Below are 54,524 nucleotides of genomic sequence, written 5' to 3'. Positions count from 1 at the left end.
GAGTGCGAGAGGGGATGTGTGAAATTACAAGATCCGAAACAAATATTTCACTTTGGAACTTACTGTGGATAAATACTGGGGAGCTCAGGGAACTAAACAGTGTTTGGCCCGATTACTATTGGAATACTGTGTGCAATTCTGGTCTCAATGCCACAGGAAGGATGTTGTGGAACATGAAAGGGTTCAGAAAAAATGTTGCCAAAGTTGGTCAGTTTGCGCTCCAGGGAAATGCTGAATAAGCTGGGGCTGAATTCACTTGAATATGGGAAGCTGATAAAGGTGTTTAAAATCATGATGATCATTGATAGGGTCAATAGACAATGTTTTTTCCCCAGGCTGAGGGATTCCCAACAGACAGGACATAGCTTTAAAGTGCGAGGGGAACTTTTTAAAGGGAGTTAAAGGACAATTGGTTCCTGCAGAGTGTATGGAATAAGCTGCCAGAGGAAATAGTGGAGGCTGATAGAAATACATTTAAAAGGCATGTGGATGGGTGTATGAGTAGGAAGGGTTTTAGAGGGATATTGGCAAATTCTGGCAAATGTGACTAGATACGTCATGCAGGAGTTGGTCCGAAGGATCTGTTTCCATGCTGTACATCTCTATGAGCCAATGTCTTGAAATGAGTCCACATTATCGAAGAGGAGGTGCTGGAAGTTTTTAAACACAAAGGTAAATAAATCCCCAGGACCTGATCAAATGTACCTCAGGACATTGTGGGAAGCTGGTGAAGACATTGTAGGGCCCCTAGCAGAGATATTTGTACCATGTGTGACAGGCTGATAGACCGGAGGATGGCATTGTGGACAGTGAAGAAGGTTTTCTGAGATTACAAAAGGGATCCTGATGAAATGTGTGAATGGCTGAAAAAACTGTAGATGGAGTTTAATCTGAATAAATGTGAGGGAATGCATTTGGTACAACAAACACGGGCAGGACTTATACAATTAATGGTAGGACCTTCGGTAGTGTGTTGTAGAACTCAGGGTTCAGGTACATAATTCTTTGAAGTTTGCAACATGGAGAGACAGGATGGTTAATAAAAAACTTGCTTGCCACACTTGCTTTCATTGCTCAATCCTTTGGTTCTCTTCTGGAATACTGTGCCCAGTTCGGGTCGCCCAGTTATAGGAAGGATATTATTAAGCTGGAGAGGATTCAGATGAGATTTACTGGGATGTGGCTGGTTATGGAGGGTTACAGTTATAAAGAAAGGCTGGATAGGTTGGTATTTTTTCATTGAAACCTGAATGTTGACAGATGACCTCATAGAAGTTTATAAAATAATGAGGGGGATAGATAGAGTTAATGGGAGTTGTCTTTTCCCATGGTCAGGGGAGTTTCAAGACAAGGCACTACATTCTTAAGTTTAGAGGAGAGACATTTTTTTAAAAAAGTACATGGGGACACATTGTCACACAGAGGGTGGGATGGGTGTGGAATGAACTTCCCAAGGAAGGGATGAATGTGAGGACAATTACAATGTTTAAACATATTTGGATTAGTACAGGAATAGGAAAGGTTTGAAGGGATATGATCCAGGAACAGGCAGGTGGAATGAGATCAGTTTTAGAGTATTGTTAGTGTTAATCACCAATGCGGTATGACTCTCTGACTAGGATTATAATACTGTCTCATTAATTAAGAAAGGCTGCAAGAGGAAGCCAGGGAACTACAGACTGATGAGCCAGACATCAGGGTGGGTCAGTTGTTGGAGGTCATTTTGCGAGGTAGGACTTGCATGCATTTGGAAAGATATGGACTTATTACGGACAGCCAGCATGGATTTGTGCGTGGGAAAACATGTCTCACAAACTTGACTGGAGTTTATTCAAGATGTGACTAAGAAGATAGATGAAGGCAGAGCAACAGATGTTGTTTCTGTCTTCAGTAAACCCTTGGTTAGGGTGCAGCATGATACATTGGTTAGTAAGGTTAGATCACAAGGGGTCAGGGAGAGCTAGCCAGCAATGGGATATACAATGGGATGACAGTGGGAGACAGAGGGTGGTGGGAGAGGGTTGTTGTTTAGACTGGAGGCCTCTGACCAGCAGTGTGCTGTGAGGATTGGTGCTGGGACCACTGTTGTTCATCATTTACATCAACATTTTGAGCTAAAATATAAGAGTCCCTGTTGTAATGTTTGCGGATACAAAGATAAGTGCAAGACTGGGCAGGGAATATAGTTCTCGAAGGGCATGGTAATCAACTGGGCCAATGGGTCAAGGAATGAAAGATGGAGTTTAATTCGGGTGTTGAATTTAGTTCAGTCAAACCAGGAGGACTAATGCAGTTAATGGTAGGGATTTGGGCAGTGTTATCGAACAGAGAGAGACCAAGGGGTGAAATTACATTGTTCCTTGGAAGTGGCATCACAGGTGGACAGGGTGGGAAAAGCAGCATTTGGCACACTTGTCTTCATTGGTCAGAGCATTGAACACGAGTTGGAGATATTGGTAACATTGTCGTCATTATTTCTCCTGAGCAGAGGCGGCCACAGGGTGACCTTATAAAGGTTTATGAAACAATGTAGGGCCTAAGTAAAGTGAATTTCCAAGGGTAGGTGAGTCCAAAGCTAGAGGCATAAACGTGAGGTGAGAGAGCATGGATTTAAAGAGGGAGCTGAGGGGCAACATTTTCCATGAAGGATAGTGCATAGACGGAATGGATTTCCAGAGGAAATGGTAGAAACAAATACAATTACAACATGGAAAAGGCACTTGGGCAGGTACATGGAGAGGGGAAGGTTTGAAGGGATTTGGAGAGAAAGTGAGGTCTGCAGATGCTGGAGATCAGAGCTGAAAATGTGTTGCTGGAAAAGCGCAGCAGGTCAGGCAGCATCCAAGGAACAGGAAATTCGACGTTTTGAGCATAAGCCCTTCATTCCTGATGAAGGACTTATGCCCGAAACGTTGAATTTCCTGTTCCTTGGATGCTGCCTGACTTGAAGGGATTTGAGCCAAACACAGGCAAACGCGACTCATTCCATTTCGGAAACCTTGGCCGAAAGGTCATGCCGCACAGAAACAGACCCTATGTTTCTAGTTATTGGAGGAGGAGACTACCGAGACAAGGCATGTTGTAGAGACTGAAGCAAGTTACAGCGATATGGATGGTCATCTGGACTGGAGGTTTCAAATATGTGAAGTAATTGGTGAGAGGGAAGGAGGTGACAGAGATAGGAACACTTATTGGTGTTAGAATGATTGAAGACACTGGTCCACAAGACAAGCCATCGATACAGTGTTGGAGAGGGAATAGGGAACAGAAAGACCCAGGAAGCATTACTACCCTCTCATGGGAGGCCTGCTTTCCCCTCTGTTGTCCTGATGTTCATCAAGACAGCACAGGCCTGGATTGAAAAACTGGGAACTCCCGATGCTGTCCCAATACAACAAAACTTAAAGTAAAGGTGGTACCTGAGCCTGGGGTGTGTCAGTACTGTGCTCCTTTCCAGCATTATATCTATCTCATGTCCTGTTAGCTGATGTATAGAGCCCTCTCATTGCTCTCTGCTCTGTGCGCTGAGTGATCTTATCTGGCGGCAGAATTTATTCAAGGCTCCCGACCTCTCTGACCTTTGTCTCTCTGGCTGACCAATCATCTTCCCGACCAGCAGTTGTCAAGTCTATTGAGTCAGGAACTCCCTGGGTACCTGTAGAAGACACAGAAATAGGCAGAATGGGAAATTAGACTGATGCTGTGAGGGTTAAACATGTAGAATGGCACTGAGCCCCACATAGATCTGGAAAAACCCAGTCTCCATCCTGGCCTGTGCTGCCTCATCTCTCTAGAGTGGAGAATTCTGTTGGCTCAGGATTGGAGTAGCTACAAGAGTAAGAGATGGTGACAGGGGCAGCTATTAGACCCACACAATGAGGGATACCACATAGAGTCATAGAGGTGTACAGCATGGAAACTGACCCTTCGGTCCAACCCGTCCATGCCGACCAGATATTCCTACTCAATCTAGTGCCACCTGCCAGCACCCGCCCCATATCCCTCCAATACCTTCCTATTCATATATCCATCAAATGCCTCTTAAATGTTGCAATTGTACCAGCCTCCACCACATCATCTGGCAGCTTATTCCATACACGTACCACTCTCTGTGTGAAAATGTTGCCCCTTGGGTCTCTTTTATACCTTTCCCCTCTCACCCTAAACCTATGCCCTCTAGTTCTGGACTCCCCAGCGCCAGGGAAAAGACTTTGCCTATTTATCCTATCCATGCCCATGGAGCGAAACTGAGTGATATCACCAGAGTACAGGATCAAACACTTGTGCTGGGATGCCCAACCTGTGAGAAGGCGAAGTGATGGCCTAGTGGCATTATTGTGAAACAATTTATCCAGAAACTCAGCAAATGTTCTCTGGACACAGGTTCAAATCCCACCATTGTAAATGATTGAATGTGAATTAAATGTTTCATGTCTTTAGTGAAGTAATCTAAGATGGGACTGGGATATGACAGGGATTACAGAACAACAGCTGAGGGAGGGACAGGACAGGACAGGCAGCTCAATGCCCCAGGGGACAGATGCTGCAGGAAGGACAGAAGGGGAGCTGAGAGAGGAGGAGAGCTGCTGGTTGTGATTGGGGTGAAACATCACAGCAGGGACTGAGAGAGGAGATTCCTGCGGGACCGCCCAGTGACGCTGTGTTCATGGAATTCATCAGTAACAATGGGGCTTCCCTTTCCTCTGATTGTTCTACAGACCCCGAGAGCCCCGCCCTCCTGCACCTTGACCTTCTCAACATGGCGGGGCTTGAGCCCGCGCTCCCTCTTCCCTCAAACAAATGGCGGCCGTGACCCTGAGCCGCTTCCCCGATCAGAGACCGCCACCTCCTTCCCCGGGCCTGGAGGGGCTTTTTTGTTTTTTTTTTTAACCTGTATCCCGCACTTGTGAATTCTCTCCGCTCCTTTCTCCCAGCGAGGCTCCCACACCCGGCTCTGAGCGCCGCTCTCTGAAGCCGATCGCAGCCGCTGCCGGAGAAAGCAGCTCCATGTCTCTCTCTGTCCTGATCAATGTGACACTGCGCATGCGCTACATAGGAACCAAACTGCGCATGTGCCTGAGGTTTATAGACAATGACCACCCTGGTACTTTTGCTCTGACCCAGAATAATTTTGCTAATCCTCTCTTCCACTTCCCTAGAACTCTGTGGAGGCCTATAAAAAAATCCAAGCAGTGTGACCTCTCCCCTTCTGTTTCTAACCTCAGCCCACACTACCTCAGGAGGCGAGTCCTCATGAAAAGCTATCTCAGCCACCATTATACTATCCTCGACTAACATGACTTGCATGCACCCATTGCAGAGCTTCAAACTCCATGAGGCAGCCATACTCTCTATCACAGACAGACTCAGTCTGGAACCTCCTCTGTCCTTAAGACCTTATACACTGCCTGCACTCCTCCATTTCCCCTTTGCATGTTCCCTTTCCAACCTGCCCCATCTGCATCACTCCACAATTGGAAGTGTCAAGGGCAGAAGTCTGTCAAATCGTCTCCCTAACCTATTCTATCCTCCTTTAAGATTTTTTTGGAAATCATTCTGCTTAATCAATGTTTTGATCATCCATGAAGTACCTTAGGAGATTTGCCATTGTGAAAGTTCCATACAATATGAGTAGTTGTTGTTTTTGCCATACATTAGGAGAAACAGGAATGATGCATTCAAAATTCTACCAAGAAAGTCACTGATAGGTGCAGTGTATAGGCCACCAAATAATATCATCATATTGGGATAGGCAATAAACAAAGAAATAACTAATGCCTGTAAAAATGGTACGGTTATTATCATGGGTGATTTTAATCTACATGTAGATTGGTCAAACCAGACCAATCAGGGTAGCTATGAGGAGTTCATTAAGTGTATCTGTGATATTTTACTTGAACAGTATGAAATGGATCTACAAGGGAGCAAGCTATCCAAGATCTGACCCTCTGCAATGAGACAGGAAAAATTAGTGACCTCAGAGTTAGGGATCCTCTCGGAAGAAGTGATCACTGTATGGTTGAATTTAATAAATATGGAGAGTGTGAAGATAAAACCTAATACCTGGGTCCTGTGCTTGGACATGAGGAACTACAATAGAATGAGGGAGAACCTTGATAACGTAGACTGGAAACAAAGATTTTATGGTGGGACAGTTGATGAGCAGTGGAAGATTTTCAAAGACATTTTCCAAAGTCCTCAGCAAAGGTATATTCCAGTGAAATGGAAGGACTGTAAGAAAAGGTGTTCTCTACGATGGGTATCTAAGGAAAGTGATCAAATTGAAAGGCATACAAAGTGGCCAAAACCAGCATGAAACTAGAACTGGGAAAACTTTAAAGGTCAACAGAAAGCCACAGAAGAGTTACAAAGAAATGTAAGCTCGAACATGAGAAAAATAAACTAGCACAGACTATAAAGACAGATAGCAAATGTTTCTATAAACATAAATAATGAGAAAAGAGTGGCAAAAGTAAACGTTGGTCTTTTGGAAAAAAGAGGAGCATTTAGTTACGGGACATCACAGTGGAGGATACTAATATCTTGCCAGTAATTAACAAAGACACAAAGGTAGGTGAGGATATGGAAGCTATCATTATTACAGAACACCTAGTTTTGGACTGTTGGAGGTAATTGAGCTAATAATAGAAAATTCTCTTTTCCCTGACAGAATGTATCCCAGGAGAAATAGCAAATGCACTGACAGTTATTTTCCAAAATTCACTGGACTTCATGGCAGTCTCAGCAGTTTGGAAAGCAGCAAAAGTGACGCCACTGTTTTAAAAAGGAGGTGGACAAAAGATGGGTAATTATACCCCAGACAGCTTCTTCTCTATAGTGGGAATGATGCTTTGATCTATTATCAAGGAAGAAATAGCAGGGACTTGATAGAAATTGTCCCATTGGACAGATACAGCATGGGTTCATGAAGGGCAGGTCATGCTTGAAAAATCTTTTGGAATTCTATGAAGACATTTCAAGCAAGTTGGACAATGTGGACCCAGTGGATGCAGTGTACCTGGATTTCCAAAAGGCCTTCAAAAAGGTGCTGTGCAAGAGGCTGTTGCATAATATAAAGGTATATGGCATTAGGGGTATAGTATTAGCATGGATAGAAGATTGGTTGACTAACAGGAAGCAAAGTGTGGGGATAAATGCATATTATCCTGGCTGGCAATCAGTGACTAGTTGTGTGCCTCAGGGATCAGTGTTGGGACTGCGATTATTTAGAATTGATACAGATGATTTGGAGTTGGGGACCACATTTAGGGTGTTAAAGTTTGCTTATGACACGATGATGAGTAGCAGGACAAAGTGTGCGCAGGACTGTGGAACTTTGCAGAGGAACATAGATACATTGAGTGAGTGGGCAATGGTCGGTCATATGGAATATAATGTTCATAAATGTAATGTCATACTGTTTGGTTGGAGTAACATTAAAAAGAGATTATTAATTGAATTTTAAAAAGTTGCATTTTTGCTAAGCAGAGGCACCTGAGTATCCTACTGCATGAGGTTGGTCACCAGGTATAACAATCAATTCTGAAGGCAAATGCAATTTTGTCCTTCTATGCTGAAGGGATTGTGCTTAAAAGCAGATGTTATGTTCCAGCTGTATTGGGTGCTGGTGAGGCCACACCTGGAGTACTCCATGTAGTTGTTATCTCCTTAGTTGAGAAAGGATGTACTGGCACGAGAGGGGGTGCAGAGGAGATTAACTAGGTTGATTCCAGAGTTGAGGGGGTTGGTTTAACAGAGACGGAGTAGATTGGGATTATATTCATTGGAATTCAGAAGAATGGAAACATATAAAATAATGAATGAAATGGATAAAATAGAAGTAGAGAGGATGTTTCCACTGGCAGGTGAATCTAGGACAAGATGGCATCACCTCAAGATTAGAGGCAGCAAATTTAGGACTGAATTGAGAAGGAACTTCTTAACCTCAATGGAATTCATTGCCCAGGGAAGTAGTTGATGTTTGTTCAGTAAACGTGTTTAAAGCTAAGGTAGCTTTTTTTCAAAACAGAAATAATTAATTAAGGAATACGGTGAGAACTTGGGTAAATGGTTCTGTGTCCACGAAGTGATCAGCCATGATCTTATTGAATGGCAGAGCAAGCTCAAAGGGCAGGATGGCCTTCTCCTGTTCCTAGTTCTTATGTTATACATTCCTCCCTCACTCGTGACTTGGAGGTGCTGGTGTTGGATTAGGATGGACAAAATTAAAATTCACAGAACACCAGGTTATAGTCCAACAGGTTTATTTGGAAGCACTAGCGCTGCTGCTGCTGCATCAGGTGGTTGTGTGTTTTTAACTTTGTCCCTCACTCTTGTAACTTATGCAGAGCAACAAAAGCCAGGAAGCAGTGCGCATGCTCCAGCCAACAATGGTCACAGGATGATTGATGTCAGCGGTGGACCAATGGAAGTACAGGGGCGGGGCTGGAGGACCTGGCGAGGCGGTTGGCCCTCCGACCAATCAGAGTGAATGAGAGGCGGGACTTGATTATACCACGTGATCATCCTCGCGGACAGCTGTCGGTAAGGAAAGAAATAAACAGCAGGAAACGGGAGGGAAACGGTGACGGTCTAGGCTGAGAGGTTTTGCGAACATTTGGTGCACATCGGAAAAGACAAATTTGAAATTTACAGTCTCGTTTTTGCAGTAAACCGGAAAATGCCTCATTTCGCGATTGACTCGAGTCAGTGCCGCCATCTTTATTCGGGGCAACGATTCACTGGACACGTGCAGCCGCCATCTTTGTAGGGGGCAAAGTTCAGAGGGGAGTATGTGCAGCTCTCCCTGATAGAGAGTCATGGGGCAGGATTTACACAGAGCACATTCACACCCAGGGAAATGGATTTTTTTTTTCTCTGGATTTGTTTCGTCATTCGTTTAAATGATTTGGATGTGAATAGAGGCGGTACCGTTAGTAAGATTGCTGGTGACACCAAAATTGTTGGTATTGTGGTCAGTGATAAAGGTTGTCTCAGAATACAATGGGATATTGATCAGATGGGCCAATGGGCTGGGGAGTGGCAGATAGGGTTTAATTTAGATAAATGTGAGGTGCTGCATTTTAGAAAAGCAAATCCGAGCAGGACTCACACACTGAATTGTAAGGTCTTGGAGAGTCTTGCTGAACAAAGAGACCTTGGAATGCAGGTTCACAGTTCCTTGAAAGTAGAGTCACAGGTCGATAAGACAGTGAAGAAGACATTTGGTATGCTTCCCTTTGTTGGTCAGAGCGTTGAGTACAGGAGCTGGACAGGACATTGGTTAGGCCACTTTTGGAATATTGTGTGCAATTCTGGTCTCCCTATTATCAGAAGGAGGCACTGAAACTTGAAAGGTTTGAGAATTGATTTTCAAGGATGTTGCCAGGGTTGGAGGATTTGAGTTGCAGGGAGAGGCATAATAGGGACTGGGGCCATTTTCCCTGGAGTGTCATAGGCTGAGGTGTAATTTTGAAGAGATTTATATAATCGTGAGGGGCATGGATAGCGTAAATAGACAAGGTGTTTACCCTGGGGTGGTGGAGCCCAGAACTAGAGGATATAGGTTAAGGGTGAGAGGGGAAAATTCAACAGGGACCTAAAGGGCAACAAAAATTGTAACATTTCAAAGGCAGTTGAATAGGAAGGGTTCAGAGGGATGCCGGCCAAGTGCTGGCAAATGGGAATAGATTAGGTTCGAATATTTGGTTGGCATAGATGGGTTGTACTGAAGAGTCTGTTTCGGTGCTAGACATCTCTGACTGTGGGATCATAAAACTGCTCCGATTCGCCTCTGAGCACCTTGATGTCCACTTGTTCACTATCTAGCTTCCTCAGTCTCTGAGTGTATTTTTGCTCTGTTTAGTATTTTACTGTTATGTTCACAGACCTTTCAGTAAATGAATTGTCCACTGCTGCCTGGCTCCTGACCATATTACAGAGGAGGTAGTACTGGATGTGTTGAATCATATCGAGGTGGATAAATCCCTGGGACCTGTTAAGGTGTATCCCAGACATTTGTGGAAAGCTAGGAATGTGATAGCAGTGCCCCTCCCTGAGATGTTTATATTGTCATTGGTGACAGGTGAGGTGCTGGAAGGCATGTGCCATTATTTAAAAAGGTGGTAAGGAAAGGCCAGGGAACAAGAGAACAGTGAGCCTGAAGTCAGTGGCAGGCAAGTTGTTGGAATGGATTCTGAGGGACAGGATTTACATGTATTTGGAAAGATGAGGAATGGTTAGGGATAGATAGCATGGCTTTGTGTGTGGGAAATTCTCTCTCTAACTTGATTGAGTTTTTTTTGAAGATGTGACAAAGATGATTGATGAAGGCAGATTGTGAATGTTGTCTATATGGACACTGAACGATGTTCCACAAAGCAGACTGGTTAGCAAGGTTAGATAACATGAAATGTTGAGAGAACTAGCCATTTGGATACAAAACTGGCTTGAAGGTAGGAGGCAGAGGGTGGTGCAGAGGGTTGATTTGTGGACTGGAGGCCTGTGAGCAGCAGCGTGTTGCAGGAATGGATATTGGGTCCTTAAATAATTGACTTGGATGTGAATATGAGATATGGTCAGTAGGTTTACAGAAGACACCAAAATTGGAGGTGTAGTGGACAATGAAGAAGGTTAGTTCAGAATACAACAGGATCTTGACCAGATGGGCCATTGGGGCGAGGAATGGCAGACTGGGTTCAATTTAGACAAATGTAAGCTGTTGGATTTTGGAAAGGCAAATCAGGGCAGGACTTATACACTTAATGGTAAAGTCCTTGGGAATGTTGCTGAACATAGAGACCATGGAGAGCAGGTTCATTGTTTCTTGAAAGTACAGTCATAGATAGGCAGACTAGTGAAGGTGGGGTTTGGTATGCTTATATTTATTGGTCAATGCATTGAGTACAGAAGCTGGGATGTCAAATTGTGGCTGGACAGGACATTGATTAAGCCATTTCAGGAATTATGTTTTAAGTTCGAAATCCCCTGTTCTGGGAAGGATGTTGTGAATCTTGAAAGAGTTCAGACAAGATTTACAAAGACTTTGCTAGGATTGGAGGATTTGGGCTACAGGGAGAGGCTGAATAGGCCAGGGTTAATTTCCCTGGAGAGTCAAAGACTGAGAGGTGACTTCATGGGGATTTATAAAATCATGAGGGGCATGGATACGGTGAACAGCCAGGGTCTTTTCCCCCCAGTTAGGTGGGTTCAAAACAATCGCATGGGCTTAAGTTGAGAGGGCAAAGATTTAAAACGGATCTAAGGGGCAAAGTTTTCAAGCTGTGTGTGGTGTGTGTGTGGAATGAGCTGCCAGATGAAGTAGTGGAGGCTGATACAATTACAACATTTGAAAGGCATCTGATTGGGTACATGGACAGGAAGGGTTTCAAGTGATACGGACCAATCGCTGGCAAATGGGGCTCCAGTTGTTGAGGATTCCTAGTTGGCATGGACAAATTGGACCAAAGGTCTGTTTCTGTGCTGTACATCTCTATGACACTAATAAATGAAAATAAGATGTGTTCCTCTTTTGTGGAGAGCTAGCAGAAGCACAGATAATTGTTCTTGGAGCTGAGAAGGTTAAGCAGTGATTTTGATCAGCTGCAAATTTGTTTCTAAGATATTTAATTTGCAGAGAGAGGGGAATTGTTAACAATGTCACAATTTTAGTAACTATTTTCAGGTAATTGGCAAATAATAAGTGAATATGTGAACATTATGTTCTTCAGTAAGTTCTGAGCATCTGGAACAGTCTGAATGGCAGCTGGACACAGACTCAGCAATTATTCATAAACAGATTTGGAATTTTACCTTTTAAGGGAAGATTTGGGGTGCTATGGGCAAATGGGAAGGGAATTGGGACAGATTTGCAGCATTTCTAGAGGGAGAGAGTACAGCCCCAATGGGCTGAATAGCCCCCAGCCCCTGTGCTCTGTGATACTGTCCCATTCACTGTGAATGATGAAGCTCATCCCAGAGCAGAGAGAGGGAGGATCCCACCAATCATCCGGGGCCCATTGTGAGGTGAGTGATGTCAGCGCAGGCCAATAGGGCCAGAGGGCAGTACTGGAGGACCAGGTCGTATGAGTTTGTCCTCCAACCAATCGGAGTGAATGAGGGCATCCTCAAGGTTGGAACTAAAGAAAGGCACATATCGCAGAGATTTGAGAAACTGGAGGACATGAGATAGGGAGCGTTCTGTGGCTAGTGAGGAATTATATAAATAAGGAAGAGTTGTGAGGATGGTTTAGGTGACATTGATCAGGCGAGTTGAGGATGGAGGAATTTAGGGATCGTGAGGATTAGAGTCATAATGTTATACAGCAAGGAAACAGGCCATGTGGTCCAACCAGTCCATGCCGACCATAATTCCAAACTGAACTAATTGTACCTGCCTCCGCTTGGTCCACATCCATCCAAATATTTCCTATTTATGTACTTATCTGAATGTCTTTTCAATATTGTAATTGTATTCACAGCTACCACTTCCTCTGGAAGTTCATTCCACACGTGTATCTTTTTTATTAAAACCTTCATGTATTTTCTCAAATCTTTCTCATTTCTTCTCAAAATGAATGCACCCGAGTTTTGAATCCCCCTCTCCCCCGGCTATTCACCCTGTCTACACTCGTTCTAATTTTATAAACCTCTAATAAGCTCACGCCTCAACCTCGTGCATGCCAGTGAAAAAATTCCCAGCCTATCCAGCCTCTCCTTAGAACACAATCCCTCCATTCATGGCAACATGCTGGTAAATCTCTTCTGAACCTGCTCCAATTTAATAATCTCCTTCCTATAACAGCACAACCAGAGCTGGACAGAGTATTCCAGAAGAGGCCTCCCCAACATCTTGTACATCCTCAACATAACGTCCCAACTCCTGTACTCCAAGGTCTGAACAATCAAGGTCAGTGTGCTTAGCACCTTATTAACCACCCTGTCTACATGTAACACAAACTTCAAAGACGTGAAGCCCTCGATCTCTCTGTTCCCATATCACTACTCAAGGCCCTACTTTTATTGAGAGCAAGTCCTGCCCTCGTCTGTTTTGTCAGGTTGTTATATTTTGCATTTATTCCAATCCAAAAAAATTGAGTATAAAGGCAGTAGGAGTATAATTAAGAGGGAGATCAGGAGGCAAAAAAGGGACGTGAGATAGCTTTGGCGAATAGGTTTAAGAATAATCCGAAGGGCTTCTATAAATACATGAAGAAAAAAAGGCTAACTAGGGAGAAAATAGAGACCCTCCAAGATCAGCAAGGCAGCCATTGTGTGGAGCTGCAGGCGATGGGCGAGATAGGAAACCAGTGTTTTGCATCAGTGTTTACTGTGAAGAAGTACATGGGAGATATAGAATGTGGGGAAATAAATGGTGACATCCTGAAAAATGTCCATATTACAGAGGAGGAGGAGGTGCTGGATGAGTGGCTAAGGAACTGGTGCAGGGGAAAAGGATTCACATTTTTTTGGATCATTGTGATCTCCTCTGGAGTAGAGTTGACCTGCATAAGAAGGATGGATTGTACCTGAATTGGAAGGTGTTAACATCCAGACAGGGAGATATTAGTGATACTCGGGAGGCATTAAACCAGTGAGGGAGTGGGTGTAAACCCAATAAGATAATGAGGAAAGAGTATGTCTGAGACTGGTACAGGTCAGAAGTCAAATAGTCAAGGCAGGCAAGGGCAAGGCACAGAATGAAGTCGGACTGAGCAGTTGCACTGCATTTACCTCAATAGAAGAGGCCTGACAGGGAAGGCAGATGAGCTCAGGGTATGGTTTTGAACATGGCACTGGGATATTATAGCAACTACAGAGGTATCACTCAGGGATGGATAGGACTGGCAGCTTAATGTTCCAGGGTATAGATGCTATACGAAGAATTGAAAGGGGGACAAGAGAGGAGGGGGAGTAGCATTATGTTTTTGCTGAGGGAAGATATTGCTGGGAGTACGCCCATTGAAGTTATTTCGTTGGAACTGGGAAATAAGAAAGGGATGACCACCTTATTGGGGTATTCTGCATGGATTTTGTCTAGGTTCTCTGGTTTCCTCCCACAGTCCAAAGATGTGCAGGATAGGTTGGATTATCCAGGCTGAATTGTCCACAGGGATGTGCAGGTTGGGTGGCCCTGGGAAATGCAATGTTACTGGGGGAGGTGAGGAGGCTCTCAGGGTCAGTATCAATGTGATGGGCTGAATGACCTGCTTCCACACTGTTGGGATTCTCTGATAACTCTACTAGTTTTAAAATAGTTACAGAAAATAATAGACCAGATCTACATGTTAAGGTTCTGAATTGGACAAAGGCTGATTTTGATGGCACGAGGCAAGAACTTTCACCTGGCCCTCCAGCCTGCTCTGCCATTCAATAAAAGCAGGGCTGACCTTTTCATGGCCTCAGCTCCACTTTCCTGCTCTCTCACCATAACTCTTAATTCCTTTCCTGTTCACAAATCTACATTTTGCCTGAAAGGCATTCAAGTTGATAACATCAAATGCTGCACTCGGCAGGGAATTCCACAGATTCACAACCCTTTAGCTGAAGAAGCTCCTCCTGATCTCAGTCCTAAATCTACTCCCCCTTATTTTGAGGCTCTGGAGTTGGACCCATCCCCAGTGGAAATAGCCTCCCTGCTTCTGTCTTATCTCCTCCCCTCATAATTTTATTTGTTTCCTATCCAACGTCCCATTCTTCTAAATTACAATGAGTATAGAACATGTTTTCTCAATCTCTCCACATACACCAACCCTCTCAACTCCCAACTCAAACTAGTGACCCTCCTCTGTACTCCCTCTAGTGCCAGTACATCCTTGCTAATGTAAGGGGATCAAACCTGTACACAGTACTCCAGGTGTGGCCTCCCCAGCCCCCTGTACAGCTGCAGCATAACCATCCCTCTGGCAATGAAGGACAATATTCCCTTCACTGCCTTAATTACCTGCTGTACCTGCAAACCAGCTTCCTGTGATTCATGCACAAGGACACCCAGCTCCCTCTGCACAGCAGCCTGCTGCAAGTTTATCATTTCATCATCCAGTTTGTTGTTAGTCCGACCAAAATGGATGACCGTCCATTTCCAACATTGTCCTCCATCTGCCAGATCTTTACCAACTCACTTAACCTCTCTGTATCCCTGTGCAGACTGACAGTGGCCTCTGCAGACATTGCTTTACTCATCTTTGTATCAAATGTGAACTCTGACACCGTACACTTGGTCCTCAACTCCAAAACATTTGTGTAAATTGCAAACAGTTGTAGTGCCAACACTAATTCAAACACCCCTTTATCCCCATTATTTATTTTTTGTTGGTGAACCGATCCTGTATCAATGATAATTACCCATAATGCTGTGCATCTTTACCTTATACAGCAGCCTTTTGTGTGGCAACTTATCGAATACCTTCTGGAAATCCAGGTACACCACCTCCACCGAGTTCCCCTTGTCCAAAGCACTCGTCGTATCCTGAAATAATTCCAGTCAATCCATTAAACGTGACCTGCCTTTCATGAATCCATGCTGTGTCTGCGAAATGAGACAATTTCTACCCAGATTTCTCACCACTACTTCCTTGAGAGATTCAAGCATTTTCTCGAGTACAGAAGTTAAGCTAACTTGTCCTTTTTGAAGAATAGTAGTAGCAATTTGCAGCTTCCAGTCTGTCAAAACCATCCCAGAACCCAACAAATTTTAGTGAATTATCACGAGTTTATTTGTTATTCCCCCCCCCCACCCACCCCCATCTCCTTTAGTCCCTCGAATGCATTCCATCAGGGCCAGGAGACCCAGCTACCTTGAGGCTGTTATCTTTCCCAACATTGCCTCTTTACTGGGAGTGATTGCTTCTCTGTCCTCATCTGCTATTGCCTCCATAGGCCTGTGACAATGAGAGTATATAGACAGTATGTTCCTGTTAAGGCCAAGGCTGGGAGGTGTAGAGAATGCTGCCTCTCAAAAAATTGAGGGTCTGGACAAGAAAATGAAGGAGGCATAAGGCAGGTACAGAGAGCTGTGTTTGTGTGAATCCCTAGAGGAGTATAGGGGCAGTAGGATTATACTCGAGGTAAACCAGGAGGAGCAAAAAGGGGACATGACATAGCTTTAGGAAATGGGTTTAAGGAGAATCCCAAGTGATTGTACAAACACACTCAGGACAAACGAGTAACCAGGCAGAGAATAGGTACCCGCAAACATCCAGGCTGTCTGTGGAACCGCAGGAGGTGAGAGAGATTCTGTATGAGCGGAGAGGTTTTACAAACAAAATGTGCACATCAGAAAACACACATTTTGAAACATCCCAGTCTCGTGTTTTCCAAAAACGGGGGAATTGCCTCAGTGTGGCTGCAGGCATGGGTGCGTGCCGCCATCTTTATTCGGGACAAGAGTTCACTGGACACGTGCGGAGCCGCCAGCTTTGTAGGGGACAAGGTGTAGCCAGGCACATGTGCAGCCTTTCTCTGGTACAGAGTCATTGGGCAGGATTTACACAGAGCACATTCTAACTCAGAGAAATGGATGTTTATTTCTGGATTTGTTTCATCATTCATTTAAATGATTTGGTATCGTAAATGAGTTTGCAGGTCATACAAAATTGGAGGTATTGTGGACAGTGAAGAAGGTTACCTCAGATTACAATGAGACATTGATCAGTTGGGGTATAATTTAGATAAATGTGAGGTGCTGCAGTTTGGAAAAGCAAATCGGGGCAGGACTTATACACTGAATGGCCAGGCCCTGGAGACCTCTGCGGAACAAAGAGACCTTGGACTGCAGGTTCATAGTCCTTGCAAATCAAGTTGCAGGCAGGATGATGAAGAAGGTGTTTAGTATATTTTCCTTTATTGGTTCGAGCATTGAGTACAGGATGTGTGAGGTCATGTTGCTGTACAGGGCATTCGGTCGGCCACTTTTGGAATATTGTGTGCAGTTCTGACCTGCCTCCTATCAGAAGGGTGCTGTGAAACTTGAAAGGTTTCAAAGAAGACTTCCAAGGATGTTGTTAGGGTTGGAGGATTTGCGCTACAGGGTGAGGCACAAAAGGCTGGGTCTGTTTTCCCTGGACTGTCATAGACTGAGCGGTGATGTTATGGATGTTTATACAATCATGAGGGTCATGAATAGAATAAATGAACAAGGTGTTTTCCCTGGAGTGGTGGTATCCATAAGTAAATGGCATTGCTTTATGGTGAACGGATAAAATTTCAAAGGGGACTAAAGGGCAACTCTTTGATGCAGTGGATGGAATGATCTGCCAGAGGAAGTGGTGGAGGCTTGTACAATTAAAACATGTTAAATGTATCTAAATAGACACATGATATGATTAGAAAGCGTTTACAGGGATATGGGCCAAGTGCTGGCAAATGGGAATAGATTAGGTTTGGATACCTTGTTGGCATGGATGAGATAGACTGAAGGGTCTGTGTCGATGCTATACATCTCTATGACTGTGGGATCATAACAGCTTATACTGCTCTGCTTCATCTCTGGGCTCCCTCATGACCACTTTGTCAATATCTAGCTTCCTCAGTCTCGAACAATGGGTGTATTTTTGGTCTGTTCAGTATTTTACTATTACTTTTATAGACATTTTTGGAAGTTAATTTTTCACTGCTGCCCAGCCCCTGACCATATGCTGCTTATTATTTTTTTCTGGAAAATCATTGACTGTCAAGAATTCTTTTTTCCAATAAGCAAGTGTATTTTCCTTCCATTTCTGACTATCAAATTCTGCACCATTTCCATTCTCTGTAATCCATTTTGCATTCCCTGAAACATCAACTGTGTTTCTCCTTCCACAGATCCCAGTGATTAATGCCAAAGCCCTGTTGCCTGGGGAGAGGGTGATGTTTGACTTTCTTGTACAGCTGCAGTCTGTGTGGTGAAGGTGCTCCCACAATGTGGTTGGGTAAGAAACATTACATTGTTGTGGTTCTGCTCGCCGAGCTGGAAGTTTTTGCTGCAAACGTTTCGTTCCCTGGCTAGGGAACATCATCAGTGCTGTTGGAGCCTCGTGTGAAGCGCTGCTTTGATGTTTCTTCCGGTATTTATATTGGTTTGTTCTTGCCGCTTCCGGGTGTCAGTTTCAGCTGCAGTGATTTGTATGTGGACCCCACATACAAATCACTGCAGCTGAAACTGACACCCGGAAGCGGCAAGAACAAACCAATATAAATACCGGAAGAAACATCAAAGCAGCGCTTCACACGAGGCTCCAACAGCACTGATGATGTTCCCTAGCCAGGGAACGAAACGTTTGCAGCAAAAACTTCCAGCTCGGCGAGCAGAACCACAACAACGGATACCCGAGCTACAAATCTTCAATCAGATTTTAAGAAACATTACAGAGTATTCATTACAGCAACAGTGATTATTTCAAGGTAATGTCCAAATCAAGAACAGTTTGTAGTTTTGTCATCATGCTTATAATTTCACAAAAATATTATTGGGAACTTTAGACATAAGGCCAGAGAAGGATGATATTAGGTCAGGTGACCAAAAGCATTGCCAAATAAGCAGGTTTTGAGGAATGTCTTAAAGGAGGAAAGCAGACCTGTGAGGTTTTGGCTGTGAATTTCAGACCTTGTTGCTTTGGCAACTGTAAAAGCAGCCACACAGGTGAGGTAATGAATTAACAGATCATTGGGAGTCTCGAACAGAATGGGTTGTCGAGGTCTCAAAGGGTGTGAGATACAGCGAGCTAGGGATGGTCACAGCCAGGAATTACATCAAGGGTGAGAATTTTAAATTGAGGGATGTGGGCCGGATGCTGGCAGGTGAGACTAGATCAGGTTGGGATATCTTCGAGTAAAAAATGAGGTCTGCAGATGCTGGAGATCACAGCTGAAAATGTGTTGCTGGTCAAAGCACAGCAGGCCAGGCAGCATCTCAGGAATAGAGAATTCGACGTTTCGAGCATAAGCCCTTCATCAGCCCTTCCTGATGAAGGGCTTATGCTCGAAACGTCGAATTCTCTATTCCTGAGATGCTGCCTGGCCTGCTGTGCTTTGACCAGCAACACATTTTCAGGTTGGGATATCTGTTCGGCATGGACAGGTTGGATTGAAGGGTCTATTTCCATCCTGTACATCTCCGTGGCTCTATGTTGTTGATTATGAAGTGGAGCCTTTTGATGGATCAACAAGTTTTGGTACAAAGGAGTACTTGGGTAGCAGAGATTTAGTTTTTCTTGAGATTACAGGGAGGTTGAATGTAGGAAGTTGGCCAGGAGTGTGTTTGGATAATGAAGTCTGGAGGTAACACAAGGTGGATGAGAGTATATGAGCTGATACAAGGTTAGAATCAGCTAGAAATAGTGGTGTTGGAGTGGGACTGGGCTGTCCCCTCACCTCACCTCTGGGATTCAGCTGGTTGTCAGGTTGTGAATCAGGGCGGTGACACAATCGGGAGCTGAGTGACCCTGGTGGAGCCTAAAATGAGTGTCACTCAGCTGGCTGTTGCTGAGAAGCTGCTGCTTGGTAGCCCTGTTGATGGCATCTTCCATCATTTTACTGCTGATCGAGTGTGGACTGATAGAAGGAAATTGGCTGGGTTGGATTGCCCTGTGATGTTGTGTTGAACATCCCTGGGCAATATTCCACAATGTCAGTAGATGCCAGTGCTGGAGCGGTACTTGGCTTGGTGGGTGGCAAGTTCTGGAGCACAAGCCATCTGTACTATTGCCAGAATATTGGCAGGGCCCGTAGCCTTTACACTACTTAACCACTTCTTGATGTTATTCAAACTGAATCGAACTGGCTTAAAGCTCACATCTGTGATGTTGGAAACCACTGGAGAAGGCTGAGATGGATCATCCCACTTTGCACTTCTGGATACGGATTGCTGCAAATGCTGTTGTCTTATCTGGTGCATGGGTGTGTGAGGCCCCTCCATCAGTAAGGGTGGGGATACCTGTGATGCTTCCTCCAGTGAGTTGTTTAATTGTCCCTCACTGTTCACAACTGGGTGTGGCAGAACTGCAGAGCTCTGATCTGATCCATTGGATGTAGGATCACTTAGCTCTGTTGCTTGCTGCTGATGCTGTTTGATTATGCAGATAGTCCTGCTTGGTAGCTTCACCAGGTTGGCACTTCATTTTTAGGTATGGCTGGTGCTGCTGTGGGCATGCCCTCCTTTCCTGTCAATTGTGATGGGTGAGAGCAGGATTTACAAACCCATGAGATTACAGATTGTGCTGGAGTACAGTTCTGCTGCTGTTGATGTCCCACAGTGCCTCAGAGATACCCAGTTTGAGTTCCTACATCTCTTCAAAGTCTGTCCCATTTAGAACAGTGATAGTGTCACTCAACACAATGGAGGTTTTTCTCAACTTTAAGCCAAGACTTGTGTCTCCAAAAGGAATGTGTGATGGTCGCTCTTACTGATACTGTCATGGACAGATGTATCTGCCGCTGGTCAATTCATAACAATGAGATCAAGTATGTTTTTCCCTCTTGTTGGTTCCCTCACCACTCGCTGCAGACTCAGTTGAGCAGCTATGTCCTTCAGGACCTGACCAGCTCAGTCAGTAATTCTGTTGCAGAGCTAGTCTCGATTGTGGAAATTGAAATCCTGTACCCAGAGTACGTTTGACACCATTTTACTTCCTCAGTGCTTCTTCTAATGGTGTTCAACATGAAGGAGAAGTGATTCATCAGCCAAGGGAGGATGGTACGTGGTAATCAGCAGGAGCCATGAGATTTCCTGGTGTCCGGAGTCAATGCTGAGTACTCCGAGGGCAAATCCTCCCTGTCTGTGCCACCATCTCTGCCTGGTCTGTCCGGCTGGTGGGACCGGACGTATCCAGAGATTTCAGGAGAAAGTGAAGACTGCAGATGCTGGAGATCAGAGTCGAGAGTGTGGTGCTGGAAAAGCACAGCAGGTCAGGGTGATGAAGAGCTTAGGCTCGAAACGTCGATTCTCCTTCTGCTTGGATGCTGCCTGACCTGTTGTGCTTTCCATCACAACACTCTCAATATCCTGGGATGGTGATGGTGATATCTGGTCATTGTCTGTAAGGGTTGATTTCATGAGTATGATTATGTCAGGCTGTTCCTTGATTGGTCTGTGAGACAGCTCTGCACATTTTGGCACCGAACTCCAGATGTTAGTCTGGAGGACATTGCACCATCGAGAGGGCTGATTCTGTGGTTGTATTTTCTGGTGCCCTGTTAGATACCGAGTGGTCCATCTAGTTTCATTCCTTTGTTGAGACTTTGCAGTGATTAATACAGTGAGTAGCTGGCTGGGCCACTGTCGGGTTGGCAGGATTTTTTTCGCCATTGACAATGGTTCCGTGGAGATCAGGAGATTCCTAATTCCGATTATTTTTTTCTTGAATTCAGATTCCGCCATCTGCCAAGTTGGGATTCGAACTAGGACTTCAGTCGTTTGTTTTAATATTTTGGATAAAAGTTAAATACATTCGGTTTGTTCACTCACTTTAAATATCACTTACCCAGGTTTTGTTTCTTTGTGAAACACTGTCCATCATCCTGTCTCCTCCATCCTTCTCTCCAACAACAAGATCAGGAGCACATGGAGTTTCTCTGTCACTAAGACTGAGATAATCTGATCTGCAGCCCCTCACCTGCCCCTCACCCTAATCTCATTAAACCATAGACTTTCCAACTCTTTTTTTTTCCTCCTTATCCTCATCAGTCCCCCTCACCGATTCACAGATATTGTTCCTTGTTCAGTCTTTTCTGATTATGTCCTTCTCTCCCAAAATCCTGCTCCATTTCCACTCTCCCTTTCCTTTTTGAATTCCTTGCATTTGGTGTCCTTGGTCCCTTCTGTATCTCACGTACACACAGCCAGGAGGTGACATTGTGCAAAAGCACCATGTTGGGTTTCACATGTACACTGACAATGCCCAGCTCTCCCTCCCCATCATCCCTCTCCATTACTCCACTGTTACTCAGTTATCAAACTGCTTACCACATTCCCACTACTCGATTAGGTGCAGTTCCCTCCAATGAAGCATTGTAATGGTTAAACCTGTTGCGTGACAAATTTCTTTCCCTGACTGCTGAGCCCCTCCCTCTCGCTGGGAACTACACTCTTCACAGTATTGCAGTTATATCTGACGCAAAGCTGACCTTCTGATCAGACATCTACACAATCCCAAACACCAGGAATTCCAATCTCTTGAACGTTGCTTGTCTCCTCCTCACCCCAGCTCCATTGCTACTGAAGCCCCTTACCCGTGTCTGTGTTGCCTTAAACTTGATGAATCCGAAACAGAACCCTTGATTCTGTGACTGACTCGGAATCTGGTTTCAGACTCCCCTCTCAGTATTTACCCTCAGACACATCAGTATTTATTCTGTCAAACCCCTTAAGAATCTGGTGGTGCGGTCTGATTGTAGGTGGTGGAAATGGCAGGGATGATGTGTTGTATCTGGGTGGAAATGGCAGGGGATGATGTGTTGTATCTGGGTGAAAGGTAAGGACTTGGGGGGGGGTGGTTCTATCCTTGTTGCAGTTGGAGGTGTGGGTTTGAAAGGCAGAGGTGCGGGAAGTGGAGGAGATAAAGTGAATGGTATTGACCACATGGGAGGGGAAATTGCAGTCCTTGAAATACGGGGTCATTTGGTATGTTCTGGCCTCGCTGGAACACTGCAGTAAGCATGAGACAGATGTTGGCCAGGGAACAGGCTCGTGTGTTAAAGTGGCAGGCAGCTGGAAGCTCGGGGTCTGTTTTTCAGCAGAACGTAGATCATCAGTCACCATTTCCGCCACCACCACTGCCAGACACAGGTTCCTGTCCCCTCCATTAACAGCTATGCACCCTCCCAGTCAGATTGTAATCCACTCCTTTTGTCTTTCCAAATGTTCTGGTCTCTCTCTGGGTTCTGTCCCTGCCCATTATTTACTCTTTAACCCCTATCTCCTGCAGTACAAAGATCTGCAGGTTAGTTGAATTGGCCAAGCTAAATTTCCCATAATGCTCAGGGATGTGTAGGTGAGGTGCATTAGTCAGGAGAAATATACAGTAATAGGGTAGGGGAATGGGTCTGGGTGGGATACCCTTCGGAGGGACGCTGTGGACTTTTTGGGCCGAATGGCCTGTTTCCACACTGTCAGGATTCTAATGTTCCCAGCTCCCATCGGTTCTGAGGAAGGGCCACTGGACAGATTCCTGTTCCCAGATGCTGCCAGACCTGCTGAGCTTTCCCAGCACCTCCTGCTTGTTGTTCCTGATTGACACCATCCATCCACCTTCCGGGTTTGATTCAGGCAGGGGGAGGATCCCACCACTGACCTCACAATGGGGTCCAGCTGATTGATGGCAGCTTCGGACCAATAGGAAAAGGTGGTGGGACTGGTGGACCAAGTGGAACCAGCTGGTCATCCAAACAATGGGAGTGAATGAGGGGCGTGGCCAGTGGGATGACACGTCACCAGTAACTCCGCCTGTGCAGTGCCACGTGACTCGGCCGTTGGTGAATGTGGGAGAGGCAAACAGGGAAGGGGAGAGTGGCCTCAGAGACAGGGAGATAATGAGTCACTTCAGACTGGGAAGTTTTAATTACACTCTGTGCGGGTCGTTAGTCTGAATTAGAAACTCTTAATCCCGCGTTTGCAGCAGATGGGAAAATGGCTGCGGCCCTCAGGCGGTGATAGGTCCTGGGATATGGCCGCCATCTTTATTGGGGGCAAGGTACAGTGAGGGGCATGGACATGTCCTCTTTCTGGGATGGGGGTGGGGGAGGGGGGGCATGTGATTTTAGGAGAGGCATTTACACATCAAGCACAAACCAAGAGAAAGGTATGTCTTTATATTCTGTTTTGTTTTGTCAATTTATTTCATAGGATAGTAAATCAGAATAATTGAGGTTGGGATCTCAAAAGTAAGTTTTTACAGTCAATGGAGTCATCAGGATCTGAATATCATTGGCATTTAACTGTGGAAGGAGAAAGGTTTGTCAGTTCTGTTTGTGGGAAAATATCTCCAATACTTTTGTTAAGCAGAAAGATGTACAAATTCATGTTTGGATCACCCTTTGGGTGTGTGCTCTGTTCTGGGCCATGCAGCTGAGGAAGGAGATATTGGCCTGAGAGGGAGCACAGATTTATCCAAATTACACCTTGTCTCGTTGTAAGAACTCTCAGATTTAGACCCAATCACCCACTTCATGATGTTAACCTGTAAACTTGATATTTTCAATTACCTGCAAACTTCTCATTAAAACTCCTTTTAGACTCAAATTCCAGTACCTTTTCAGGTGGGATGTTCCAGCTTCTGACAACTGTTTGTTCATTCAGAAACTGCTGAGGGCCATGTTGACTCTGGGGTTACAAAGGGCTGAACTGAAAGATGAGATGCTGTCCCTGAGCTCCCATTGAGATACACTGGAACAGTACAGGAGGCTGAGGGCAGTGTAGGTGTGAGCAGGCAATGAAAATGACAGGGCTGCACTGAGAGGGCTGCTTGGCTCAATGAGAGTGTTCTGGAGTTGGGTGTAAACAGAGTGAGGGGAGACGGGGAGAAGGTGAAGCTGAAACTCCGTTTTAGTTCAGGCCGTTCAGAAATTCACATGGTCCCATTGGGAACAGCCAGTTTTTAAGTGATACCTGCGGGGTATTTGTTAACAGTTTTTAAAGTATTTTTCCTGAGGGCAGTTGAGAGTTAACCACATTGCTGTGGGTCTGGAGTCACATGTAGGCCAGACCAGGTGAGGATGACAGTTTCCTTCCCTACAGGACATTAGTGAACCAGATGGGTTTTCTAACAATCGACAATAGTTTCATGGTCATCATTCGCCTTTTCATTCTAGATTGTATTGGATTCCGATGCTGCCATCAGCCATGTTGGGATTCTATCCCTAATCCTCGGAACACTGTACATTTCAATCATCTGGCAGGAATACCATTAAGCCATTGCCTTCCTTTTTTAGCAATATTTAAAAGCAAGTTCCATCATTCTACGTGTACAATGTGAGATAAAATACTGCGGTGTCCATGTGTCGGCCTCTCCAAAAAGGCAATCAACAGAAATTTGTTTGGGGGTGAAATATGTCACTTTTTTGTGGAGGGGGGAGGTGGTTTATTAAACAAAAACGAATCCAAATAAAAATCTTATGCCACGGACATGTAATTTCTGAAGCCAGAGGGGGATTACAGAGACAGGGAGAGTTGTGGGGCTGGAGGGGGATTACAGAGACAGGGAGGGTGGTGGGGCCGGAGGGGGATTACAGAGACAGGGAGGGTGGTGGGGCCGGAGGGGGATTACAGAGACAGGGAGGGTGGTGAGGCCGGAGGGGGATTACGGAGACAGGGAGGGTGGTGAGGCCGGAGGGGGATTACGGAGACAGGGAGGGTGGTGAGGCCGGAGGGGGATTACAGGGACAGGGAGGGTGGTGAAGCCGGAGGGGGATTACAGAGACAGGGAGGGTGGTGAAGCCGGAGGGGGATTACAGAGACAGGGAGGGTGGTGAAGCCGGAGGGGGGATTACGGAGACAGGGAGGGCTGTGGGGCCGGAGGGGGATTACGGAGACAGGGAGGGCGGTGAAGCCGGAGGGGGATTACGGAGACAGGGAGGGTTGTGGGGCCAGAGGGGGATTGTTGTCCAAACATCACTGTGGTGTACATGGACTGCAGCATTTCAGGAAGGCGGTTAACCACCACTTTCTCCAAGACAAGTAAAGGTGGCCAATAAATACTGGTCTGGGCAGCAAAGGCACCCTCCAGTGAATAAAACCAAGCAGTGACCTCTCTGGCCTGTTGTAGAGTGGCCTACTGTTCCTGTCGGGTGCGGAAGATTAGGGAGAGTTTCAATGAACCTGATGATTTGTCTGCAAGAAGTGTGATTGCAAATCCTATTGGATCACATGGATTGGTGGAGGAGTGATTAAAGGCAGTGAGGAATTGACAGGAGCCCGGGAGTGTGATAGGCGGCAGTCTCAGGATACTGCAGATACAGTCAGGTAGGTGGGTTACCTCCAGAAAAGCTAGGAGAGGTAGGTAGGTACTGCAGGAGTCTCCTGTGGCTATCCCCATCTCAGACAAGTGTACTGTTTTGGAAAATGTAGGTGGTAATAGACTTTCAGGGGAAAGTAGCACTGACAGCCAAGTTACTGGGACTGAGACTGGCTTCTAACATAATGTGAGGTGTATCCAGTTCCACACGATCGATGGTGATAGGGGACTCTCTCGTCAGGGGCACAGTCTGCCGTTTCTGCAGCTGACAGTGAGAGATCAGAATGGGGTGGTGCTGCCCTGGTGCCAGTGTCAAGGATATCTCTGAGGGAGCAGAACATTCTCAAAGGGGAAAATAACCAGTGGGAGGACATTGTACATTGGTACCAATGACATAGGAAGGGGAAAGCATGGGGTCCTGAGGAGCAGGGAGATTTGCTAGTGCCACTCGGGAGGCATTAAACCAGTGAGGGAGTCGGGGTAATCCTAAAGAGATAGTGAGAAAAGAGGTGAGTCTGAGGCTGGTACTGTTCACCAGATCAGACTGTCAAGGCAGGCAAGAGCAAGCTACAGAATGAGGTGGGACGGACCAGTTACACTGCATTTATTTCAGTGCAAGAGACCTGACAGGTCAGGCAGGTGGGCTCAGGGTATGGTTTTGAACATGGCACTGGGATATTACAGCAATTACAGAGGCAGCACTCAGGGATGGATAGGACTAGCAGCTTAATGTTCCAGGGTATAGATGCTATAGCAAGGGGACAACAGAGCAGGGGGAGAGGTGTTTTTGATTAGGGATAACATTATGGCTGGGCTTCGGGAGGATATTCCTGGGAGTACATCCAGGCAAGTTATTTGGTTGGTACTGAGAAATAAGAAAGGGATGACCATCTTACTGGGATTGTATTATAGACTCTCTCCCAATAGTCAGCGGGGAATTGAGACACAATTTTACCGGCAGACCTCAGTTATCTGTAAAAATATAGTTGCAATGATAAGGGGTTTTAACTTTACCAACATGGCCTCGGAGTGCTGTAGTGTTAAGGGCTTGGATGGAAATGTATTTGTTCAGTGTGTACGAGAACATTTCTGATTGAGTTTGTAGGATGTACCTACTAGAGAAGGAACAAAACCTGACCTGTTTCCTTTATTCATTCACAGGATGAGGCTATCACTGGCTCGGCCAGCATTTATTGCTGCGTTTACCCAGTGGGCAGTTAAGAATCAACCACGTTGCTATAGGTCTGGAGTCCCATGCAGACCAGACCAGGTAAGGATGGCATTTTCCTTCCCTAAAGGTCATGAGTGAACCACATGGGTTTTTTCAACAATTGACAATGGATTCCTTGTCGTCACTAGATTATTTTTTCCAGATATTTATTGAATTCACTTTCCAAAATCTGCCGTGATGGGATTCAAACCCAGGTCCCCAGAACGTTATCTGGGTCTCTGGATTAACTGTCTAGTGATAATTTCACTCCATCATCACTGCCTCTTAGGAAATGAGGCAGGGTGAGTGACTGAGTTATCAGTGGGGCAGCACATCAGCACCAAAGATCCCACAGTATTGTGGCTCAGTGGTTAGCGCTGCTTCCTCAGCAACAGAGACCTGGGTTTGATACCAGCCTCAGGCAACTGTCTGTGTTGGAGTTGGCACATTCTCCCCAGTGTTTGTGAGGGTTTCCTTCGGATATTCAAATTTACTCCTACAGTCCAAAGATGTGTAGGTTAGTTGGATGAACCATGTTAAATTTCCCATAGTGTCCAGATGCAGTATATGAGGTTTTGGGATGTGCAGGCAAATCTCTGCCTGATGTGAAAAGATCGTTTTGAGGTCCTGGACAGAGCTCAGTGAGGTGTGGCTGAACGTTTTACATTTCCCGTGGCGGTAAGGGAAGGTCAAAGGTGTGGAGCATGTGTTGGTGGGAGGGTGTGGACCTAACAAGGGAGGTGCAGAGGGAATGGTCTCTGTGGAACGCAGATAGCGGTGGGGAGGGAAATATGTCTATGGTGGGGTCTGACTTTAGGTAGCAGAAATAAGAGGTTAATGCGCTGTATCTGGAGATTAGTGGGGTGGAAGATGAAGACCGCAGGGCTGTATTCTTTATTGTGGCTGGAGGGGTGGGGTAAAGGTGGAGGTGCGGGAAGTGGAGGGTATGTGTTGGAGGGCATTGTTGATCAAGTCGGAGGAAAGTTACGGTCCTTGAAGTAGGCCTTTCTGGGATGTCCTGGAATAGAATCCAAAGAGATTAAACGAATATATCACAGACAAAAGATTAACTGGACCAGAGAATAGGACCGCTTAAAGGTCAACAAGGCTGTCTATGGAACCACAGGGGGTGTGAAATATATGCAAATATTTCACGTCATTTTTACTGGAGAAGTATATGGAAGCTCGAGAGTTTGGAGAAATAAACAGTGATAACTTGAAAAGTGTCCATGTTACAGGGGAAGTGGGACTGGATGTCTTAAATCACATCAAGGTGGATAAAGCCCTGGAACCTGATCAGGTGTATCCTGGAACTTTCTGGAAATCTAGGGAAGTGATTGTTGGGCCTCTCCTGAGGTATTTGTATGTTTGATAGCGACAGGTGAGGTGCCATTATTTTAAAAAAGGTGGTAAGGAGGGGCCATGGAACAAGAGAACAGTGAGCCTGAAGTCAGGCAGGCAAGTTGTTCGAATGGACAGGATATCCATCTATTTGGAAAGGTAAGGAATGATCAGGGAGAGTCACTGTGGCTTTGTACATGCACAATTGTGTTTCACTAACTTGAGTGAGTGTTTTGAAGTGACAAAGAAAATTGATTAAGCCAGGCGGTGAATGTTGTTTATATGGACATTCAACAAGGTTCCACAAAGCAGACTGGGTAGCAGGGTTAGATAACATGGAATGCAGGGAGAGCAAGCCATTACAAAACTACCTTGAAGGTAGGAGACAGAGGATGATGATTGAGGGTTGCTTTGCGGACTGGAGGCCTGTGAGCAGCAGTGTGCTGCAGGGATGGATATTGGGCCCTTAAATAAATGACTTGGATGTGAATATATGAGATATGGTCAGTAGGTTTACAGAAGACACCAAAATTGGAGGTGTAGTGGACAGTGAAGAAGGTTAGTTCAGAATACAACAGGATCTTGATCAGATGGGCCATTGGAGCAAGGAATTGCAGACTGAGTTCAAATTAGATAAATGTGAGCTGTTATATTTTGGAAAGGCAAATCAGGGCAGGACTTATGCACTTAATGGTAAACTCCTGGGGAACATTGCTGAACAATGGGACCTTGGAGTGCAGGTTCATAGTTCCCTGAAAGTAGAGTCACAGGTAGGCAGGGGAGTGAATGCAGCATTTGGTACGCTCCCCGTTATTGGTCAATGCATTGAATGCAGCTGTTGTGATGTCATATTGTGGCTGGACAGGGCACTGATGAAGGCCCTTCTGGAATTCTGTTGTCAGTTCCAATCTCCCTGTTCTTGGAATAATGTTGAGAAACTTGAAAGGGTTCAGAAAACATTTGCAAGGACTTTCCTGGGGTTGGACGATTTGAGCTATTGGGAAAGGCTGAATAGGCTGGGACTATTTTCCCTGGAGATTTGGAGGCTGAGAGGTGATCTTATAAAGTCATGAAGGGCATGGATAAGGTGAGCAGTCAGGGACTTTTTCCCAAGTTCGGTGGCTCCAGAACGAGAGGGTACAGGCTTAAGGTGAGAGGGAAAAGATTTAAAGGGGATTTAAGGGGCATCGTGTTCATGTTGAGGGCATTGCAAGTATGGAATGAGCTGCCAGAGGAAGGGGTGGAGGCTAGTACAATTGCAGCATTTAAAAGGTGTCTGACTGGGTACTTGAAGAGGGAGGTTTTAGAGGGATAAGGGTGAACCGCTGGCAAATGGGACTCCATTAACGCTCTCCGTTAATGGTCAATGCATTGAATACAGAAGCTGGGACGTCATATTGTGGCTGGACAGGACGTTGATTAAGCCACTTCTGGAATTCTGTTTTCAGTTTGAATTTCCCTGTTCTGGGAAGGATGTTGTGAAATTTGAAAAGGTTTGGACAAGATTTACAAAAACGTTACCAGGATTGGAGGATTTGGGCTACAGGGAGGGGCTGAATAGGCTGGGGCTATTTTCTCTCGTGAGTCAAAGACTGAGAGGTAACTTTATGGAGATTTATAAAAGCACCAGGCGCGTGGATAAGGTGAGCAGCTGGCATCCTTTTTCCTCAGGTTAGGTGGGTCCAAAACTAGAGCACATGGGTTTAAGTTGAGAGGGCAAAGATTTAAAAGGGATCGAACTGGCAACGTTTTCAAGCTGAGTGTGGTGTGTGTATGGGAGGGGCTACCAGATGAAGTAGTGGAGGCTGATAAAATCCCAACATTTAAAAGGCTTCCAATTGGGTACATGAATAGGAAGGGTTTTGATGGATACAGGCCAATAGATGGTAAATGGGAATCCATTAGTTTAGGATTCCTTGTTGGCACAGACGAATTGGACCGGAGGTCTGTTTCTTTGATCTTAATAAATTAAGATGCATTCCTCTCTTTTGTGCAGAGCTAGCTGAAGCACAGATAATTATCCTTGGAGCTGAGAATGTGAAGCAGTGATTTTGACCTGGTGCCGATTTTGTTCCAAGGTCTTGAATTTGCAAAGAGAGAGAGGAATTGTTAACCCTGTCACAATTTTTAGTAACTACGTTCAAGTAATTGGCAAATAATACAAGGTGAAAATGTGAACACTATTTTACTCAGTAAGTTCTGAGCATCTGGAACAGTCTGAACGACACAGATTCAGCAGGTATTTTGAAACAGACTTGGAATTTTACTTTTTAAGGAAAGATTTGGGGGTAGTTGGGACAGATTTGCACCATCTACAGAGGGAGAGAGGACAGCCCCAATGGGCTGAATAGCCCCCAGCCCCAGTGCTCTGTGATACTGCCCCATTCACTGTGAATGATGAAGCACATCCCAGGGCAGGGAGAGGGAGGAGCCAACCACTCACCTCTCAATCGGCGCCGGCTTGATTGACGGCAGCTCCAGACCAATAGGAGGAGAGTCTGTGTGGTCCTGCAGCCAATGGGAGTGAATGAGGGGTGTGGCCAGCAAGACAACACCTGTCCATGAGCTGTGCAGGTGCAGTGTCACTGGGTGGGGGTGGGAGAGACAGCAGAGACTGGGACAGAGGCTGTTGGACCTGAATTACAGACTCCCGGTAAATTAAAACCAAAAGAACTGGGATGATGTAAATCAGAAACAACAACCAGGAGGTTCTGGAGAAGCTCAGCAGGTCTGGCAGCATCTGTGACGAGAAATCAGAGTTAACGTTTCAGATCCGGTGTTCCTTCCACAGAACAGATGTTACTGAGAAAAAAAAAGTCCGTTTATGTGCAGAAGATAGTGTGGGGGGATGGGGGCAAGATAAAAGGAGTAAAGGTGGGGATAGAGTGAGAAGAGCGGTTGGATAAAGGAGTGGATAACGATCTGACTGGGGGAGGCTGATTAGCTGTTAATGGAGACTATTAGTGGCTAACCATAGGTAGTGTGTAATGACAGGCTATGTAATAACAAGGCCTGGTGTGTGGGGTGGGGCACTAGGGCGCAAGGACGTGGGAGACTTAGGACCTAAAATTAATGAATTCAGTTTTAAGGTCAGAGGCCTGAAGGGTCCCCCAAGTACAAAATGAGGTTTGTTCTTCCAGCTTACGTTAAAGTTTGGCGCAGGAGAAGTACAGCCGGTCAGACAGTATCCAAGGAGCAGGAGAATTGACATATTGGGCCTGAGCCCTTCAGCAGGAATGTGAGGGTGGGGAAGAGGGTTGACAGATAATAGGATGTGTGTGTGGGGCTGGCGAGAAGGTAGTTGGGAAGGCGATAGGAAGATGCTGGTGGAGGGTAATGGTGAGAGGGTGGAGTGGGTAATTAAGAAGGAAGATGGACAGGTGCGACTGTTCAAGAGGGTGGTGCTGAGTTGGAGGGCTGGATCTGGGATATGGTGGGGGGAGGGGAAATGATGAAACATTGATTCTGTACTTAAAGGGTCCCAAGGTAGAAGATGAGGTATTCTTGCTCCAGGAGTCATGTAGTTAGGATTTTGTGGTGGAGGTGGCCCAGGACATGCATGTCCTTGGCAGAGTGAGAGTGTGGGTTGTAGAAATGGTTGACCACAGGACAGTGGGGTTGATTGGTGCACGTCTCCCAGAAAGGTTCCCTGAAACATTCTGCAAGTTGGCGTCCTGTCTCCCCATTGTAGAGAGCAATGAACACAATAGATGAGGTTATTCAATGTACAGGAAAATCTCTGCTGGATGTGGAAGGGACCTCTGGTGTCTTGGATGGAGGTGAGGGGAAGGTGTGGGCACAGGTTTCACACCTCTTGCAATGGCAGGCAAAGGTGTTGGGAGTGGAGGATGGGTTGGTGGGGAGCATGGATCTAATGCGGAAGTCACAGGGAATGGTCTCTGAGGAATGCTGAAAGGGGTGTGGAGGGAAAGATATCTGTTGGTGGGGTCTGATTGTCGGTGGTGGAAATGGCAGAGGATGATGTGTTGTATCTGGCTGAAAAGCGAGGACTTGGGGGTTCTATCCTTGCTGCGGTTGGAGGGGTGGGGTTCAAGAGCAGAGGTGCAGGAAGTGGTGGAGATACACTGAAGGGTATTGTTGACCACATGGGAGGGGAAATTGCTGTCCTTGAAATACAGGGCCATTTGGTATGTTCTGGAGTGTTCTGCATCAAGCTTCCCTGGAACACTGCATTAAGAATGAGACAGATGTTGGCCAGGGAACAGGCTCGTGTGTTAAAGTGGCAGGCAACTGGAAGCTCAGGGTCTGTTTTGGTCTGAGGGGGAGCATAGATTTGTCCAGATTGCACTTCGTCTCTTTGTAGGGACTGTCAGATTTAGTCCCAATCACCCACTTCATGATGCTAACCTGTAAACTCCTTATTTTCAATTCCCTGCAGCTCCTTATAAACACAAATTCCAGTACCGTTTTAGGTGGAATGTTCCAGATTCTAACAACTGTCTGTTCACCCAGAAACTGCTGAGGTCCATGTTGACTCTGGGGCTACAAAGGATTGAATTGAAAGATGAGATGCTTTTCCTGAGCTCCCATTGAGATGTATTGGAACAGTACAGGAGGCTGAGGGCAGTGTAGGGGTGAGCAGACAATGAAAATGACAGGGCTGCACTGTGAGGGCAGCTTGGCTCAATGAGTGTTTTGGAGTTGGGTGTAAACAGAGCGAGGTGGGACAGGGAGAAGGTGAAGCTGAAACTCCGTTTTGTTTCAGCCCATTCAGAAATTCACATGGTCCCAAAGGGAACAGCCAGTTTGTAAGCGATACCTGTGGAGATTTTGTAACAGTTTTTAAGGTATAACGTATCAACTTAAGTAAAGAATACGGGATTTTGATTACAATGTTTGAAGGGTAGGAAGATTGCTCGCTCATTTAAATTCTCTAAATGAGAATAACTAGCTGAATCTAGAGAGCCTGTGTGACCGGAGTCCTCAGACTCATGGTGTGCTCCTCTTGTACAATGTGGGAAAATTAGGGATGTTTCCAGTGTCCCTGACGGGCTATGTGTGCAGGAAATGTGCCCATCAGCAGCTACTGGGAAACTGCTTTTCAGACCTGGAGCTGAGAGTGGACTCACTGTGGAGCATCTGCAATACTGAGAATGTTATGGACAGCATGTTCAGTGAGTTAGTCACACTGCAGGTGAGGGTTACACAGGCAGAAAGGGAATGGGGGACCATCAGATCAAGTAAAAGGCTCAGGAAGGAAGTGCAGGAGTTCCCAGTGGTTATTCCCTTCCCAAACAGATACTGTATACCGCTTGGGATTCGTGTGGGTGTGTGCGTATGTGTTGGTCTCAGAGGCAATCAGCAACAGCCAATTTCATGACACCGTAGATAGCTCTGCTGCCCAGAACGGGAAGAAAGAGAGTGACAGGGGATTCAATAGTCAGTGATACAGACAGGCACTTCTATGGCCACAGCCATGAATCCAGGATGGTATGTTATCTCCCTGGTGATAGGATCCGCGATATCATGGTGCAGCTACAGGACATTCTGGAGCTGGAGGGTAAACAGCCCGTGGTTGGAGAACACATCAATACCAACGACAGCATGAAACAAAGGGATGAGTGTTTGAAAGCTGGATATTGGGAGAGCAGGGACACATTATAATGCAGCTCCTGAAATGAAATGATGTCAGACTTGCTCCCAGTGCCATGTGCTAGTGAGAGCAGGAATAAGAGGGTAGATCAGCCGGATATGTGGCTGGAGAAATGGTGTACCATGGAAGGGTTTAGATTCTTCAGGCATTGGGAGCGTTTCTGGGTTAGGTGGGAACTGTACCAGCCTGACCGGTTACCCCTGGGCAGAGCTGGGTCAAATCTCCTGGGGGGGGGGGGGGCGCTATTGCCAGTTCCATTGGTGAGGTATTAACTAGTCTGGCAGGGGGTGGGAGCTAAAGTGTCAGGTTAGATGGGTCAGATTCAGGACAGAGAGTGGGAGGTAGAATATTAGTGATGTAGTCAGCGGCTCCGAAAACCAAAGGAAAGGAGGATTAAACGAGGATTGAGTCCCTCTTCATCCATCAGTCCTGACATCCCAGGAATCAGAGTCGACAAAATCTGGAGCTGTACAGCTCTCTGTCTCCAGTGCTTCAGCAAAATGGTGGGAATCTGCAACAAACCCAAGAAGTGCTGGAGATCCCCAGCAGGTCGGGCAGCATCTGAAGCGGTGACACCTGCAGGAAACATTGCAGCCTTGGTCATCTTTTTCGCTGTCCACTAAACCTCCAATTTTGGCGTCATCTGCAAAATTACTAATACCTCCTGTGTTTACATTCAAATCATTGATATAAATGACGGAAAATAATAGATACAGCACCAATCCTTGTGACACTCCACAGGCCTCCTGTCTGAAAAGCATCCCTCCGCCACCACTCTGTCTTCTACTTTTGAGCCAGTTCTGTACTCAAATAGCTGGTTTCTGCTTCATTCCATGAGACCTAACCTTGCTAACCAGTCTCCATGAGAAAGCTTGCCGAATGCCTTACTAAAGTCCACGTTGATCATGTCGACCAGTCTGCCCTCATCAATCATTTTTGTTACTTCAAAAAACATTCTAACCCCTGGAAAACATAACAGTTACAGCACCAGAGTAATCAGCCCATCGTGTCTGTGCAGATCATAATGCCATCCCAAACTAATTCCATCTGCCTGTAACATGATCCATATCCCTGATAACCTATGCCTGCTTATGTGTCTGTCCGAATGCCTCTTAAACTGTGATTGTTTCTGCTTTTCCCATCTCCCAAGAGAATACATTCTAGTCACTGACCACCTTCTGCACAAGACACTTGTCTGACACAACTCCCTTTAAACTTGCACAGATATTGTTGGAAATGCTCAGCAGGTCATGCAGCATCTGTGAAAAAAATCAGTTAAAGTTTCAGGTCTGGTCACCCTCAGAAACGTTATCGCTGATTTCTCTTCACAGATGCTGCTAGACCTGCTGAGCGTTTCCAGAAGCTTCTGTTTCTCTTCCTGGTTTACAACATCTGCAGTTCCGGTTTTCATAGCCTTTAAACTTGCTCCCTCTCTTAAATGTGTGGCTCTAGAATTTGTCATTTCCACCTTGGAAAAAAGATTTACGTTTTCGTTTGGATTCCCCTACCCTGGGAAAAAAGAAACCATGACTAGTCACCCTATCATTGATCCTCATAATTTGATAAAGTTCGATAAAGCCACCTAACGTGTCCAGTGCTGCAGGGAAATAGCCTCAGCTTATTCACACTCTCCCTATGGTTCAAATGTTCCAATCTGGCAACACCCTTGTAAATCTTTTCTGAACTCTTTCAAGTTTCCCAACATCTTTCCTATAGCAGGGAGACTGGAATTGAAAGCAGCGGGCATTCCAAAAGTGGCCAAGCCAATAAACTGTACAACCGAAACATGATCTCCCAGCTCCTGTACTCAATGCACTGCCCAATAACAGCTAGCATACCGCACACCACCTTCACTGACCTGTCTACCTTCAACTACACTTTCAAGGAACTATTAACCTACACTGCACGGTCTGTTTGTTTGTCAATACTTCCCAAGAACTTGCCATTAAGAGGTTGAGTCATATACTGGTAACATCTTTCTGAAATCAGGGAGACTACAATTGAATGCGGTATTCTAACACTGGCCTGACCAATGCCCTACTCAGCCACAACGTGACCTCCTAACCCCTATACTCAGTGACAGAATCCCTGCAGTGTGGAAGCAGGCCTTTCGCCCCATGTGACCATACCAACCATCGGAACAGCATTCCACCCTAACTCTGTAACCTACCATTACCCAAAGCTAATCCACCTAACCTGCATGGCTTTGGATTTGTGGGAGGAAATTAAGAGCACCCAGAGGAAGCCCACGCAGACACACAGGGAGAATGTGCAAACACCACACAGACAGTGGAGTCGAACCAGAGTCCATTTATTGACCAGCACATTCCATTCAATGTTAGTGTCCCAAATTCCATGTTCAGCACCTGATCTCCCTGAAACTTTCCAGGAACTATGCAGTTGTTCTGAGCCCTTCAGAGGGAATTAAGGTGAGGAGGACAAAACACAAACAGGGTTGAGTTGTAGATCTATAAAATAACTCTCCATCTTCCTCCCCGTCTCCCCCCCCCCGCTCTGTCTGTTCCCCCCTCTCTTTGTCGTCGCCCCACCCCCTCATGGGTCGTCCTCCCCTCTGTCGGTCTGATCCCCCATCTGTCGCCCCCTCGGTCTGTCCCTCCTCTCTGTCGTTTGCCCCCTCCAGTGGGTTGCCCCTCTCCTGTCGGTCGTTCCCCCCTCTCCTGTCGGTCGCGCCCCCCACCCTGTCGGTCGCACACCCGCCTCGGTCGGTTGCCCCCTCCTGTCAGTCGCCCACCGCGTCTCTCTCTCCCCCCCACCATCAGTCGCCCCCTCTGTTCCCCTCCTCTCTAATCCTACTTTCTGTCCCTACCTGTTTCTGTGCCACCCCTCTCTATCCCCCCTCTCTTTCCCTACCCATTGCTGTCCCACCCCTGTCAATCCACCCACTCCCTGTCTGCCTACCCTCCCTCCCAAACCCCTAGTTCTGTACTCCCCCACTGGAGGGAAAATATCTTGTCTATTTACCCTATCCATGCCCGGCCTGATTTTTAAAATCTCTTTTAGATCACTGTCTAGCCTCTGAAGCTCCAGAGAAAACAGCCTATCCAACCCTGGCAACATGCTATACTTCTATTCTGACCTCTTTCAGATGGATGTTCTTAAACATGATAGGAAGGAGAACAGAATTCGATGGAATATTGCAAAAGTTGCCGAATCAATGTCCAGTACAGCCGCAATATGACCTCCCAACCCCTATACTCAATGCTCTGACCAATAAAGACAAGCCGGCCAACCGCCGCCTTCACTATTCGATTTACTTGCTACTCTACTGTCAAGGAACTATGAACCTGCACTCCCAAGGGCTCTTTGTTTAGCAGCACTCCCCAGGAACTTACTATTAACTGTAAAGGCCTGCTAAAGTTTGCTTTTCCAAAATGCAGCACCTCACATTTTTCTAAACTGAACTCCTCAGCCCATCACCCATCTGATCTAGATCCCCTTGCACTCTGAGGTAATCTTTTTCCCTGTCTACCACACCTCCCATTTTGGTGTCATCCGCAAACTTACTTACAATACTTATGTTCACATCCAAATCATGGATATAAATGGCGAAAAGTAGTGGATCCAGCACCGATCCTTGTGACACTCCACTGGTCACAGGCCTCCAGCCTGAAAAGCACCCTCTGCGTTCTACTTTTGGGCCAGTTCTGTACTCCATACGATCTAACCTTGCTGACCAGTCTCCCGTGAGGAACCGTGTCGAACGCCTTACTGAAGTCCATGTAGATCATGTCCATGCTCTGACCTCAGCAATCCTCTTTGTTACTTCTTCAAAAAAACTGAGTCAGATTCATGAGACATGATATCCCATGCACAAAGCTGTTATTAATATCCAGGATTTAACTCTGTACATCGGGGTCTGCGTTACCCAGTTATAGGTGTTAATATTCGGGATGAAGTTCAAGTACGGCAGCATTTTGTCTGTGACTGTGTATTGAGTCTTGTTAATGTCACCAACACAATTGAGTTCCTTTTTGAAAGGCGGTCCCCGTATCCCTTGCCCACCAGGAAATGGTGGCAGTGTCCTTACCTCTGGACCAGGAGGATCGAGCTCAGAGTTGAGGAACAGCATCTTTGAAGAGGCTGATTAGAAAACCTGCCCAAGCCACCAGGCCATACTGTCTCCCAGCTGTCCCTGCCTCAGCCTCTAAACAGAACCTTCCTGTAGTTTCTCTCCTGTCAGACTCTCCCATTGCTCAGTTTGTCCAGGATCCCCTCCTGCTGCTGCACTGCTCCTGTCCCTCACTGACCTGTCCATCCCCCAGTGTCCTCCACATTCATTCATTGTTTACAATCTCATTACCCCAGTTCTCCAGCTCCGCCCCTTCCTGTCCATAGAGACGGCTCAATGATTAGCACTGCTGCCTCACAGCACCAGGTACCCGGTTTTGATTCCAGCCAAACCTGGAATTTGTGCATTCTCCCCGTGTCTAAGCGGGTTTCCTCTGGGTGCTCCGGTTTCTGCCCACAATCCCAAAGATGTGCAGGACAGGTGAATTGGCCATTTTAAATTGCCCATAATATTAGTTACATTAGTCAGGGGTAAATATAGGGTAGGGGAATGGGTCTGTGCAAGTTACTGTTTGGAGGGTCGGTATGGACTTGTTTGGCCGAAGGGCCAGTTTCCATACTGTAGGGATTCTGATATATTGGGCAGCAGCTGCTGTCAATCACCCGGACTCCTGTATGATCGGGAGCACGTGCTGTAGGAGGGGAGACCAGTGTATGGGCACAGTGCTGGCCTATTGTGGGAGTATGCACAGTACGGGTCAGTGCCTGGGAAGGAGGCTCTGGTGTATCGGATTAATCTGTCATTGGCATCTTCCGGAGCAGGACCCAGGGGAATGGCCTGTTTCCTGGTATCCTGCCATGTGATCAGACTATCAGTGGGGCAGCATTTTGCAGAAAGTTATCAGAACTCTTTTTTGTGAAGATTCAGGGTTTTTGTAGAAAGTGACAAGGATGGACCTGCAATTTGAGTTCTAATTTGGTTCATTTTAGTAAGACGGGTTTTGGCCAGAGTGTGCAGGAAGCAGTGTATGCAGGGTGGCTGTCATCAGAGGATTCACCAACAACTCCCCTCACCCCACCACCCCCCCCCCCCCTCCCCGGTGGACTCAGAATCAGACTCATTGGTTTGGTTCTTAGTCCGCAGACAAGAGCTAGGAAACTGAATTCAAAGAGAGGACAGAGTGTGTGAGAACCAGGTGTGGAGGAAAGGAGTGAGGAGGTTGGTTTGGATTTCAGTTCACAGAAGAAAGAAATTGTTAGATTGAGAGTTAAAACTTTGGGAAACATGAAACTACAATTTAATACTATAATTATCTTATAAAGATCCATCCTGTATTAATATGGTGAGTTGTTTTCTCAGTTGTAGGATACTGAAAGGGTGGATTTGTGGATGAGAAATTCAAATTGAACTTCATGTTCAGATCTGATAGTTACTTGATCCGTGCCGATCTGAATATTCATTGGCCTTTTCATGTGGAAGGAAAGGGGTGTATTCTGTCCGTGGGCGAATATTCCAAATCTCAGTGTGACTGGAAAAATACTGAGACACAGCCAAGTCCATGTTAGGGTGGTGACTGTGGAGAAAGAGTTCATTTGTTTTTAGAAGTCTGAAAAATCATGGCATGTTTCCCAGGAACAATTAAGCCACAGCTTTGCTTTGTAGAAGGACAAGTCTTTAATTAACCATGCAACCAGAAAGACACAAGGATACCTGCACCATGGGAAACACTATGAAAATGGGATTGTTGTAAAGGAGTTCATTCTCGATCATGGACTGTAATCCATTGGCGTTGTCACGTCGGTTCCAGCGCCGTGGGGAAACACTGGAAATATGATGAATGCAGTGTAGGTTTCAGTTATTAAACTGTAAAAAGTGCAGAACAATTTAAAAGGATGTTGTCAGGGCTCAGGGGTTTGAGTTATAGGGAGAGGTTGGACAAGCGAGGATTTTTTTTGTTTAGAGCAGAGGAAACTGAGTGGGTACTGTTCTAGAAGTGTGTAAGACCATGAGAGGCATGGATAAGGTGAATGCATTCAGTCTTTTCCCAGGGAATCAAGGACTGGAGAGCATCAGTTGAAGGTTAGAGGGGAAAGAATAAAAGAGAAGTTGAGGGCTAACTGTTTTACACAGAGGGTGGTATGTATATGGAATGAGCTGCCAGTGGAAGTGGTTGAGGCGGGTACATTAACAACAGGTAAAAGACATTTGGACAAATACATGGATAGGAAAAGGTCAGAAGCAGGTGGGCCAAGTGCAGGGAAATGGGGTTAGTGTGGATGGACATTCTGGTCGGCATGGGCCAGTTGGACCAAAGGGCCTGTCTCTGCTGTAGGACCCTGACTCCAAGTATATTTACTATTTCTCCGGCTATCTCTGGTAGCACCCTGGGATGTATTCCATCAGGGCAAAGAGACTTATCTAGCTTTAGCTCCATTAGCTTGCCCAGCTCTAATGCTTTGGTGATAATCGTTGTTTCATGGTCCTCACCTTCCTCAGTCTCCTTATCAATTACTGGCATGTTCTTCGTATCCTCCACTGTGAAGACTGACTGCGGTGTACTCATTCCTAAACCCTGCTGGATAAGAATAACTTGGTACAGAACTCTGAGAGGTCTTCTTTGAGTCTTTATTGATGAGATATGGCAGTTACCTGGATAGTGTACATGCAGAACACCTCCAAGCAGCATCAGGTAACTCCCCACCTGTCCGATGTAAAGCTCCCATTCTTATACCTTTTGTGGTTTGGGACTTTGAATAGAGAGTCTCTCTCAGTATTATCTCCATGGCAACGGTCAGTTAGAAAGTCTAGTTCAGTTTCGCACTTTGTGGTTAAAACATACACCCCTGCGGCTCCCTCAAGTATCTGACAGGCACTTCAGTTTCAGTGGGGCTGTCTATCAGGATTCTGATATGGAGGAGCCGGTGTTGGGGTGGGGTGGACAAACTTCTAAATCACACAACACCAGGTTATAGTCCAACAGGTTATTTGGAAGTACAAGCTTTTGGAGTGTGCTGTGATTTGTAACTTGATCAGGATTATCTCTATGGTAACATTTAAGTGCTTCAACAATTACAGAGGCCATATGTTCCCCACACAATAGGTTCCTCTCTAGCAGTGTAAACTGCTATTCCGGCCCTGGGGACAGTTACTCATCACTTTTCTCCCCCAATCCCATCTAGCTTTCTGTTGATCTTTAAAGTTTCTCTAATCTCCTAGTTTCTCCGTAGTCTTTGCCAATTTGTATGCCTTCTATTACAATTTGATAGACTCCCTTATTTCCTGAGCCACTCATGGCAGATTACTCCTTTTTCCTACAGTCCTTCCTTTTCACTGATATATACTTTTGCTGAGCACTTCGAAAAATTCCCCCGTTGTCCATCAACTTTCCCATGGTAAAGTCTTTGCTTTCAGTCTACATTAGCCAACTCCTGCCTCATCCTATTGTAGTCTCCTTTGTCTAAGCACTCGATCTTGGGATTGGATTTAATCTTCCAGCTTTCCAGCTGTGTTCTAAGTTCAACCAGATTTATCAGAAGTCTTTAACCAGATTACGAGGTGAGGCGAAGTTTCCTGGGTGTTTTGTGTTACATTGTCGTATTAAAGTATAGGATGGATGTTCACAACAGAGTATTCTGGACGGTGTGAATGTCCTCACAGTCTAAAACCATAAATCACTGTCTCCCCTCAGTTTAAAATTGCAAAATCATTATCTCCCACTTGCTTCCTCACTATCTAAGTTTGGAACGCTAATCCACCTGACTATCCTGCTTTTTCCAAAATCTCCTTTGGTGAAGGTGGTGAGTTTTGGATTCAGCTTTCCAGTTATTACCGTAAGAAGATGAGCACTGGGCACAGGAGAGGCAATGCAGCCCTTCGAACCAGCCCCACCATTTAATACGGTGATGATTGAGCTCACCTCGGTCTCAGCTGGGTTTTCCCCCCTGCTCTCTCTCACCCTTCATCTCATTGCAAATTCAACATCTGTATCTCTTCATTAAATCTGCTCATTGTCCTGGCATCCACCGCATTTTGAAGAGGGAATGCCACAAATTTGCAACACATTGAGACAAGTACATTCTTCTTCATGAGAATAGAATAGATTCCCTACAGTGCAGAAACAGGGTATTCATCCATCGAGTCCACACCAGCCTATGATGAGCATCCCATTCAGACCCACCCTGTCCCTGTAACCCTGCATTTCCCATGGCTAATGGCCTAACCGGCACATACATGGACACTGTGGCAATTTAGCATAGGCAATACACCTAACCTATACATCTTTGGACTGTGGGAGGAAGCTCGAGCACCCTAGGAAACCCACGCAGACATGGTGAGAACGTGTAAACTCCACACAGTCGCATATGGCTGAAATAAAACCTGGGTCCCTGACGCTGTGTGGCAGCAGTGCTCACCACTCAGTTACCTTTCAGTCTCAATTGCCAGTTCCAGTCCATGAAGCAGCCAGTTACATGCCCCAGTGAATTGAATTCTAACAGCAGCATTGCCCTGGTAGGAGAGATTGAGGAGCTTGAAGCTGTCTTCTCTGAAGTATCTAACATGAAACACTTCAAATGAACAAAATCGTCAAGAGCTCGACAGGATAGATACAAGAAGGATGTGCTCCTAGGCGGGTGATCAGCTCTCCAAGGATCACCTCACTGAATGCCATTCTCTGTACCTGTGTCTCACTTGTGTTCACCGAGACACTCATTCAATCTGACCTCTTTACAAACCCTGCCCTGATATTTCCTTAGAGGGCTCAGAATTAATTATTCACAGAATTGTTACTGTACAAAAGGAGGCTGATTGGCTGATCAGCTCTCCAAAGGAACACCTCACTGAATGCCATTCTTCTCCCTTTACCCCATAAACATTCCAATAACACCAGCGAGTTCACAACTAACCACAGCGATTGGATTGTTTTGTTTGTTCATGGGATCACGGCATCACTTGCTGGGGCAGCATTTGTCATCCATTCTAACTGCCCAGGAGATGGTTCAGATTGTTAACTCAGACAAAAAGACAGAAAGAAAGCTGCACATTTAGATCGCACCTTTGATGACCTGGGGCAATGAAACATGAATCAAATCCAATGATTTCAACCTCAAATCTCTGAAAATACAGACACAAAGCTTCCTACTTGTACCAGGCAGTCTCTCCAGCGTCCTTTATTTCTTGAGAAAGAGGTTTAAGCTGTGTACCCGTTCCTGGTGATTGTAACCTCTGTGTCCTTGTACGATGTATGACTGAACCTTTATTTTCCTGTTCCCTGTGAGCGACATCAGCAGCAGAAACAGGTCCTGACCTGTGCGGGTTTCGGTTGGAGTATTTGTATTGACAAATTCATTCTCACCCTCACATACAGTGTGAAATTGCTGTAAAACAGAAGGAAAGGATTGAGTGAGAACCAACAGAAACACAAAGGCAGTGTGTGTACCTGAGCTGAATGAACCTGGCATGAGGAAAACGTGTCGATAATCACAACTAGTTAGAATCACAGAATCCCTGAGGCGCACAAAGAAACTATTCGGTCCATCGAGTCTGCAATGACCCTACCTCCATAACCCCACATTTTCCATGGTTAGCCCAACCCACCTAACCTACACACTCCAGGCCGTGTTAGCATGGCCAATCCAGCAAACCTGCACATCTGTGGGAGGGTCACATATTATGTGCTCAGGATTGTGGATGAAGGCTCACAAACACTTGACTCTGACACAAATGCTCTTTTTTTTCCAAAATAAAATCTGGGGGCAACTGCAACCGGAAAGATTTCTGATTATCTCATGAGGAAGAGAATTCAAAACTCATGCCATTGACCCAGGGGCGCAGTGAAAGTTACAGAGGTCTGGGAACCATCAGAAATGTAACAGGTTGTGAGCAAGGTGGGGGTGAGACAAGGACAAAAGGACAGTCTGTCACTCGGGGGAAGACCGGAGAGATAAAGCAGCAGAAATGTAATCCCTCAAGGCCACGGGGAATGGAGTTAGGGCTGGGAAAGAAACAAGGAAGCAAGGTGAGCAGCTGCCAAAGAAATACATTGAAAAAACAGATCATAATCACATAGAGGGCAGAGTACACAGTCTGAAATTGTTGCTGTCATTGGTGAGTACAGAACGCTGTAAAACCTGGATCGTTCTATTACAGCCAACACATACAGGATGGACAAAGTGGCCTCAATCTGTGCTGTAACTTACTGACAAATTTACTTGAGTTTAATATTCTGGAGAAGTGTCAAATAAATCGCAATGATCCCATTCTGCAGACTTTAGTCCATAGCCCTGCATGTTCCAGCGTTTCAGTTACATCCATGTCCTTTTATTCTAATGTGATGCTGGCTACTGCCTTTACAAGCCCATCAGTGAGTTCCTGCCCCCCACCATCCACTCCCCTTCTTTCTGAGAATTAGTTTCAATCTAAAACCTCCAGTTTCTGACCTCTCTGTTATGAATAGCTCCTTCCTATTCACTCGATCTGGATTCCTCAGCATCTTATCACTTCAATTAAATCTCAGCTCATCCTCCTCTGAAAACTTCCCCAACTTATCCAACCTTTCCTCAGAGCAGACATTCTCCAATCATGGAAACATTCTGATCAATCTCCTCTGTACCCTCTCTGGTGAGAACACATCAACGTGGGGACTAGGAGTGAGTGCAGTACCTTAATCATGGATTAACTTGTGTTCCTGACATTTCCAGTGTCACCTCCGTGTTCTTGTGGTTGTCGCTGATACAAGAAGTGTTCTGGTTTTCCCACATGGAACTGGATGTGCACTCCATGGGGCTGGGATTCCCTACCATTTGTTAACTAATCCTAAATTAACTTCAGATTAAAACAAGATTATCAGTTACCCAACAATCAACTTCTTTCATTATTCTCAAGTTACTTTTTTAAAATTATTACTATCTAAACACAACAGGCTTTAATTTGCTGAACAAGTATTCAGGTATCTTCTCTGTTAGAATTACTTGAAGATTATTATCTTCAGCTACATTTGGTGAATTGAACACTGATTGTAAATATATGAATATCAAATGGATTTGAGTTTGATGATAATTAATTTAGTCTGACATTCGTGTTGATTAATATCAATATAAACAGCAATGAGGTTGATTCATACCTGCCCTCTGGGCAATTAGGGATGGGCAGGAAATGCTGCCGGGCCAGCGATACCCTCATCCTGTGAATGAATAAAGGAAAATAAAAGTCTCTACCCAGTGTGAATGTGTACATGTTCCACAATGCTGTGAACATTCCCAAAGCTAAGTTCTCTATACGCAAAATAACTTGAAGGACTGCCAATACCATTGTTCATTACTTGGTGTGAAAAGAGAAAAAAAAGTCCTTCAAGTTGTGTTTATGAGTAAATTCATTGGTGTCTCAGCAGGATGGCTGCCTGAGTGAATCCCTTACCCTACCCCCTCCCACCTCCCCCCCCCCCCCCCACACACACACACACACACACACACACACACCACACACACACACACAGCAGGTGAACAGCTTCTCCCCAGTCTGACTGGTTTGGCCCGTTTCCAGGTGGGAATGGGTAAAGAATTCCCTTCTGGCATTCCCCACATTTCCAGAGTCTGTCCCTAGTGTGGCTGCACTAGTGTTTTGATTTCAGATAAGTGCTGGCAGACTGTTATACACACCATTACGCACCCCCCCCCCCCCCCCCCCCCCCCCCCCCAGAACCCAGTATAAGGCAGTAAAACTTTATCTCCTGCTGAGGAAGGACAGCCTGTGTTAGACTGAGTAGGAACACTGAGCAGATTTACCTCAATGACAATTTAATCGGTGACCAGAGCAAGTAAGCAAGTCCACATAAAATGCATTATAGCACAGAGAGAGGCCCATCAAATCCAAGCTGGCTCTCTGTAGCAGAATCCAATATTCTCATTCCCCATACGTCCCCCAAACTCTGCAATTTTATTTCCCTCGGATCTGATCTAATTGTTTTTTATCAATCATTCATCTTCTCTGCTTGCACTACCATAATAGGCAGCATGTTCTGCATATTTCCAGCCAATACAGTCAGCAGAAACACTTGCTCATCTCCCGCTGTATCAAAACTTTACATCTGATCTTAATTCTTGTGCGATCACCTATTGAATACAGATATTTTTTGTCTGCTATATCTAGGTGTGTTATAATCTTATATAGCTTATCAAAAATATATTCAACTTGTTTAATTCAAAGAAATACAAATTTCTTTCCAAATCAATTCAGTGACTGCATTTTCTTCATCAGTGAACCACACCAGTAAGTCTGTACTCCACACTCTGAAGATCACTCATATCATTCAATATTGATGTCTAATTTGTTCCACAAATCCAGACGAGACAAGTTTTCTGCACAACAGCAGTAGTTTTATTATTGGACAGCTGGCGGGAGTTTCAAAATGTCTCTAAAGTAGCCGAGTGTCTACTTGCAGAGACTGTTCTTCATGAATCTCTGCCTTACCCACAGAGACAGTATATTTAATAGGAATTAGACAAAGACATATCAGTCACATGGGCGATTGTCATTACACAGTTTAAAGCAGGTAATTATGACCTTACAAAGCTTGATGAATGGCGATGTCCTGTGATAAAGTGTGAATGGATTACAGAAACTGATTATCGTATTGTTCATGATTATGTGTTGATGGAAGAGATTAAGGCAGAAGGGTTCTTCCTTCAGTAAATGGGGGATTCACTTACCTATGCTAATATGGAGGGGAGGTAAGACAATGGGAGCGGGAGGCAGTTTAACAGGGTTGTGCCCAGGGCTCTCAGTCTTGTCTGGAAAGGGCAAATTCCTCTGTCTGGGGTTACGGGGGAATCCACATGTGTGGCTGCAATGCGTTCTATTTGAAGGTACAGTCCGCCTCCCCCTACTGAGGTGTTCTGTCTGTATTGTAAGAGTACAGGCCTCGTACTGTTACAATGCAGCAGTAAGGCTTTTGGCAGGAGAATGTTTAACCCTTGAGTCGCCAATGCATCCTGAAAGAAAGCAAAGTATGGAACTGGCCCCTCTGTGGTATTTTAAATTCCCCATTCTGACCAGAATCTGGTGACCAGAATTGGATGCAATGATTGACTGTGACCTAACTAGAGCTTTGTCAATGGTCAGCATCTATTCCATGAGTTTGTTATCATTCCCTCTATTAATGAAGCCCAGTATCCTATACGTTTACTCAAAACACTTTATGTTCTCTCTCCTAAATGATTTGTACACATTGTCCCCATCCTGCTGTCCTGCTCCCTGTGTCTGTTCCAATCAAATATATATTCCCTTTCTACATTGCTTCTCTCAAAATGCATCAACTTACTATGTGTTCTAATGAAGAGACATATTCCACTCAAAATATTATCTCTTGCTCGACACATTCTACACGCCCCGGAAAACAGAACAGGACAGCACTGGGATAATCGGCCCACTATGTCTGTACGGATCATGATACCATTCCAAACTAATTCCATCTGCCTGTATATGGTCCATATCCCTGCCAACCCATGTCTGCTTATGTGTCTGCCCAAATGCCTCTTAAACATTGTGATTGTTTCTGCTTTTACCAACTCTCAGGCAAGTACATTCTAGTCACTGACCACCTCTGGAGAAGAAACTTGCCCGACATAACTTCCTTTAAACCTGCACAGACATTGTTGGAAATGCTCAGCAGGTCATGCAGCATCTGTGAAGAAAAATCAGTTAATGTTTCGGGTCTGGTCACACTTCCTCAGAAACGTTATCGCTGATTTCTCTTCACAGATGCTGGTAGACCTGCTGAACTTTTCACAAAAATGTTTTTGTTTTTGGTTTACAGCATCTGCAGTTGTTTTGGTTTTCATTCCTTTAAACGTCCCCCTCTCCCCTTAAACCTACGGCCTCTAGAATTTGTCGTTTCCCACCTTGGAAAAAGAGTCAGATTATTCACTCTGTGCCTCTTGGTTCACCCCGCAGCCACTGACTTTCTAGTGACAACAACCCAAGATGTTCCAACCTCTCCCAATCCAGACAACATCCTGGTAAACCTGTTTCAACCTCTCCAAAGCCTCCACATCCTCCTTATGTGGTGATCAAAACGGCACACAAATACCCCAAAGGTGGCCTAATTACAGTTTTATATTCACTCCCCTGACAGAAGAAGGCAAGCCTGCCATCCACCTCCTTCACCACTTTCAGGGAGCTGTGAACGTGCACCTGAAGATCCCTCTGTATATCAATGCTGCTCAGGGCCCTTCCGTTTAGTGTATACATTCCCTCTTGCAATGTGCCTCCCAAAATGCATCACCACACATTTGTCCAAATCAGATATATCTGTATTTTCTCCGTATAACCTTCTAACTGATCTTTCTTGCTGTGTCCTTTGACAACATTCTTCACTGTTCACAGCTTCATCAATTGTACCATCTACAAACTTGCTAATTCAGTTGTTTACATTTTCTTGCTAATCACTGATATATGTTGCAAACAACAGATGTCCCAGTTCTGATCCTTGTGGAACAGAGACACTGGCCACAGACCTCCAGCCAGCAACATGTCCCTGCACAACTGTTGCTGGAGAAGTATCAAAGAGGAGCCTGAGTTTAGCAGTGCGGTGACCTTTATACAGCGCTCCTCATTTAAGCATGGTGGGAGAGTCCCTCTCGAGAACTCTGTGGCTTCCCCAGCCAAGTACAGCTGGGTTTCCTTCATGCTTTCCGCTAATATTTTCACTCGACCTGATCTCCTGGGTTTGGAATGTTAGCTCGGATATTTCTGTGCTCCCTTTCCCAGTTTCTGATTCGCTGTCCCTCTGCAACTTCCCCTCTCAGCTCATGCAGTGCTTTGCCAGTTCATTCAAGAATTGTTTGACCCTATCCTTGCCATTGGACATCTCGGGCACTCCCACTGCCACACCCTGTGGCACCTGCGTAGTCCGTCCGGTCACTAATTCAAAGGGGGACTGCCTTGTTCCCTTTGCTGGGGTTGATGTTAATTTAATTAGGATGGTGGGAGAGTACTCTAACCCATCTCTGCCTGTCTCTGGGAGGGCCTTAGTCAGACTAGCTTTCAGTGTCTGCTTCATTCCTTCTGCTGTCCCGAGCTCTGGGGGGTGGTATGGGAGATGGGGTTTCTGTTCAGTACCAAACAGGCCACAGAGCTTTTAACTACGTTCCCTGTAACATGTTCCCTTGGTCAAAATCTGCAGGGAATGCTTCCACCCACTGCGTAAACCTGTTTATTAAGACCCAGCAGGATTTCCTTCCCTGGATTGGGATGGGTGTCTGTGTCAAATCCATCTGTAATTGTTCCATGGGCCCCTGGGTCCCTGCTGCTGCCTCCATTTTATCCTGATTGCTTTCCCTGGCTCACACTGTGAACACACTACACACCTTCGACAAAACCTTGCTTATCTCTCCCTGTTCCAGGCCTCCCCTGTATGGAGCATCTGATATTGCATTGTATCCTGCTAAATATGGGCTGACCCATGATATGGTTTTAATAATGTTTGCTTTATACAGTGTGGTGGCACTGCTGGATCATCCAGACTCTGTCTTGTCCTATTACTGCCCCACCTTTTTCCCATTCCTCTTTCTCCTGTTGTGGGACTGTTTCTGGGAATATCTTTAAACCTTCCTCTCTCACTTCTGCAGCTCCTGCCACTGCCATCTCCTCAAATTTCTGCACTGTTTCAGTCAGTATTTACCCTGCCTTATCCACATACTCACTGCCCTGTTGGTGTGGGGTTTCTACTTTCCTGTGAGCTCTAATTTATTATTGTTGTTGCTTCATTGGGAAAGTTAGCTGCTTCCACTAACTTCTGACCGGTTCCTCATGCTCTATGTGGCCCCAGACAAGGTGATGTACCCTCACCGAGCCCAGACCAACACATGGTCATGAACAATACCAAAGGCATGCTGACTGTCTGTGTATATGCTGACTCCCTGACCCCTGGCTAATGTCCGTGCTTCTGTCAGGGCTTGTGATGGTTCTGCCATTCTGGCCTCCACAAAAGGCCTCCAATAATTAAACAATCTAAAGTTTGCCTTACCCCTTTGCGATGTGCAGATGGATAGTTTTAAAATCATGGTCTTTCGTTCCAATGGGATTATCCCCTCTGCTTCCTGATTTGATCTCCCTGATATGATGTCCCAGGTACGCCTCTACTTACCTTCCCAGTTGCACTCTCTGTGGGTTAATTTTAAGCCCGGCCTGCCTGAACTGACACAATACTATGTTTAATATTTGGATATGTTCTTTCTCACCAACTGAGGTAATGAGGTGTTGGTAAGATTAAATAGACTAACTCCATCAGCCATACATCGGTGGGATATAATGGAATATTATGGGATCCCTGAGATAACTGGATCCAGGTGTACTGTTTTCCTTTGATAGTAAACACCAGCTTATTCTGCCATTATGGACCAGAACCCATTCACAATAACAAGGGCTGAGACTATATCCTGTTGCGATTTCAATCCATTAATATACAGTGGTGTGGTTTGCTACTGTAGGATACTCTTTAGAGGCGGATTTACTGAGGAGGTATAATCAATAGTGAGTGGGATGAGCCGTCTGGATTCAGTGAATTAGTCTGGGATACTGTCGGTCTGACTGATTCCCTGCTTCTCTCAATCTGTTACTGTCACAATTACTGCCTCCTCAGCCCAGCTTTAATGGATCCTGTGTGTGGGGGAGTGAGAGGGCCCTCGATCTTACAGGATCCACAGATAATAACCACATTCCTGTTTGAGTTCCCCACACTGCTGTTTGGGTCCTAGCTATAACTCCCCAGATTCCCTGACTGTTCCAGTCTCCCTGCAATACAACTACTCTGAAGATGTCGCCTCTCCTTTGCATCCTGTCTCAGGCCTTCCAGGTTGTTCCCATATTACAGTTCAGGTCTCTACAACATCAATAGTTGCTCCGAACTGTTCTAAAATGGCAACTCCCAGAATGGTCCCTTCCTCAGTTTCACACTCCCATATCTGAGTATATTTTGCCATATCGGTGATCTGCATCGGGTTATTTTATCCAGCTTCCTCGATTCCCTCTCCAAATGCTCTCATTTTAGTAATTGAGAGGGTGGGGGCAAATCCATATCGGTAACTGATATAGCTGCTCCTGTATTAATATTTATTAATACAGCAAACACAGCATCAATAAATATTCATGGGCTCTGCATGTGCCTACGTGAGCACATGCCACACACAATGTGAACATCTATCTTCCTCTCTCTGCCTCCGTTCCTTGGCTATGTGCCCTTTCCTGCTTCCCTTGTAACATTGTGGGTCTGATTACCCTCCCTGTATTGAATCTATTCTTCTGTGTTTCTGCGTTTGCCTCAGCTCTCATGACCAATTCAGCATTTGGTTAGAATTATCTCCCACTGGGAGTCCCATGTTATAATTACAGTTAAATGGGGTCCCATGTCATCTTTTAAACACATCAAACTATTTCATCATCACACTTTGGGGTTTGGTAATCCCCCGTGTTCCTTACACACCTCAGGCTTCCTCTCTGTATGATTCTTGATATTACCCTTGGCTCCATGAGTCACCAAGGTTATTTTAGACCATTCAGCCTGTCCCCTCCCATAGTGTGTCCCTGCAATATCTGTAAATGCCTGGAGGCACTGGTCAGCTGTGCACTGGGGGGAACCGGCTCACACCCTCAACCCTCTCATTGCAGGGACAGATTCTGCTGTACACGTCAGGGTATCTTGGCCTGAGAGATCTTGGCTGACACCATCATCGGTGAGACTGTGTACCTCAATTAAATAATCCATATTGTCTCAATAAGGCCCATTAATACCATTTCTCTATCAGGCTGGGTGTCATTCACCACACCTGTCATTCAGCCGGGTTAAACGGTTCAGGTTTGGTTTCTGTCAGTTCCCTTTGTTGCTCCCTACTGTCGAGCCACGTTGAGCTTTGATGCCGAGCGGTGCCATGGACACGGCCTTCTGGGCCTTACAGGGCAGTGGGTCATCCCACCCATTGCCGTCCCTCTGTCCATACGTGGGCGCTTCAACATCTAACCCGTTCTACCCCGTGTCACCATCCTCACTGCCTTCTGAGGAGAGCGGGCACTAGGTACATCCCCCACTGTGACTGCCAGCTGGCCCTTTGGCTTTAAGGCCTCACGTCTGAGAGGCACCACCTTCACTTGTTCCCTATTCCCCCATAAATAAATGGAACACATTCTGTCCTTCCGGAATAACACAGAACAAATGTGAATTTGGTTTACTTGAAATATTTATAACTTGACATTCACTTTACAGATCTATAGAGGTGAGAATTGTACTGTGATTATTAAGTGAATTTAACATGATCATACAGTGAAAATAACTCTTAACGTCACGACAATGAATGAACTGAATAATATGTGATCATTTGTACCAGTTCTTGCAATGAAAAATTCGATTTTATTTTAATGCTTGTCACCCATTACACCATGGGCATTGTTATTAGGAATAAAGTAATGGAAGGATATCAGAGAAAATAAATAAGACTTTAATTTTTAGCTTCACTGCAATAATGAACCAAACAATATTTGGAAATATGGTTAAACTACATAACAAAGTTTCCAGTGTCATTATTGAAGTGAAAACTATTTCAGTTTGCAAGTGTTTTTGCTCTAAGAATAATTGGAAATGAATTGTGATTATGAATTGACCATTTAAAATGTACTTTGAAGAGAATAATTAGATATATTTTGGAGGAAATTAGGGAAGTAAATAAGTATGTTAACTTGTATTAATAGTTTAAAATGTTGGAAGTTGACTAGGATTATTTGATTGAGAGAGGCTGCAAGATTATAAAGACTAATTCACCTTTTTCATTGCATTGTTGGTTTCACTAGAATCTGTTGTGGTCTAAGCTCTTGTTGTGTGCAATGGACTGTCACTAATAGCTTCATTTAAACCTGCGAGTCTCAGATCAGGTTTCCTTTGTCTGTAAGTCAGTCTGTAAGTGCGCGACACACCTGCTTTTCTGAGGGGAAACAGAGACTCTTTTCAAAGGAAATAGTGGCAGTTCACACACCATCGGCAGGGAAGTGTTTTTCTGAAGAATTTCATTGTCTATCTATAAACCGATGGTACCTGTGTTTGTCAGTTTGTGGAGAATTCAGCCCTTTGTCTGAGCTGTTTTATACAAGCAGTTGTTTCATTATGTCTTTGCCAAGAATGTTGTTTATTTCCCCCCTTTACTGTGATTGTGCAGGTTAGAATATTCTGTGAATCAATAATGTTCAGTAACTGAACATTGAATAGTTTAGACTCTAACAGAGCAGTTGCCTTGTTTTCAGCTAATTATTCTTTTTTTTTATTTCCTGGTTGTGTTGAATGTTACAGAAACAGGCTCTGAGCAATGTTTCCATTCACTTTTGTGGAGTCACTGACAGCCACGTGGTCAGTCAGTTTCAGGCTGATGATCAGTTTATCTGTCCTATTAGATGGTGGTCACTTGCTCAGTTTCCGATGGCTCACCTCACATCAGTCCCGTCAGCTGCTGAAACCCTGTATCAACAGCATTTGTTCCCTGTCACCTGTGACTACACCAATACAGTCCCAGCTTGTCTCCCACATTCAACCTCCATTACCTCATGATCACCTCAGATTCTACTGTCTGTGTCCTTGCAGCAAGTTGTGGTCAGACACCTACCTCAGTTTTAACCTGATCTATATTATTTCATGAAAGAAATTTTCAAAATTTGGTTCACTGCTTTTAAACCTACCCGGGCCTTCACCCTGTCCTCCCTGTGAAATTCCACACTCCTTGGGGTAACTGCACTTATCCAATTCCAGCTGTGTGAGGGTTTCTTACTTTGTTCACCTCCCTGTTGGATGCTGTATTTCAGTTGCCTTGAACCTAAACTTGGTCATTCTCTTCCCCCATTCCCTTCAACGCTCCTTAATTCTCCCTGTTTGATCAAGGTTTTGGTTCCACCCTTTGTAGCTCGAACATCCTGTAATTGCTGAACTGTTAATGCAGAGACCCAGCGAATATTCTGGGGTCCCTCATTCGAATCCCACCACGACAGATGTGGAACTTAATTTAATAATCATCTAGAATTATGAATCTATTGATAAAATTATTTTTGATTGTCAGGAAAAACCCATCTGGATCACTGGTGCCCTTTAGGGAAGGAAACTGCCAACCTGACCTGTCTGGCCTACATGTGACTCGTGACCCACAGCAATGTGGTTGATCTTACCTCCTCTCTGGGGATAATGTTGCCCACAGCCAGTGGCACTTACATCCCAGTGAATGAATTTGAAACAAAGCTCTCATCCGGGGATCATGTGTGAGAGAAGCAGAAGGTGACCATTCGGCCCCTCGAGCCCAACCATTCAATAAGACCAGGCCTGATCTGTTAGTGATTTGTCATCCATCTCCCCTCAACGTCCCTTCACAAAATCTATCAACTTGT

At 45.4% G+C, this 54,524-nt stretch overlaps 1 long non-coding RNA gene across 1 annotated transcript; it reads left to right on the top strand.

Moving 5' to 3' along the window:
* The first annotated feature begins 12,807 nt into the window (after positions 1 to 12,807).
* Positions 12,808 to 27,190, top strand: LOC132809470 (uncharacterized). Its single transcript, XR_009642347.1, has 3 exons — positions 12,808 to 12,907; positions 17,800 to 17,906; positions 27,084 to 27,190. It is a non-coding gene; the product is annotated as an uncharacterized LOC132809470 (long non-coding RNA).
* The last annotated feature ends 27,334 nt before the right edge of the window (positions 27,191 to 54,524 follow it).

The sequence above is a fragment of the Hemiscyllium ocellatum genome, unplaced genomic scaffold, assembly GCF_020745735.1.
Source record: "Hemiscyllium ocellatum isolate sHemOce1 unplaced genomic scaffold, sHemOce1.pat.X.cur. scaffold_125_pat_ctg1, whole genome shotgun sequence".
Classification (NCBI taxonomy): Eukaryota; Metazoa; Chordata; class Chondrichthyes; order Orectolobiformes; family Hemiscylliidae; genus Hemiscyllium; species Hemiscyllium ocellatum.
Note: the sequence above shows the minus strand (reverse complement) of the source record. Positions and strands in the feature narration are given on the sequence as shown.